Source organism: Phocoena sinus, chromosome 18 (assembly GCF_008692025.1).
Source record: "Phocoena sinus isolate mPhoSin1 chromosome 18, mPhoSin1.pri, whole genome shotgun sequence".
Taxonomy (NCBI): domain Eukaryota; kingdom Metazoa; phylum Chordata; class Mammalia; order Artiodactyla; family Phocoenidae; genus Phocoena; species Phocoena sinus.
Window position 1 is genome coordinate 44,855,043 of NC_045780.1, and position 72,089 is coordinate 44,927,131.

Here is a 72,089-nt window from a genome sequence, read left to right on the forward strand (position 1 = left end):
ATGGCATAGATTGTGGTGATGGCTTCAAGGGTATATACATGTCTCCAAACTCATGAAATGTATATATTAAACATGTATAGTTTTAGTATGCCATTCATACTTCAATAAAGCATTTTTATTCATCAGTTGTATATATATATATATATATACTATATATTTATATAATGAAGAATCCAAAATTGAAACTAAGAAAACCATTCAATTTACAATATCATTATGAAAATAAAATAATTAAGAATAATTTTAAGTGCAAGCCTCAGGCACTGAAAACTATAAAACATTGTCAAGAGAAATTAAAGAAGACCTACAGAAATAGAAAGACACCTCCTTGTTCAAATGGTACCTACTGTAGTAGATACTCTGAAGTGCTTATTGGCATACCCCATGTTTTAGTGATGAAAATCAAAGGGCTCAGAATAAACTTTTTCTTATTATTTCTTTTCATTGGTTTCTAAAGATCCTGTTATAACCATTTGTATGGTAAATGCTGGGAAAATGCGGTGAAGTCCCTGTTTCAGCCCCCCTACAACTTGATATAGGATGTAACTTGAGAGAAACACTTGCCAGACTCATATTTAGGCCAGGGGTTTTTAACCCTGACACTAATAACATTTTGAACAACATGATTTTTTCTCTTGTGAGGAAACTAGCCTGTTCGTTGTAGAATGTTCAGTCCACTCCTGGCCTTTATCTACTAGATGCAAGTCAAACCCCCTATTCCCCATCGCAGTTTTCCTTTAGCTCACAACTTCAGCTCAGTTGTGACAACCAAAACTGTCTCCAAAAAAAGAGTCTCCAGACATAGCTAAATGTCTCATTGTTCTTGCCCTGTGTAAAAACAAGAATTTAGACAATGTGAAGAGCTTCTGTATTCATGCTCATTTTGTTGTTTTTAATCTGGGAGTCCCTTCCTGTATCTCTAGCTGTAACTTTCTGTTTGTCTGCCGGTACAAAGTAAAGTACTACTACTGCCATTTACTCAGTTTCTGATTTTTGTTCAATTACCTTATTTTCTTCTTAGTTCCTAGGGAAACTATTAGGTCACAAGACAAGGCATTAAATGATGTATTGCTTTATATTATTTTCCATTGATTTATGTTTGTTGACTTTTTCTCCACGGAGACCGTATACTTGTGACCAGGAAATATGTCTTTACAAAGTGCGTTTTCTGTGTGTGATCAACAAAGTTTAAATGCTCACTTAATAAGTGTTAGGTGTTTCCAAGAGTTAAACACACACAAACACACACACACACACACAGACACCATAAAGGGGAGAGAGAACCAAGTATCTTAGTAAAAGAACTATAAACAAATTTACCTCGGATGTGGCAATTTACAAAGTACTTTCAATATTCTATGATCATATAGTTTCTGGTGTGTAGTAGGAAACAAATTCACATTTGGTGAATGACACATAACAAACAAAGTCCTACCTGTATAAATTATCTTAAATTTTTTCCTACATTTTTTTATCTACTCCAAGTATGCAAGCTACAAGTGAATTTGTTAAAATTCACTTCCATTCTCAACATTTATAAACATAATAGGCAATTCGACTTATGATAGCAGAAATAATGGACATGTGGAAAGGGTCACCTGAGGAAGTGTTTTCAGTGAAATTAAGAAGGATCTAGGCCCTTTCACGAATATTCCACTACTTGAAAGGAAGTTAGTAATTCTGAGATTATAGCATTCATTGGACTTTTTAAAGTTATGAAACATTTCAAAGGTTAAACAAAGTTATTAAATGGCTCTAAGAGTTCATAAATTAATCACTATAGATTTTTTTTTTAACAAAGGCACTTTAAAATAAAGCAGAATGATTTGGAATTGTATTGATTTCTTCAGTTAAATGTGCCAATATATATTCCCTTTCACTTTTCATTTAGAGATATAACCAGGAAAATGTTAGTTCTAATGATTGTAATTTTTGATATTAAATTAGAATATTTAAGTAGATCCTAACTGATTTTTGTCCATGAAGAAAAAGTCACTAAAAATGTATTTGAAAGGAAAAGTGTCTGCCCTTATGTATCTAAGGTGGTAGAATAATTTGGAAAAATATAGCACTTGGTGAAATGTGCAAAAACACAGGAGGGTAGAGAAATAAAAACTCTTTCATGACTAATTCTTGAGTTGTGTATAAAATGCATCTTCTGATTTATGGCTTTAAAAGAAATTCTAAGTAAAGCTCCAGTTAATCAGTTATTTCATATAATTGGAAAAATTCTGTAAAATAATGTATTTCATGATGAAGAAATCTCTGGATTTCAAATTTTTGAGGCAACTGAAAGGTGGTAGAAATACAGAAGATGGAGGTGGAGATGGAATGTGGGACCTGATGGAGAGAGACAAAAAGAGCTTCTGTTGTTTGCTTATTTTATTTTATTTTGAGTCAAAATGCACTGGGGAAAAGGTGTAGCATGTCAAAATCTAAAAAGTCAGAAGAGGTGAAAAAACAAAAGAATAAGCAGTCACTGTGTCAAGGCAGGGTGAAACAAGGGAGATGTCTTGATCCTTTGTAGCTCTTTTCAACATGTGCTTGTGCCGTGTCTTAGAGTGACTCTTTCATCCAATGCTGGGTATGTGTGTACTGTGTGTACTGTAAAGGAGGGAGTTGGGAGATGGTTACATCACTAACAGTGCCTTCTCGGTATAGGAGCATGTGAAAACAACCTATTCTGATGCATATGACTACCTGCCCCAGCAATGATCTCCTTTGTGAAGAAAGGGCAATTTATTTTGCACATTATCCTCTCAACATACTTACTGGAACTCTGTTCTCATTGGAACTCTTTCCTTAGGCAGGAAGAGCCTTCAGTCTGAGGCCACTCGAACTCTAAATCAATACACAGTAAGGCTTAAAAAAATTCGACCCCAACTACAATAACCAAGTTCTTGATTTGCTTTTCCTATGGCAAGTCTTCATTTCTGCCCTTTCTACTTACTGCTTGCTGTGTCTTGTATCTGTGTAATCCTTCAGGTTCATTCTGACAAGACCTTCCTCACTTGGCGGGCCTGGATGCATATTTTTAAGTTAAATAGCATTATGCCTCCACTGAGACTATTACTATATGAACGACACTATCTGAACAGAAAGCAAAAGCTATGCAGAGAAGATAAAGGAGAATTAGAACATAAGTGGGGTTTATTGTTATAGTTTCAAAATGGAGAAAATAAGTTTAGAATGAGTGGCTAGAGTGAGGAATACTACCTGAGACATGTGACAAGACTCCATCTTTTCTTAAAAAGATATTAGCAAGAAATGGGAAACTTATTTCCTTTAAATAATATATTAAACTCTGAGCTAAATCTACATTTCTCATTTTATGCAGCTTTTATCTTATTGATAATCACTATCCTATATTTCAGAAGTGTTATGCAATGACCCCATTTTGAAAGGAAGTATACCTGTTTCAATAAAAAGCACTGTTGTACATGTTACTATATTTAAACTAGATAACCAACAAGGACCTACTGTATAGCACAGGGAATTTTGCTCAATATTCTGTAATAACCTAAATGGAAAAATAATTTGAAAAAGAATAGATACATGCATATGTATAACTGAATCACTTTGCTGTACACCTGAAACTAACACAACATTGTTAATTAACTATGATCCAATATAAAATAAACATTTTTAAGAAAGTACTTTTTTATTTACTTTAGCTTTTATTTCCATAATTTCATATGCTTTGATGTCAAAAAATTTCACTGCTTCCCCCCAGCCATAGACTGTGCTAACATGAAATTTAAATCCTGAAGAAAGGCAATAATGATATAAAGACTTTTCCTGAGCACATTAACTTGTATCACAATCTGTATGGTGAACTGTCCAGAAGACACAGCATATACACAGTGTTCAACATAAGGGTAAGTATGAAACTTGCTTTAAGGGATTATGCAATTATTCATCATGCAATGTGTGTCCACCTACAGATCATCTATGCCCAGACTTATAGGTATGTACATGCATATTATTTGAACATATAAATCTCTGTCCTTTTCTGTCTTTCCCTGGAGCTCTAGCCATCTTTTCTTTTAACCATTCAGATTAAAATACTATCAAACCAGGCATGATTAGCCATCATTTATTTTATTATGGTAACATTTACCTTCATTTGAACAGTCATTAGCCAACAAACCTTCAGATGTTGTGTTACAGTGCCTACTTTCTGATATATAACAATATATAGAATTCTCAATAGAATGCATATAATTCAGAATTATGTAACTGAAATGATCATTAGATCTGTACATTTTGCTTAAAAGAAGTCAAAGAGGAAGAAGGTGAGGAAGACAAGGCCCAGAGAGTGACTTGGCCGGAGCCCTTAGCAAGTAAAGGGTAGATTCCTGCCTTCGTTCCTTACCCAGACCCTGTGCAGCCTCCCTCCCGGGTGCACTGCTGTCCCTCAGAATCCCTGCCTTTGCCTTTGAGCATCTCCCTTCCACCTTCCCACCTGTACTTGGGTGGTACCCTGAAAGGAGCAGCTCCGTTGTTACCCGCTTCCGGCCGCCATCGAGTGGATGCTTCGGAACATCAAAGGTGCTTCCTGGGAGACAGTGGATACAGGGGAAGATGGGGGAAGAGTAAGACGCAGAGATCACCTTCCTCCCCACAGATACATCAGAAATACATCTACACGTGGAACAACTCCTACAGAACACCTACCAAATGCTGGCAGAAGACCTCAGACCTCCTAAAAGGCAAGAAACTCCCCACGTACCTGGGTAGGGCAAAAGAAAAAAGAAGAAACAGAGACAAAAGAATAGGGACGGGACCTGTACCAGTGGGAGGGAGCCGTGAAGGACGAAAGGTTTCCACACACTAGAAGCCCCTTCGCGGGCGGAGACTGTGGGTGGCGGAGGGGGGAATCTTTGGAGCCACGGAGGAGAACGCAGCAACAGGGGTGCGGAGGACAAAGCGGAGAGATTTCCACACAAAGGATTGGTGCCGACCAGCGCTCACCAGCCCGAGAGGCTTGTCTGCTCACCCGCTGGGGCAGGTGGTGCTGGGAGCTGAGGCTCGGGCTTCAGAGCGCAGGGAGACGACTGGAGGCATGAACACTGCCTGACGGGGTTAGTGCACCACGGCTAGCTGCGAGGGAGTCTGGGAAAATGTCTGGACCTGACGAAGAGGCAAGAGACTTTTTCTTCCCTCTTTGTTTCCTGATGCGCGAGGAGAGGGGATTAAGAACGCTGCTTAAAGGAGCATCAGAGACGGGCGCGAGCCGCGGCTAACAGGGCAGACCCCAGAGACGGGCATGAGATGCTAAGGCTGCTGCTGCCGCCACCAAGAAGCCTGTGTGCGAGCACAGGTCACTCTCCACACCTCCCTTGCAGGGAGCCTGTGCAGCCCGCCCCTGCCAGGGTCCTGGGATCCAGGGACAACTTCCCCGGGAGAACACACAGCACGCCTCAGGCTGGTGCAACGTCACGCTGGCCTCTGCTGCCACAGGTTCGCTTCACACTCCGTACCCCTCCCTCCCCCTGGCCTGAGTGAGCTGGAGCCCCTGAATCAGTGGCTCCTTTAACACCGTCCTGTCTGAGCGAAGAACAGACGCCCTACAGCGACCTACATGCAGAGACAGGGCCAAGTCTAAAGCTGAAACTCAGGAGCTATGTGAACAAAGAAGAGAAAGGGAAAACTCTCCCAGCAGCCACAGAAGCAGTGGATTAAGTCTCCACAATCAACTTGATGTACCCTGCATCTGTGGAATATCTGAATAGACAACGAATCATCCCAAATTGAGGAGGTGGACATTGAGAGCAAGATTTATTATTTTTTCCCCTTTTCCTCTTTTCTGAGTGTGTATGCTTCTGTGTGAGATTTTGTCTATATAGCTTTGCTTTCACCATTTGTCCTAGGGTTCTATCCATCCATTTTGTTTGGTTTTTTTTGTTTGTTTGTTTGTTTTTTACTTTAAAAAAAATGTTTTTCTTAATAATTATTTTTTTAATAATATTATTTTATTTTACCTTTATTTTATTTTCTTTTATCTTCTTTCCTTCTTTCTTTCTTTCTTTGTTTTTTTTTCTTTCCTTCTTTCTTTCTTTCTATCTTTCTTTCTTTCTTTCTTTCTTTCTTTCTTTCTTTCTTTCCTTTCTACTTTTTCTCCCTTTTATTCTGAGCCATGGGGATGAAAGGCTCTTGGTGCTGCAGCCAAGAGTCAGTGCTGTGCCTCTGAGGTGGGAAGCCAACTGCAGGACACTGGTCCACAAGAGACCTCCCAGCTCCACATATTATCAAATTGCAAAAATATCCCAGAGATCTCCATCTCAACACCAACACCCAGCTTCACTCAAGGACCAACAAGCAACAGTGTTGGACACCCTATGCCAAACAACTAACAAGTCAGGAACACAAGCCCACCCATTAGCACAGAGGCTGCCTAAAATCATAATAAGTCCACAGACACCCCAAAACACACCACCAGAAGGGGACATGCCCACCAGAAAGACAAGATCCAGCCTTATCCACCAGAACACAGGCACCAGTCCCCTCCACCAGGAAGCATACACAACCCACTGAAACAACCTTAGCCACTGGGGACAGACACCAAAAACAATGGGAACTACAAACCTGCAGCCTGCAAAAAGGAGACCCCAAACACAGTAAGATAAGCAAAATGAGAAGACAGAAAAACACAAAACAGATGAAGGAGCAAGATAAAAACCCACCACACCTAACAAATGAAGAGGAAATAGGCAGTCTACCTGAAAAAGAATTCAGAATAATCATAGTAAAGATGATCCAAAATCTTGGAAATAGAAGAGAGAAAATGCAAGAAACATTTAACAAGGGCCTAGAAGAACTAAAGAAGAAATGAGCAACGATGAACAACACGATAAATGAAATTAAAAATACTCTAGAAGGAATCAATAGCAGAATAACTGAGGCAGAAGAACGGATAAGTGACCTGGAAGATAAAATAGTGGAAATAACTACTGCAGAGCAGAATAAAGTAAAAAGAATAAAAAGAACTGAGGACAGTTTCAGAGACCTCTGGGATAACATTAAATGCACCAACATTTGAATTATATGTGTTCCAGAAGAAGACGAGAAAAAGAAAGGGACTGAGAAAATATTTGAAGAGATTATAGTTGAAAACTTCCCTAATATGGGAAAGGAAATAGTTAATCAAGTCCAGGAAGCACAGAGAGTCCCATACAGGATAAATCCAAGGAGAAATATGCCAAGACACATATTAATCAAACTGTCAAAAATTAAATACAAAGAAAACATACTAAAAGCAGCAAGGGAAAAACAAAAAATAGCACACAAGGGAATCCCCATAAGGTTAACAACTGATCTTTCAGCAGAAACTCTGCAAGCCAGAAGGGACTGGCAGGACATATTTAAAGTGATGAAGGAGAAACACCTACAACCAAGCGTACTCTATCCAGCAAGGATCTCATTCAGATTGGATGCAGAAATTAAAACCTTTTCAAACAAGCAAAAGCTGAGAGAGTTCAGCACCACCCAACCAGCTTTACAACAAATGTGAAAGGGTCTTCTCTAGGCAAGAAACACAAGAGAAGGAAAAGACCTACAATAACAAACCCAAAATAATTAAGAAAATGGGAATGGGAACATACATATCGATAATTACCTTAAATGTAAATGGATATAATGCTCGCACCAAAAGACACAGACTGGCTGAATGGTTACAAAAACAAGACCCATATATATGCTGTGTACAAGAGACCCACTACAGACCTAGAGACACATACAGACTGAAAGTGAGGGAATGGAAAAAGATATTCCATGCAAATGGAAACAAAAAGAAACCCGGAGTAGCAGTTCTCATATCAGACAAAATAGACTTGAAAATAAAGACTATTAGAAGAGACAAAGAAGGACACTAGTTAATGATCAAGGGATTGATCCAAGAAGAAGATATAAGAATTGTAACTATTTATGCACCCAACAGAGGAGCACCTCAATACATAAGGCAAATACTAACAACCATAAAAGGGGAAATCGACAGTAACACATTCATAGTAGGGGACTTTAACACCCCACTTTCACCAATGGACAGATCATCCAAATGAAAATAAATAAGGAAACACAAGCTTTAAATGATACATTAAACAGGATGGACTTAATTGATATTTAAAGGACACTCCATCCAAAAACAACAGAATACACATTTTTCTCAAGTGCTCATGGAACATTCTCCAGGGTAGATCATATTTGGATCACAAATCAAGCCTTGGTAAATTTAAGAAAATTGAAATTGTATCAAGTATCTCTTCTGACCAGAACACAATGAGACTAGATATCAATTACAGGAAAAAGTGTAAAAATACAAACACCTGGAGGCTAAACAATACACTACTTTTTTTAAAAAAAATTTATTTTATTTTTTTAAACATATTTATTGGGGTATAATTGCTTTACAATGGTGTGTTAGTTTTTTCTTTATAACAAAGTCAATCAGTTATAAATATACACACATTCCCACATCTCTTCCCTCTTGCATCTCCATCCCTCCCACCCTCCCCATCCCACCCCTCCAGGTGGTCACAAAGCACTGAGCTGATATCCCTGTGCCATGTGGCTGCTTCCCACTAGCTATCTACCTTAAGTTTGTTAGTGTATATACGTCCATGCCTCCCTCTCGCCCTGTCACAGCTCACCCTTCTCCCTCCCCATATCCTCAAGTCCGTTCTCCAGTAGGTCTGTGTCTTTATTCCTGTCTTACCTCTAGGTTCTTCATGACATTTTAAAAAATTAAATTCCATATATATGTGTTAGCATACGGTATTTGTCTTTTTCTTTCTGACTTACTGCACTCTGTATGACAGACTCTAGGTCTATCAACCTCATTACAAATAGCTCAATTTCATTTCTTTTTATAGCTGAGTAATATTCCATTGTATATATGTGCCACATCTTCTTTATCCATTCATCCAACGATGGGCACTTAGGTTGTTTCCATCTCTGGGCTATTGTAAATAGAGCTGCAATGAACATTTTGGTACCTGACTCTTTTTGAATTATGGTTTTCTCAGGGTATATGCCCAGTAGTGGGATTTCTGGGTCATATGGTAGTTCTATTTGTAGTTTTTTAAGGAACCTCCATACTGTTCTCCATAGTGGCTGAACCAATTCACATTCCCACAAGCAGTGCAAGAGTGTTCCCTTTTCTTCACACCCTCTCCAGCATTTATTGTTTCTAGATTTTTTGATGATGGCCATTCTGGCTGCTGTGAGATGATATCTCACTGGAGTTTTGATTTGCATTTCTCTAATGATTAATGATGTTGAGTATTCTTTCATGTGTTTGTTGGCAGTCTGTATATCTTCTTTGGAGAAATGTCTGTTTAGGTCTTCTGTCCATTTTTGGATTGGGTTGTTTGTTTTATTGTTATTGAGCTGCATGAGCTGCTTGTAAATTTTGGAGATTAATCCTTTGTCAGCTGCTTCATTTGCAAATATTTTCTCCCATTCTGAGGGTTGTCTTTTGGTCTTGTGTATGGTTTCCTTTGCTGTGCAAAAGCTTTGAAGTTTCATTAGGTCCCATTTGTTTATTTTTGCTTTTATTTCCATTTCTCTAGGAGGTGGATCAAACAGGATCTTGCTGTGATTTATGTCATAGAGTGTTCTGCCTGTTTTCCTCTGAGAGTTTGATAGTTTCTGGCCTTCCATTTAGGTCTTTAATCCATTTTGAGCTTATTTTTGTGTATGGTGTTAGGGAGTGATCTAATCTCATACTTTTACATGTACCTGTCCAGTTTTCCCAGCACCAGTTATTGAAGAGGCTGTCATTTCTCCAGTGTACATTCCTGCCACCTTTATCAAAGGTAAAGTGTCCATATGTGTGTGGGTTTATCTCGGGGCTTTCTATCTTGTTCCATTGATCTATCTTTCTGTTTTTGTGCCAGTACCATACTGTCTTGATTACTATAGCTTTGTAGTATAGTCTGAAGTCAGGGAGCCTGATTCCTCCAGCTCCGTCTTCATTCTCAGATTGCTTTGGCTATTAGGGGTCTTTTATGTTTCCTTACAAATTGTGAAATGTTTTGTTCTAGTTCTGTGAAAAATGCCAGTGGTAGTTTGACAGGGATTGCATTGAATCTATAGATTGCTTTGGGTAATAGAGTCATTTTCACAATGTTGATTCTTCCAACCCAAGAAATGGTATATCTCCTCCATCTATTTGTATCATCTTCAATTTCTTTTGATCAGTTGTCTTATACTTTTCTGCATACAGGTCTTTTGTCTCCTTAGGTCAGTTTATTCCTAGATATGTTATTCTTTTTGATGCAATGGTAAATGGGAGTGTTTTCTTGATTTCACTTTCAGATTTTTCATCACTAGTATATAGGAATGCCAGAGATTTCTGTGCATTAACTTTGTATCTTGCTACTTTACCAAATTCATTGATTAGCTCTAGTAATTTTCTGGTAGCATCTGTAGGATTCTCTATGTATAGTATCATGTCATCTGCAAACAGTGACAGCTTTAGTTCTTCTTTTCCAAATTAGATTCCTTTTATTTCCTTTTCTTTTCTGATTGCTGTGACTAAAACTTCCAAAACTATGTTGAATAAGAGTGGTGAGAGTGGGCAACCTTGTCTTGTTCCTGATCTTAGTGGAAATGTTTTCAGTTTTTCACCATTGAGGATGAAATTGGCTGTGGGCTTGTCATATATGGCCTTCATTATGTTGAGGAAAGTTCCCTCTGTGCCTACTTTCTGCAGGGTTTTTATCATAAATGGGTGTTGAATTTTGTCAAAAGCTTTCTCTGCATCTATTGAGATGATCATATGGTTTTTCTCCTTCAATTTGTAAATATGGTGTATCACATTAGTTGATTTCCGTATATTGAAGAATCCTTGCATTCCTGGAATAAACCCCACTTGATCATGGTGTATGATCCTTTTAATGTGCTGTTGGATTCTGTTTGCTACTATTTTCCTGAGGATTTTTGCATCTATGTTCATCAGTGATATTGACCTGTAGTTTTCTTTCTTTGTGACATCCTTGTCTGGTTTTGGTATCAAGGTGATGGTGGCCTCGTAGAAGGAATTTAGGAGTGTTCCTCCCTCTGCTATATTTTGGAAGAGTTTGAGAAGGATAGGTGTTAGCTCTTCTCTAAATGTTTGATAGAATTCGCCTATGAAGCCATCTGGTCCTGGGTTTTTGTTTGTTGGAAGATTTTTAATCACAGTTTCAATTTCAGTGTTTGTGATTGGTCTGTTCATATTTTCTATTTCTTCCTGATTCAGTCTTGGCAGTTTATGCATTTCTAAGAATTTCTCTATTTCTTCCAGATTGTCCATTTTATTGGCATAGAGTTGCTTGTAGTAATCCCTCATGATGTTTTTTATTTCTGCAGTGTCAGTTACTTCTCCTTTTTCATTTCTAATTCTATTGATTTGAGTCTTCTCCCTTTTTTTTTGATGAGTCTGGCTAGTGGTTTATCTATTTCGTTTATCTTCTCAAAGAACCAGCTTTTAGTTTTATTGATCTTTGCTATTGTTTCCTAAATTTCTTTTTCATTTATTTCTGATCTGCCTTTTATGAATTCTTTCCTTCTGCTAACTTTGGGGTTTTTTTGTTCTTCTTTCTCTAATTGCTTGAGGTGCAAGGTTAGGTTGTTTATTCGAGATGTTTCCTGCTTCTTAAGGTGGGCTTGTATTGCTATAAACTTCCCTCTTAGAACTGCTTTTGCTGTATCCCATAGGTTTTGGGTCGTTGTGTCTGCATTGTCATTTGTTTCTAGGTATTTTTATATTTCCTCTTTGATTTCTTCAGTGATCACTTCGTTATTAAGTAGTGTATTGTTTAGCCTCCATGTGTTTGTATTTTTTACAGATCTTTTCCTGTAATTGATATCTAGTCTCATGGCATTGTGGTCAGAAAATATACTTGATACAATTTCCATTTTCTTAAATTTACCAAGTCTTGATTTGTGACCCAAGATATGATCTATCCTGGAGAATGTTCCATGAGCACTTGAGAAAAATGTGTATTATGTTGTTTTTGGTTGGAGTGTCCTATATATATCAATTAAGTCCATCTTGTTTAATGTATCATTTAAAGCTTGTGTTTCCTTATTTATTTTCATTTTGGATGATCTGTCCATTGGTGAAATTGGAGTGTTGAAGTCTCCTACTATGAATGTGCTACTGTCGATTTCCCCTTTTATTGGTGTTAGTTTTTGCCTTATGTATTGAGGTGCTCCTATGTTGGATGCATAAATATTTACAATTGTTATATCTTCTCTTGGCTCGATCCCTTGATCATTATGTAGTGTCCTACTTTGTCTCTTCTAATGGTCTTTAGTTCAAAGTCTATTTTGTCTGATATGAGAACTGCTACTCCAGCTTTCTTTTGGTTTCTATTTGCATGGAATATCTTTTTGCATCCCCTTACTTTCAGTCTGTATGTGTCTCTAGGTCTGAAGTGGGTCTCTTGTAGACAGCATATATACGTGTCTTCTTTTTGTATCCATTCAGTCAATCTGTGTCTTTTGGTGGGAGCACTTAGTCCATTTACATTTAAGGTAATTATGGATATGTATGTTCCTATTCCCATTTTCTTAATTGCTTTGGGTTCGTTATTATAGGTGTTTTCCTTCTCTTGTGTTTGTTGTGTAGAGAAGTTCCTTTAGCATTTGTTTTAAAGCTGGTTTGGTGGTGCTGAACTCTCTCAGCTTTTGCTTGTATGTAAAGGTTTTAATTTCTGCATCAAATCTGAATGAGATCCTTGCTGGGTAGAGTAATCTTGGTTGCAGGTTTTTCTCCTTCATCACTTTCAGTATGTCCTGCCACTCCCTTCTGGCTTGCAGAGTTTCTGCTGAGAGATCAGCTGTTAACCTTATGGGGATTCCTTTGTGTGTTATTTGTTGTTTTTCCCTTGCTGCTTTTAATATGTTTTCTTTGTATTTAATTTTTGACACTTTGATTAATATGTGTCTTGGCGTGTGTCTCCTTAGATATATCCTGTATGGGACTCTCTGTGCTTCCTGGACTTGATTAACTATTTCCTTTCCCATATTAGGGAAGTTTTCAACTATAATCTCTTCAAATATTTTCTCAGTCCCTTTCTTTTTGTCTTCTTCTTCTGGAACCTCTATAATTCGAATGTTGGTGCATTTAATGTTTTCCCAGAGGGCTCTGAGACTGTCCTCAGTTCTTTTTATTCTTTTCACTTTATTCTGCTCTGCAGTAGTTACTTCCACTATTTTATCTTCCAGGTCACTTATCCGTTCTTCTGCCTCAGTTATTCTGCTATTGATCCCATCTAGAGTCTTTTTCATTTCATTTATCGTGTTGTTCATCATTGTTTGCTTCATCTTTAGTTCTTCTATGTCCTTGTTAAATGTTTCTTGAATTTTGTCCATTCTATTTCCAAGATTTTGGATCATCTTTACTATGATTATTCTGAATTCTTTTTCAGGTAGACTGCCTATTTCTCTTCATTTGTTAGGTGTGGTGGATTTTTATCTCTCCTTCATCTGTTTTGTGTTTTTCTGTCTTCTCATTTTGCTTATCTTACTGTGTTTAGGGTCTCCTTTTTGCAGTCTGTAGGTTCGTAGTTCCCGTTGATTTTGATGTCTGTCTCCAATGGCTAAGGTTGGTTCAATGGGTTGTGTATGCTTCCTGGTGGAGGGGACTAGTGCCTGTGTTCTGGTGGATGAGGCTAAATCTTGACTCTCTAGTGGACAGATTCCCTTCTGGTGATGGGTTTTGGGGTGTCTGTGGACTTATTATGATTTTAGGCAGCCTCTGTGCTAATGGGTGGGTTTGTGTTCCTGTTTTGCTAGCTGTTTGGCATAGGTTGTCCAGCACTGTAGCTTGCTGGTCATTGAGTGAAGCTGGGTACTGGTGTTAAGATGGAGGTCTCTGGGAGATTTTCGCAGTTTGATATTATGTGGAGCAGGGAGGTCTCTTGTTGACCAGTGTCCTGATGTTGGCTTTCCCAACTCAGAGGCAGAGCCCTGACTCCTGGCTGGAGCAGCAAGAGCGTTTCATCCACACGGCTCAGAATAAAAGGGAGAGAAAATAGAATTAGTAGAAGTAGGAAGAAAGAAAGAAAGAAAGTAGGAAAGGAGGGAAGGAAGTTAGGAAGGAAGGAAGGAAGGAGGGAAGGAATAAAGAAAGAAAGAAAGAAAGAAAAAAGAATAGAAAGCAAGAAGGAAAGAAAGGAGAGAGGGTGGGAGGGAGGGAGGAAGGAAGGAAGGAAGGAGGGAAGGAAGGAAAAAAGAAAGAAAGAAGATACAGTAAAATAAAATAAAGTATAATAAAGTTATTGAATTAAAAATTTATTTAGAAAAAAAAATGGACAGATAGAACCTTAGGACAAATGTTGGAAACAAATCTATACAGACAAAGTCTTACACAGAAGCATACACATACACCCTCACAAAAAGAGGTAAAGGGGAAAAAATCATAAATCTTGCTCTCAAAGTCCACCTCCTCAATTTGGGATGATTCATTGTCTAAAGGAGGGAATGAAGGAAAGAAAGAAAGAAGGAAAGAAGGAAAGAAAGAAGGTAAAGTATAATAGAGTTATTAAAATTAAAATTAATTATTAAGAAAAACATTAAAAAAAAAATACAATGGATGGATAGAACCCTAGGACAAATGGTGGAAGCAAAGCTATACAGACAAGATCTCACACAGAAGCATACACATACACATTCACCAAAAGAGGAAAAGGGGGAAAAAAATCATAGATCTTGCTCTCGAAGTCCACCTCCTCAAATTGAGATGATTCGTTGTCTATTCATGTATTCCACAGATGCAGGGTACATCAAGTTGATTGTGGAGCTTTAATCCGCTGTTTCAGAGGCTGCTGGGAGAGATTTCCCTTTCTCTTCTTTGTTCTCACAGCTCACAGGGGCTCAGCTTTGGATTTGGCCCTGCCTCTGCATGTAGGTCGCTGGAGGGCGTCTGTTTTTTGCTCAGACAGGACGGGGTTAAAGGAGCTGCTGATTCGGGGGCTCTGGCGCACTCAGGCCGGGGGAAGGAGGGGCACAGCGTGCGGGGTGGGCCTGCGGTGGCAGAGTCAGGCATGACGTTGCACCAGCCTGAGGCCTGCCGTGCGTTCTCCCTGGGAAGTTGTCCCTGGATCCCGGGAACCTGGCAGTGGCAGGCTGCACAGCCTCCCCAGAAGAGGGGTGTGGATAGTGACCTGTGCTCATACAGAGGCCCCTTGGTGGCAGCAGCAGCAGCCTTAGCATCTCCCGCCCGTCTCTGGGGTCTGCGCTTTTAGCCGCAGCTCACGCCCGTCTCTGGAGTTCCTTTAAGCAGCGGTCTTAAACCCCTCTCCTCGCACACCAGGAAACAAAGAGGGAAGAAAAAGTCTCTTGCCTGTTCGGCAGGTGCAGACTTTTCCCCAGACTCCCTCCAGTCTAGCTGTGGTGCACTAACCTCTTCAGACTGTTTTCGAGCCACCAACCCCAGTCCTCTCCCTGCGCTCCAACCAAAGCCCGAGCCTCAGCTCCTAGCCCCGCCTGCCCCGGAGGGTGAGCAGACAAGCCTTCGGGCTGGTACTGCCGGTCGGCACCAATCCCCTATGCAGGAATCTCTCCACTTTGCTGTCTGCACCCCTGTTGCTGTGCTCTCCTCTGCGGCTCCGAAGCTCCCCCCTCCGCCTCCCACAGTCTCCGCCCATGAAGGGGCTTCCTAGTGTGTGGAGACCTTTCCTCCTTCACAGCTCCCACCCATTGGTGTGGGTGCCATCCCTATTCTTTTGTCTCTGTTTTTTCTTTTTTTTCTTTTGCCCTAAAAAGGCATGTGGGGAGTTTCTTGCCTTTTGGGAGGTCTGACATCTTCTGCCAGCATTCAGTAGGTGTTCTGTAGGAGTTGTTCCACGTGTAGATGTATTTCTGGTGTATCTGTGGGGAGGGAGGTGATCTCTGCATCTTACTCTTCCGCCATCTTCCCAGCACCCCCTAAACAACACACTACTTAATAACGAAGTGATCACTGAAGAAATCAAAGAGGAAATTAAAAAATACCTAGAAAAAAATGACAATGGAGACAGGATGACCCAAAACCTATGGGATACAGCAAAAGCAGTTCTAAGAGGGAAGTTTATAGCAGTACAATCCTACCTTAAGAAACAGGAAACATCTGGAATAAGCAACCTAACCTTGCACCTAAAGTAATTAGAGAAGGAAGAACAAAAATGCCCAAAGTTAGCAGAATGAAAGAAATCATAAAGATCAGATCAGAAATGAATGAAAAATAAATGAAGAAAATGATAGCAAAGATCAATAAAACAAAAAGCTGGTTCTTTGAGAAGATAAACAAAATTGATAAACCATTAGCCAGACTCATCAAGAAAAAAAAGGGAAAAGACTCAAATCAATAGAATTAGAAATGAAAAAGGAGAAGTAACAACTGACACTGCAGAAATACAAAAGATTATGAGAGATTACTACAAGCAACTCTATGCCAATAAAATGGAGAATCTGGAAGAAATAGACAAATTCTTAGAAATGCACACCTAAGACTGAACCAGGAAGAAATAGAAAATATGAACAGACCAATCACAAGCACTGAAATTGAAACTGTGATTAAATATCTTCCAACAAACAAAAGCCCAGGACCAGATGGCTTCACAGGCGAATTCTATCAAACATTTAGAGAAGAGTTAACACCTATCCTTCTCAAACTCTTCCAAAATATAGCAGAGGGAGGAACACTCCCAAATTCCTTCTACGAGGCCACCATCACCCTTATACGAAAACCAGATAAGGATGTCACAAAGAAAGAAAACTACAGGTCAATATCACTGATGAATATAGATGCAAAAATCCTCAACAAAATAATAGCAAACAAAATCCAATAGCACACTGAAAGGATCATACACCATGATCAAGTGAGGTTTATTCCAGGAATGCAAGGATTCTTCAATATACGGAAATCAATTAATGTGATATACCATATTTACAAATTGAAGGAGAAACACCATATGATCATCTCAATAGATGCAGAGAAAGCTTTTGACAAAATTCAACAGCAATTTATGGTAAAAATCCTCCAGAAAGTAGGCATAGAGGGAACTTTCCTCAACATAGTAAAAGCCATATATGGCAAACTCACAGCCAACATCATCCTCAATGGTGAAAAACTGAAAGAAAGCATTTCCACTAAGATCAGGAACAAGACAAGGTTGCCCTCTCTCACCACTCTTATTCAATATAATTTTGGCAGTTTTAGTCACAGCAATCAGAGAGGAAAAGGAAATAAAAGGAATCCAAATTGGAAAAGAAGAAGTAAAGCTGTCACTGTTTGCAGATGACATGATACTATACATAGAGAATCCTACAGATGCTACCAGAAAACTACTAGAGCTAATCAATGAATTTGGTAAAGTAGCAGGATACAAAATTAATGCACGGAAATCTCTGGCATTCCTATACACTAATGATGAAAAATCTGAAAGTGAAATCAAAAAACACTCCCATTTACCATTGCAACAAAAAGAATAAAATATCTAGGAATAAACGTACCTAAAGAGACAAAAGACCTGTATGCAGAAAATTATAAGACACTGATGAAATTAAACATGATACAAATAGATGGAGAGATATACCATGGTCTTGGATTGGAAGAATCGACATTGTGAAATGAATATAGTACCCAAAGTAATGTACAGATTCAATGCAATCCCTGTCAAACTACCACTGGCATTTTTCACAGAACTAGACAAAATATTTCACAATTTGTTTGGAAACACAAAAGACCCTGAATCGCCAAAGCAATCTTGAGGATGAAAAATGGAGCTGGAGGAATCAGGCTCCCTGACTTCAGACTATACTACAAAGCTACAGTAATCAAGACAGTATGGTACTGGCACAGAAACAGAAATATTGGTTAATGGAACAGAATAGAAAGCCCCGAGATAAATCCACACACATATGGTCACCTTATCTTTGATAAAGGAGGTAGGAATGTACAGTGGAGAAATGACAGCCTCTTCAATAAGTGGTGCTGGGAAAACTGAACAGGTATATGTAAAAGTATGAGATTAGATCACTCCCTAACACCATACACAAAAATAAGCTCAAAATGGATTAAAGACTTAAATGGAAGGCCAGAAACTATCAAACTCTTAGAGGAAAACATAGGCAGAACACTCTATGACATAAATCACAGCAAGATTTTTTTGACCCACCTCCTAGAGAAATGGAAATAAAAACAAAATAAACAAATGGGACCTAATGAAACTTCAAAGCTTTTGCACAGCAAAGGAAACCATACACAAGACCAAAAGACAACCCTCAGAATGGGAGAAAATATTTGCAAATGAAACAACTGTCCAAGGATTAATCTCCAAAATTTGCAATCAACTCATGCAGCTTAATAACAAAAAAACAAACAACCCAATCCAAAAATGGGCAGAAAATCTAAACAGACATTTCTCTAAAAAAGATATATAGACTGCCAAAAAACACATGAAAGAATGCTCAACATTATTAATCATTAGTGAAATGCAAATCAAAACTCCAATGAGATATCATCTCACACCAGTCAGAATGGCCATCATCAACAAATATAGAAACAATAAGTGCTGCAGATGGTGTGGAGAAATGGGAACACTCTTGCACTGCTTGTGGGAATGTGAATTGGTACAGTCACTATGGAGAACAGTATGGAGGTTCCTTAAAAAACTACAAATAGAACTATCATATGACCCAGCAATCCCTCTACTGGGTATATACCCTGAGAAAACCATAATTAATGAAGAGTCATGTACCCAAATGTTTATTGCAGCTTTAATTACAATAGCCAGGAGATGGAAACACCCTAAGTGTCCATCATCAGATGAATGGATAAAGACGATATGGCACATATATACAATGGAATATTACTCAGCCATATAAAGAAATGAAATTGAGCTATTTGTAATGAGGTGGATGGACGTAGAGTCTGTCATACAGAGTGAAGTAAGTCAGAAGGAGAAAGACAAAAACCGTATGCTAACACATATGTATTGAATTTAAGAAAAAATAAAAATGTCATGAAGAACCTAGGGGTAAGACAGGAATAAAGACACAGACCTACTAGAGAATGGACTTGAGGATATGGGGAGGGGAAGGGTAAGATGTGACAAAGTGAGAGAGTGGCATGGACATATTTACACTACCAAACATAAAATAGATAGCTAGTGGGAAGCAGCCGCATAACACAGGGAGATCAGCTCTGTGCTTTATGACCACCTAGAGGGGTGGGATAGGGAGGGTGGGAGGGAGGGAGACGCCAGAGGGAAGAGATATGGGAACATATGTATATGTATAACTGATTCACTTTGTTATAAAGCAGAAACTAACACATCATTGTTAAGCAATTATACTCCAATAAAAAAATAAGAAATCAAAGAAAAATAAAATCAGTGTATACCATTTCTAAATTGCCCATATTAAACCCTAGAGAGTTCATGAACAAACTTAATTCTGCTTTTCTGACAAATAAAGCAAAGCAAAATGCAATGATTTTCATCTATTTAGTAGTACTGTAGCACACAAGTGTCATTCTCTGGAACCCATATCTATCAGGCTAAATAACTGAATTTACATCAGCTATTTGATGGAATAAAATAAAGTCATTTTAATAGGGCATACACAGTGGATCAATGTTTCTTGCTTTGAAAATGAACATCTTAGTTTTCCCTAGGTATTTATGTGGGAACAAGAGATCATTATTCTATGACAGTGTTTCATTCTGCTGACATTTCTAAACAGGGAATACTTCTTTCTATGTGGGTCTATGAATTTGTTCACAAATGGCATGTATATAATTGGGGTAGGAGGAAATCCATCCTTTTGAAAAATGTGCATTTTAAGTGATATTAAGTCTGATTTGTCGAGTGTTTTAACTATTCCTTTTTTATAAGTGAAGTACCACTGAAAATGTATATTAACTCTTTTAAGAGACAAGGATACTCTTATTGACTAAATGACTGAATTGATTCATTAAATAGTGCTTTAGCAGCCTAAAAGGGTAAATGCAACTTCAAAAGGTGCCAAACCTGCAACCATGGAACATCTCTGGCACTAAATTAATCAATATAACTATTCTCTTTTCCATTTTGTGAAGGATTTTATGGTCATATAGTAGAGTTCCTAGGCCTTGTTTTTAGATTTTTTTTTTTCTTTCAGGGATACCACATAGAACTGAATGATACAGCATGCAGAGAAGAAAAAAAAATAACTCTATATTTAGGGTTCAGGTTAGAATGAAACAGAGTGGCCTATTACCAGCAATGTTTTAAAAATCTCAGAAAGCTACTATTATGTAGAAATCACAGTGGCTTGGGGCAGTCAGAAATTTGATTCTTCTTTTAGAGCAATGACTTAGTGCTGAATCTAAACCAAAATAGAGGCTCTGTATAAAAGGTTTTTTTTTCCTATGAGTTTCAAAGACCATGGGTGTAGAGTATGTTAGTAGATAAGACACAGAAAGCTATATTTAGCAGTGTTATTTTTGGACACAATACATATACATGAGAAAACATGATTATCTCACATTTTTAATAATGTACTTTATTCATCCACTCAAAAATTTTTAATCAATATCATCTACATGAAATGCTAAGGATACAGAATTGAGATAAGCTCTTCTGATGAGTTCACAGTCTGATAAGGGAAAGAAATAAACAGTCATGGTATGGATGAACACATAACCACAACCACCATTTTATTCACACAACTTTAGCTTCTGCAGATTCTGACAATCTTCCAAGATGCACCCACATATCAGAAACTTACACTGTGTCCACTATTTATTGGCTTCTGTACCTAATGTACTTTCTATGTTGTAATGAAGCATCTGCTCTAAACCACAAGCTCCCCTATGTATACATAACTGAGCCTCTGCTCTTCTAATGACCCCATCCCCAGCTTATTTTCAAATTAACAAAGGAATAATCTGTGAACTCCCTGCCTTATGGTCCCACTGCCAGAATTACCAGTCTATTTGCCTCTTTACCTACATGTTCTACCTTTTCTCCTGCTATGATGGTTCAAGAGTCTATTTCTTTAAAGACCAATCCTCTCATTTGTTTGAAGAATCTCTTCCCTTCTTGTCTACACAGAAATTTTGGTTTTACATTTATCTCCTTTCCTTTTCACTGAAACATGAGATAAATAGAGTTCTGCCTTGTTTAATTTGCTATTATTTGAAGTCTCTGCTGAAAGCAGCCAAACGATATTTGCTAATACACTGGCCTTCCTGAATCTACAGGTCTGGAATGGACCTACTTAATCTTACAATTTGTGTACTTTGGGTGAAAGGAGCACTTCAGTATGGACAAATCTTCATAAGGTATATTCAGAGGTATGGGAATGTACTGTCTAAAAGGCACTAGCAAATGGTGTTAAGATAGAGAGGACAGGAAGTCTATCTGCATACTGTTGATAAGTAATTTATCTCTAAGTTCTCTCCTTTCTCTAGTCATGAATCTGAATACAGATAATCAGTCTTTCTTCTTTCATCCAGTTATTATGTCTGGCATAGTAAAGCCATCTCTATCAACTGAGTAAACACAAATAACAAAGGAAACAACTCACACATAGAAATTTTGTAGACACCTTTAGATTTTTAAAATCCTTCTCTGCTTTACTAGTGAAAGGATAAAAACTATAACTTTATTTTGTCTTCCAACTATACTGTAATTTTGACCAAGTCATTAAAATATCCTTGCTACCAGTTTATTCATTTATATAGTAAGTAGACTGGACTAGAGGATCCACCTATAAAATTTATTTCAGCTCCAAAATCCTATGATTTATAGAAGTCTGTATATTAGCAAATGGAAGTAAAGGAAAATCCATATTAGCTAAATGTTACTAAAATTAAAAGTTCCAGTTTAGACATTTAGGCAATTTGAATGCAGCAGTAGTAAATAGAACAGGTATTAATTGGCATAATTTCCAATAAGACTAGGTTGAATTAAGGTTTTAAAGTCCAGATTAGATTTTTCAATAAATTTCCATGTGGTAATTACTGAAGAACATGGAAAAAATAACCAAGTTTGAATTTTATTCTTTTTTTAAAAAATTTAAGTCTCTCCATTAATTGCAAAGAGATAAATGCTTGCATGTTTAAAAATGTCTTACATTTTTCAATCCTAAAACATATATGACATGTTCTCTTGTTCTATTGTTTTGTTTTCTTCACATATATTCATATTTGGGTATCTGATTATGTTAGGATATTTATCCTAAAATGCTTATGACATGTATATTTCCACTTTTCAAACTTAAAACAAAATGAAATAATGATCTTAATTCCCCCTATCTACCAAGCACTGATATTCAAAACACCTAACAACTGATAAAGTACCAGCATCAATAATCAGAACACACATCTGCACCCACCTGGATATGGCTGCTTTGGAAACAGCCAAGTCTCTCCTTAAAAATAGGTAGATGAGTTCTTATTCAGTTTCAACTATAAATAATTGTTTCTGCAAGTCTTGGGAAAAGGCACCAACGTGTTTGTAATTGCTCTCCTTAGACTCTGACAGTAAAAGATTTTTTCATCAGTATGACGGTATTCTTCCCATTTGTCTATATATTTCAATTTTTGCTATCTTTTATCAGATATGACTCTATAAAAAGTGCTTCCACATTTATAGAGCTTCCAGGCTTTTCTGGTGCATTACACTTCTAAGCCAATTCCTCTTTTCTACAATTTAATGTAAGTATCCATGAGTTAATATCTGGAATTTTCAAACTGATTTACAACCAAGTTCTGTTTATATCCTCACAAAATTCTTCTTACGTAAATGAAATTATTGTTCCCCATCTTACAACTGAGGAAACCAGAGCTTAGAATGGTTACATATCCATCCAAGGGGTATTTAGTAAGTGGAAGGACTAAGATCTTAATAAAGATCAGTTTGACAGAAATTTATGTTTTTAACCACTAGAACATACTAGCAAAATGTCAATTTTAAGCCAGTTAAAGTGTGTAAGAAAGTTGGAAATAGTTCTTCAAGTATAATGGGTGGAATGCATGGAAACTGGTCCACAGTAAGGTGATAGTATAATTAAGTATATGGACTGCTGTCAGTTTTACCCTTAAATCCCATAATCCTAAAAAACCTCACATATGTAAGTTTATATTCTCTATCAGTACAAGATGAAGGAAAGTAGGAATTTAAACTTAATACTTACGCTGAAAAAAATAAAATAATTATTTCTCTCCATTCACTGACCATAATTGATGGGACAAAAGTTTAATTTCAGAGTTTTGAATGTTAAGTGTTTGAATAGTATTCTCGAGCAATGGCTGGTTCAAAAAGTTGTCAGTGTCCCCTTCTGTTTTTTTCTGAAATCTGGCTGATCCCTCAAAGTGGGAGGAAAAACAAGTAAAGTGATACCCTCTTCTTATGATATGTAAGAGGACTTATATAATTTTAAGCATTAAATAGGTAAATAACTATCAGGTTTATGCAGCATGGTAAGCTGTTTAATGGTCATTTATTATTGCTCCTTAGATTACTGTCAAGATTTTTTATTTCATTATACACTTTAAAATATATAAATCTATTTTTAAATCTTTTTTGTCGGGAACTAATTCTGGAACCACTTTTGCACTCTATTTTTTAAAATTCGTATTCAAACTCATGAGCTACCATTGTTGTTTTATTGGTAAACCAACCAATACAACAATATAATTTCAACTGTTTTGTCCAATACTTAGGGGAAAAAGGGTGATCTTCATATATTATATATGATACACTTTTCAAAATTTAAACAAAATAGTTTAGATTTAGTTAATTAATTTTAAATCAAATATACTGTTTTTCTAATTAAATTTTAGGAATGTATTTTGCAATTTAGGTAAAAGTATATTAATTGAAAGTCTACACTTTCTTTTAAAATTTCCCTTGCAAGGCTAGAAATGCAAAGGTAAAAAAGACAACTCTCATTTTGGACAAAAAGAAGATAAGGTATGGTGTATAATAATTACAAGCATGTGTTTCATATATGGTTTTTGAGATGTAGATGAAATAAAATCACACTAACAAGAAAAATGCAACCATGTTTTGAGAGAAAAGAGGTAGATTAATTTGAGTAGGCAATAAAGTAAGTTTGCGATGGCAAGTTGGAATGACATTGGTATCAAATCTTAAAATTAGGAGATTTAGCGTAGTTTTAGAGATAACAATGTCATTGATGATAGTAAAAAAATCACAGAAACTTTGTCTATTAATCTTGCAAAACTTCTTACCTGCCTGCTATATATAAGGAGTTTAAAACAAAGTAAAATCTGCTTCAAGTGCTTATATCTCTGGCCTTTAAGACCCAAACTCATCATCTATATAAGCTTCTAGAGTAAACACAAAGCAGAGGTGTCTTATATTAATGGACACTAGTGAAAAAACAAATGAAAGTATTTTGAAACATATTTGAGGTGCTATGGATCATTATGATCCCTGAGGATTCTAGAAAACAGAAACTCTTTGGGGCACATAAAAGTATCTGGTATTTTTTCTTTCCCTATTCCACTCTAAACATGGTTTTCTTAACAACACAAAAACAATAGTTTTCTTTCCATAGTCTTAGACACATTTTATAACAAAAAGTATATGTGCTCTTACCAACATTAAACCTGTCTTTTCTTTTGCTAAATACATTTGCTCTAATAAGTACATACTTTGTGTTGTTATTCACTGTTACATATTTCAGAAGACTCAGCTTTAATCTCCATAATTATTATTAATATGTAGATACATTTTCACTCAAAATTTCTTCCTTTGATATGGAATCATGAGATGACATAAGCCCCTCAATTTAAAATGCACATTAGATTGTCAATTTGGGGAAGCCTATTAACTGGGCATGACTGAGAACTACAGTGGTAAGGTACTGATCCCACCCTGACCCTAGATTGTAATCTTGTCACCTTACCTCTGCCTTGTTTAGGATAGGATTAACCCACATTTTCATCTGCTTATGGTCAACAGTTTCATGCTCACAGATGCCCACAACTAGCAGGTAATATAAAGCAAGTCAGAGGATGAAAAACTCTCTCCCTGGGCAGCAGGATTATCCAAGTTCCAATGTGAATACTTAGACTGCCAATATTCTAAACTCTTTAAATACCTGGAGACCATGTTTTCCTCTCTGCTGCAGCTGATTTCCTTGGACTCATCCTGTATGTTAGCACAATTTTCCATATCTGTAGAATGATGCCACTATTGTGATATGACTTCCTCCAGTCACTACTGACATTATCTACCATTTTGCTTCCAATAACTTGAACTGATACTTCATGATGACTTTTTACAGATACAACTAAGTTAAAGTAAAACTAAAGGAAATCTTGAAAAAGAATATCAATCATATTAAGGCAATAAATATTCAGAAGTCTGTGTGGAATTGGAATGCCTTATCCCATGATAGCACATGTAGGCTATGTGTATTCATGTGTATGAGGCCAGGAGTTTTTATCTGTATATTAATTTCACTTTAGCATAAATTGTCAGAATTACCTCTCTTAACAACACTAATGGCCTTACCAAGTCACTAGTCAATATTCAATCATGAAGGTAGCAAGAACATCATTCAGTTCTTGGGCCTCGGCTAAGGACCATATCTGAAGGTAGCTTTAGGTATCACATATACAACTCCATGTGTCACAGAATCCCAAAATAATTTCATAAATTTAGGTAAGATATAGTTGAATAAATCATATATCACTAACTGGCTCTAGTCTTGAAGACACACACACAAGCATAGCACATTCTTAGATTTTGATTTGTAACTCAAAGTGGATAAGAACTCCAGAGAGTTCAATATGGATACCATTAATTATCACGCTTTTAATTAGGCAAGAAATCTTTCACTTTAAAGTTGTCATTAAGCAATCACTTTTACTGTATATCTTGCCAAATACTACAGTACTTAGTGTCATGGTTAGTATTGCCTTGAAAGATATATGGCTGCCAGTACATGTTTTTCTAAGGATCATAGACTCTATTTTCTGAACTTAAGGGTAAAAATCTGGGTTCAAAAACAAAATATGGGGCTTCCCTGGTGGCGCAGTGGTTGAGAGTCCGCCTGCCGATGCAGGGGACACAGGTTCGTGCCCCGCTCCGGGAAGATCCCACATGCCGCAGAGCGGCTGGGCCCGTGAGCCATGGCTGCTGAGCCTGCGCGTCCAGAGCCTGTGCTCCGCAACGGGAGAGGCCACAACAGTGAGAGGCCTGTGTACCAAAAAAAAAAAAAAAATGGACTCTAAATTTATTTTTAAAAAAAAACTATTTTACTTAATGGCTATGTGTTTTGTGCTTACATAGCCTCAATTTGTCTTTTGTAGGTTTCACAGATAAAACTTGTCTGAAATGTTTGAAAATAATGGATATTTAATCAATTCTTAATTCTTCCATTTTTTTTTTAAAGAAAAATGTTAACATCTTTATTGGAGTATAATTGTTTTACAATGTTGTGTTAGTTTGTGTTGTATAACAAAGTGAATCAGCTATACGCACACATATATCCCCATATCCCCTCCCTCTGGTGTCTCCCTCCCACTGTCCCTATCCCACCACTCTAGGTGGTCCCAGAGCACTGAGCTGATCTCCGTGTGCTATGCAGCTGCTTCCCACTAGTTATCTATTTTACATTTGGTAGTGTATATATGTCAATGGCACTCTCTCACGATGTCCCAGCATACCCTTCCCACTCCCCGTGTCCTCAAGTCAATTCTCTACCTCTGCGTCTTTATTCCTGTCCTGGCCTTAGGCTCTTCAGAACCATTTGTTTTTTTTTAGATACCATATACATGTGTTAGCATACGGTATTTGTCTTTCTCTTTCTGACTTACTTCACTCTGTATAACAGGCTCTAGGTCTATCCACCTCACTACAAATAACTCAATTTCGTTCCTTTCTATGGCTCAGTAATATTCCATTGTATATATGTGCGACATCTTCTTTATCCATTCATCTGTCAATTGACACTTAGGTTGCTTCCATTTCCGGCTACTCTAAATAGTGCTGCAATGAACATTGTGGTACACAACTCTTTTTGAATTATGGTTTTCTCAGGGTATATGCCCAGTAATGAGTTTGCTGGGTCATATGGTAGTTCTATTTTTAGTTTTTTAAGGAACCTCCATACTGTTCTCCATAGTGGCTGTATCAATTTACATTCCAACCGACAGTGCAAGAGGGTTCCCTCTTCTCCACACCCTCTCCAGCATTTATTCTTTGTAGATTTTTTGATGATGGCCATTATGACCAGTGTGAAGTGATACCTCATTGTGGTTTTGACTGGAAGTTCTCTAATGATTAGTGATGTTGAGTATTTTTTCACGTTTGTTGGCAATCTGTATATCTTCTTTGGAGAAATGTCTATTTAAGTATTCTGCCCGTTTTTGAATGGGGTTGTTTGCTTTTTTTGTTTGCTTTGTTTTTTTTTTTTTTTTTTTATGTGGTATGCGGGCCTCTCACTGTTGTAGCCTCTCCTGTTGTGGAGCACAGGCACCGGACGTGCAGGCTCAGCGGCCATGGCTCACGGGTGCAGCTGCTCCGCGACATGTGGGATCTTCCCAGACCAGGGCACGAACCCGTGTCCCCTGCATCGGCAGGCGGACTCTCAACCACTGCGCCACCAGGGAAGCCCGGGTTGTTTGCTTTTTTGATATTGAGCTGCATGAGCTGATTATAAATTTCGGAGTTTAATACTTTGTCAGTTGCTTCATTTGTAAATATTTTCTCCCATTCTGAGGGGTGTCTTTATGTCTTGTTTGTATTTTCCTTTGCTGTGCAAAAGCTTTTAAGTTTCATTAGGTCCCATTTATTTATTTTTGTTTTTATATCCATTTCTCTAGGAGGTGGGTCAAAAAGGATCTTTCTGTGATTTATGTCATAGTGTGTTCTGCCTATGTTTTCCTCCAAGAGTTATATAGTGTCTGGCCTTACATTTAGATCTTTATTCCATTTTGAGTTTATTTTTGTGTATGGTGTTAGGGAATGCTCTAATTTCATTCTTTTAAATGTAGCTGTTCAGTTTTCCCAGCACCACTTATGGAAGAGGATGTCTTTTTTCCATTGTATATTCTTGCCTTCTTTATCAAAAATATGGTGGTATTATGTGTGTGGGTATATCTTTAGGCTTTCTATCCTGTTCCATATTTCTGTTCCTGTGGCAGTACCATACTGTCTTGATTACTGTAGCTTTGTAGTATAGCCTGAAGTCAGGGAGCCTGATTCTTCCAGCTCCATTTTTCTTTCTCAATGTTGCTTTGGCTAAACAGGGTCTTTTGTGTTTCCATACAAATTGTGAAAGTTTTTGTTCTAGTTCTGTGAAAAATGCAATTGGTAGTTTGCGAGGGATTGCATTGAATCTATAGATAGCTTTGGGTAGTATACTCATTTTCACAATGTTGATTCTTCCAATCCAAGAACATGGTATATCTACCTCTCCATCTGTTTGTATCACCTTTAATTTCTTTCATCAGTGTTGTATAGTTTTCTGCATGCAGGTCTTTTGTCTCCTTAGATAGGTTTATTCCTCAGTATTTTATTCTTTTTTGCAAAAGGTAAATGGGAGTGTTTCCTTAATTTATCTTTCATATTTTTCATCATTAGTGTATAGGAATGCAAGAGATTTCTGTGCATTAATTTTTAATGTTGCTACTTTACCAAATTCATTGACTAGCTCTAGTAGTCTTCTGGTAGCATCTTTAGGATTGTCTATGTATAGTACCATGTCATCTGAAAACAGTGACAGTTTTATTTCTTCTTTTCTGATTTAGATTCTTTTTATTTCTTTTACTTCTCTGATTGCTGTGGCTAAAACTTCCAAAACTATGCTGAATAATAGTGGTGAGTGTGGCCAACCTTCTCTTGTTCCTGATTTTGGTGGAAATGGTTTCAGTTTTTCACTATTGAGAATGATCTTGGCTGTGGGTTTTTTCATATATAGCCTTTATTTTGTTAAGGTAAGTTCCCTCTGTGCCTACTTTCTGGAGGGTTTTTATCATAAATGGGTGTTGAATATTGTTGAAAGCTTTTTCTGCATCTATTGAGATGATCATATGGTTTTCTCCTTCAATTTGTTGTCATGGTGTATCACATTGAATGATTTGTGTATATTGAAGAATCCTTGGATTCCTGGGATAAACCCCATTTGATCATGGTGTATGATCCTTTTCGTGTGCTGTTGGATTTTGTTTGCTAGTATTTTGTTGAGGATTTTTGCATCTATGTTCATCAATGATATTGGCCTGTAGTTTTCTTTTTTTGTGGCTCTTTCTCTGGCTTTGGTATCAGGGTGATGGTGGCCTAATAGAATAAGTTTAAGTGTGTTCCTCCCTCTGCTGTATATTGGAAGAGTTTGAGAAGGATAAGTGTTAGGTCTTCTCTAAATGCTGGATAGAAATCACCTGTGAAGCCATATGTTCCTGGGCTTTTGTTTGTTGGAAGATTATTAATCACAGTTTCACTTTCAGGGCTTGTGACTGGTCTGTTTATATTTTCTACTTTTTCCTGGTACACTCTCAGAAGGTTGTGCTTTTCTAAGAATTTCTCTATTTCTTCCATGTTGTCCATTTTATTGGCATATAGTTTCTTTTAGTAATGTCTCATGATTCTTTGTATTTCTGCAGTGTCAGTTGTTACTTCTTTCTCATTTCTAATTCTATTTATTTGAGTATTCTCCCTTTTTTTCTTGGTACGTCTGGCTAATGGTTAATCAATTTTCTTTATCTTCTCAATGAACCAGCTTTTAGTTTTATTGCTCTTTGCTATTGTTCCCTTCATTTATTTTTCATTTATTTCTGATCTGATCTTTTTGATTTCTTTTTTTTCTGCTAACTTTGGAGGGTTTTTTGTCCTTTTTTCTCTAATTGCTTTAGGTATAAGGTTAGGTTGTTTGAGATTTTTCTTGTATATTGAGGTAGGATTGTATTGGTATAAACTTCCCTCTTAGAACTGCTTTTGCTGCATCTCATAGGCTTTGGTTCTTCGTGTTTTAATTGTCACTTGTTTCTAGGTATTTTTTAATTTCCTCTTTGATTTTTTCAGTGACCTCTTGGTTCTTTAGAAGTGTATTGTTTAGGCTTCATGTATATTTATTTTTTACATATTTTTTTCTGTAATTGATATCTAGTCTCATAACATTGTGATCAAAAGACACTTGATATGATTGAAATTTACCAGAGCTTGATTTACTTCCCAAGATATGATCTATCCTGGAGAATGTTCCATGAGCACTTGAGAAGAAAGTGTAATTTGCTGTTTCTGGGTGGAATGTGCCATAAATATCAATTAAGTCCATCTTGTTTAATGTATCATTTGAAGCTTGTATTTCCTTATGTATTTTCACTTTGAATGATCTATCCATTGGTGAAAGTGGGGTGTTAAAGTCCCCTACTATGACTGTGTTACTGTTGATTTCCCTTTTTATGGCTGTTAGCATTTGCCTTATGTATTGAGGTGCTCCTATGTTGGGTGCATAAATATTTAAAATTTTTATATCTTCTTCCTGGATTAATCCCTTGATCATTATGTAATGTCCTTCTTTGTCTCTTGTAATAGTCTTTATTTTAAAGTCTATTTTGTTTGATATGAGAAATGCTACTCCAGCTTTTCTTTGATTTTCATTTGCATGGAATATCTTTTTCCATCCCGTCACTTTCAGTCTGTATATGTGCCTAGGTCTGAACTGGGTCTCTTCTAGACAGCATATATACAGGTGTTGTTTTTGTATCCGTTCAGCCAATCTATGTCTTCTGGTGGAACATCTAATCCATTTACATTTAAGAGAGTTATCGATACATATGTTCCTATTACCATTTTCTTAATTAATTTGGGTTTGTTATTGTAGGTCTTTTCCTTCTCTTGTGTTTCCTGCCTAGAGAAGTTCCTGTAACATTTTTTGTAAAGCTGGTTTGGTGGTGCTGAATTCTCTTAGCTTTTGCTTGTCTGTATAATTTGAATTTCTCCATCAAATCTGAATGAGATCCTTTTGGGTAGAGTAATCTGGGTGTAGGTTTTTCCTTTTCATCTTTTTAAATATGTCCTGCCACTCCCTTCTTGCTTACTGAGTTTTTGCTGAAAAATCAGCTGTTAACCTTATGGGGATTCCCTTGTGTGTTATTTGTTGTTTTTCCCTTGCTGCTTTTACTATTTTATATTTGTATTTAATTTTTGATAGTTTGATTAATATGTGTCTTGGCATGTTTCTCCTCGGGTTTTTCTGTGTGGGACGCTCTGCATTTCCTGGACTTGATTGGCTATTTCCTTTCCCATATTAGGGAAGCTTTCAACTATAATATTTGAAATATATTCTCAGTCCCTTTCTTTGTCTCTTCTTCTTCTGGGACCCTTATAATTCGAATCTTGGAGTGCTTATCGTTGTTCCAGAGGTCTCTGCAACTGTCCTCAATTCTTTTCATTCTTTTTTCTTTACTCTGTTCTGTGATAGTTATTTCCACTATTTTATCTTCCAGGTCATTTATCTGTTCTTCTGACTCAGTTATTCTGCTATTCATTCCTTCTAGAGAATTTTTAATTTCATTTATTGTGTTGCTCATCATTGTTTTTATTCTCTTTAGTTGTTCTAGGTCCTTGTTAAATATTTTTTTGTATTTTCTCCATTCTATTTCCAAGATTTTGGATCACCTTTACACTCATTACTCTGAATTATTTTTCAGGCATACTGCCTATTTCCTCTTCATTTGTTTTGTCTGGTGGTTTTTTACCTTGCTCCTTCATCTGCTGTGTGTTTCTCTGTCTTCTCATTTTGCTTAACTTACTGTGTTTGGTGTCTCCTTTCTGCAGGCTGCAGGTTCGTATTTCCCATTGTTTTTGGTGTCTGACCCCAGTGTCTAAGGTTGTTTCAGGGGGTCTAAGGTAAGTTTCCCGTTGGAGGGGACTGGAGCCTGTGTTCTAGTGTATGAGGCTGGATGTTGTCTTTTTGTTGGGCAAGACCATTTCCAGTGGTGTGTTTTGTGGTGTCTGTGACCTTATTTTGATTTTAGGCGGCCTCTCTGCTAATGAGTAGAATTGTGTTCCTATCTTGCTAGTCACTTGGCATAGGTTTTCCAGCACTGTATCGTGCTGGTCATTGAGTGGAGCTGGGCCTTAGCATTTAGATGCAAACCTCTGGTAGCCCTTTCGCTGTTTGATATTATGTAGAGCTGGAGGTCTCTGGTGGACCAATGTCCTGAACTCAACTCTCCCACCTCAGAGGTATAGGCCTGACACCCAGCTGGAGCACCAAGACACTGTCAGCCACATGGCTCAGAAAGGGAAAAAAGGAAGGAAAGAAAGAAAGAAAGAAAATAATAAAATAAGTTATTAAAATAAAATACAAAAAATTATTAAAAATTAAAACATTAAAAAGTAATAAAAAAAGAAAAAAAGGAAAGAAAGAAGATACCAACCAAATCAAAAAACAAATCCACCAATGATAACAATCACTAAAAACTATACTAAAAGATAAAAAAGAGACCACTGACGGGGACTTCCCTGGTGGCACAGTGGTTGAGAGTCTGCCTGCTGATGCAGGGGTCACAGGTTCATGCCCCAGGTCAGGAAGGATCCCACGTGTCACAGAGCAGCTGGGCCCGTGAGCCATGACTCTGCAGCAGGAGAGGCCACAATGGTGAGAGGCCTGCATACTGCAAAAAAAAAAGACCACTGACAGAACCCTAGGACAAATGGTAAAAGCAAAGCTATAGGAGAGTCTCCTGGGGGGAGGGCTGTCCTGCAGGACACTGGCACCTTTTCCATGAGCTTTCTTGGCCGGGTCTCAACTTCCCCTCCCACTTTCTCCCGTTGCTGGTGGGATCCCCTGCTCACCCCAGGTGGAGTGGCTCAGTTGGGGTTAAGGAGGAACCCGGGAAACTGGCATCCCGCTGAGGCCGTGGATTGGGCTGTGGAGACGACAATACCTAAGGGACTGGGTGAGCTCTGACCGGCGCCAGTGTCCTCTTCCCAGGGCAGGTGTCCCCCTGGGGGTTGGCCAGGCATTGCCAGAGCTGCCCTGAGCAGGAGTGAGAGGCGGCCCGGCCGCTCCTCCTGCCTCCACGCGAACCCTGCGGCTGGCAGGGTGGGGAGAAGAAGAGAGAATTCCGGGCACCGCAGGGGTGGCTGGAGAAGCTTCCAGGTCCCACCACTCTTCCCCTTCTGTCCCACATCTGGGCGGCTGATATGGGACACCAGGTGCCCTCTCCTTTGGCTCCTGCGGGAAGGTCTACCCAGCCATTTCTGGACCTGCTTCCATCCTTCCCTCCTCAGCGGCTACATTGTATACATCAGAGATACATCTACATGGGGAACTGCTCCCATAGAACACCCACTGAATGCTGGCAGAAGACCTCAGACCTCCCAAAAGGCAAGAAACTCCCCACGTACGAGGGTAGGGCAAAAGAAAAAACAGAGACAAAGAATAGGGATGAGACCAGCACCAGTGGGAGGGAGCTGTGAAGGAGGAAAATTTTCCACAAGTAGGAAGGCCCTTTGCGGGCAGAGACAGCAGGTGGCGGAGGGGGGAAGCTTCAGAGCCGCAGAGGAAACCACAGCAACAGGGGTGCGAATGGCAAAGCGGAGAGATTCCCACACAGAGGATCAGTGCCGACCAGTACTCACCAGCCTGAGAGGCTTGTCTGCTCACCCGCTGGGGTGGGCTGTGGCTGGGAGCTGAGGCTTGGTCGGATGCGGGGAGAGGACTGGTGGTGTGAACACAGCCTGAAGAGGTTAGTGTACCACGGCTAGCCAGGAGGGAGTCCGGGGAAAAGTCTGGACCTGCCGAAGAGGCAAAAGACTTTTTCTTTCCTCTTTGTTTCCTGGTGCACAAGGAGAGGAGATTAAGCGTGCCGCTTAAAGGAGCTCCTGAGACGGGCATAAGCCACGGCTATCAGGACAGACACCAGAGATGGGCCTGAGACGCTAAGGCTACTGCAGCCACGAAGAGGCCTGTGTGCAGGTACAGGTCATTATCCACACTGCCCCTCCCGGGAGCCTGTGCAGCCCGCCACTGCCAGGGTCCCGGGATCCAGAGACAACTTACCCCGGGAGAATGCACTGTGCACCCCAGGCTGGTGCAATGTCATGCTGGCCTCTGCCGCTGCAGGCTCGCCCTGCATCCGTACCCCTCCCTCCCCCGGGCCTGAGTGAGCCAGAGCCCCCGAATCAGCTTCTCCTTTAACCCCATCCTGTCTGAGCAAAGAAGAGACGCCCTCCAGTGACCTACACGCAGAGGTGGGGCCAAATCCAAAGCTGAACCCCGGGAACTGTGCGAACAAAGAAGAGAAAGGGAAATTTCTCCCAGCAGCCTCAGGAGCAGTAGATTAAATCTCCACAATCAACTTAATGTACCCTGCATCTGTGGAATACCTGAATAGAAAAAGAATCATCCCAAATTGAGGAGGTGGACTTTGGGAGCAACATATACTATTTTGTCCCCTTTTCCTCCTTTTCTGAGTGTGTATGTGTATGCTTATGTGTGTGATTTTTGTCTGTATAGCTTTGCTTTCACCATTTGTCCTAGGGTTCTAACAGTACAGTTTTTTTTTTTAATTAAAAATCTTTTTTCTTAATAATCCTTTTTTAGTTTTTATTTTAATAACTTTATTTTATTTTATCCTAATTTATTTTATCTTTTTTCTTTCTTTTTCTTTCTTTCTTTCTTTCTTTCTTTCTTTCTTTCTTTCTTTCTTTCTTCTTTCTTTTTTTCTCCTTTTATTCTGAGCCATGTGGATGAAAGGCTCTTGGTGCTCTAGCCAGGAGTCAGTGCTGTGCCTCTGAGGTGGAAGAGCCAACTGCATGACACTGGTCCACAAGAGACCTCCCAGCTCCACGTAATATCAAATGGCAAAATTCTCCCAGAGATCTCCATCTCAACGCCAAGACCCAGCTTCACTCAACAACCAGCAAGCTACAGTGCTGGTCACCCAATGCCAAACAACTAGCAAGACAGGAACACAGCCCCATCCATTATCAGAGAGGCTGCCTAAAATCATAAAAATGCTACAGACACCCCAAAACACACCACCAGACGTGGACCTGCCCACCAGAAAGAAAAGATCCAGCCTCATCCACCAGAACACAGGCACTAATCCCCTCCATCAGAAAACCTACACAACACATGGAACCAACCTTAACCACTAGGGACAGACACCAAAAACAACGGGAACTACGAACCTGCAGCCTGCAAAAAGGAGACCCCAAACACAGTAAGATAAGCAAAATGAGAAGACAGAATAACACACAGCAGATGAAGGAGCAAGGTAAAAACCCACAGGACCCAACAAAGAAGAGGAAATAGGCAGTCTACCAGAAAAATAATTCAGAATAATGATAGCAAAGATGATCCAAAACCTTGGAAATGGAGTAAAGAAAATGCAAGAAACATTTAACAAGGACCTAGAAGAACTAAAGAGGAAACAAGCAATGAGGAACAACACAATAAATGAAATTAAAAATACTCTAGAAGGTATCAATAGCAGAATAACTGAGGCAGAAGAATGGACAAGTGACCTGGAAGATAAAATAGTGGAAATAACTACTGCAGAGCAAAATAAAGAAAAAAGAAAGAAAAGAACTGAGGACAGTCTCAGAAACCTCTGGGACAATATTAAATGCAACAATTATCGAATTATATGGGTCCCAGAAGAAGAAGAGAAAAAGAAAGGGACTGAGAAAATATTTGAAGAGATTATAGTTGAAAACTTCCCTAATATGGGAAAGGAAATAGTTAATCAAGTCCAGGAAGCACAGAGAGTCCCATTCAGGATAAATCCAAGGAGAAACATGCCAAGACACATATTACTCAAACTATCATAAATTAAATACTAAGAAATCATACTAAAAGCAGCAAGGGAAAAACAATAAATAACACACAAGGGAATCCCCATAAGGTTAACAGCTGATCTTTCAGCAGAAACTCTGCAAGCCAGAAGGGTGTGGCAAGACATATTTAAAGTGATGAAGGGGAAAAACCTGCAGCCAAGATTACTCTACCCAACAAGGATCTTATTCAGATTTGATGGAGAAATTAAAATCTTTACAGATGAACAAAAGCTGAGAGAGTTCAACACCACCCAACCAGCTTTACAACAAATGCTAAAGGAACTTCTCTAGGCAAGAAACATAAGAGAAGGAAAAGACCTACAATAAGAAACCCAAAACAATTAAGTAAATGGGAATAGGAACATACATATCATTAATTACCTTAAACGTAAATGGACTAAATGCTCCCACTTAAAGACACAGACTGCCTGAATGGATACAAAAATAAGACCCGTATATATGCTGTCTACAAGAGACCCACTTCAGACCTAGAGACACATACAGACTGAAAGTGAGGGGCTGGAAAGGAAATTCCATGCAAATGGAAATCAGAAGAAAGCTGTAGTAGCAATTCTCATATCAGAAAAAATAGACTTTTAAGTAAAGACTATTACAAGAAACAAAGAAGGACACTACATAATTATCAAGGGATCGATCCAAGGAGAAGATATAATAATTGTAAATATTTATGCACCCAACATAGGAGCACCTCAATACATAAGGCAAATACTAATAGCCATAAAAGGGGAAATCGACAGTAACACATTCATAGTAGGGGTCTTTAATACCCCACTTTCACCATTGCACAGATCATCCAAAATCAAAATAAATAAGGAAACACAAGCTTTAAATGATACATTAAACAAGATGGACTTAATTGATATTTATAGGACATTCCATCCAAAAACAACAGAACACACATTTTTCTCAAGTGCTCATGGAACATTCTCCAGGATAGATCATAACTTGGTTCAGAAATCTAGCCTTGGTAAATTAAAAAAAATTGAAATCATATCAAGTATCTTTTCCGACCACAATGCTATGAGACTAGATATCAATTACAGGAAAAGATGTGTAAAAAATACAAACACATGGAGGCTAAACAATACATTACATTTTTTTTTCTTTTTTTGTGGTACGCGAGGCTCTCTCACTGTTGTGGCCTCTCCCATTGTAGAGCACAGGCTCCGGATGCACAGGTTCAGTGGCCATGGCTCATGGGCCTAGCTGCTCTGCAGCACGTGGGGTCTTCCTGGTTCGGGGCACGAATCTGTGTCGCAAGCATCAGCGGGCAGACTTTCAGCCACTGCACCACCAGGGAAGCCCCAATACACTACTTAATAATGAAGTGATCACTGAAGAAATCAAAGAGGAAATTAAAAAATTCCTAGAAACAAATGAACATGGAGACACGACGACCCAAAACCTATGGGATGCATCAAAAGCAGTTCTAAGAGGGAAGTTTATAGCAGTAAAATCCTACCTTAAGTAAGAGGAAACATTTCAAATAAACAACCTAACATTGCACCCAGAGCAATTAGAGAAAGAAGAACAAAAACCCCCAAATTTAGCAGAAGGAAAGAAATCATAAAGATCAGATCAGAAAGAAATGAAAATGAAATGAAGGAAACGATAGCAAAGGTCAATAAAACTAAAAGCTGCTTCTTTGAGAAGATAAACAAAATTGAAAAACCATTAGCCAGACACATCTAGAAAAAAATGGAGAAGACTCAAATCAATAGAATTAGAAATGAAAAAGAAGGGCCTTCCCTGGTGGTGCAGCAGTTGAGAGTCCGCCTGCCAATGCAGGGGACATGGGTTCATGCCCCAGTCCGGGAAGATCCCACATGCCATGGAGTGGCTGGGCCCGTGAGCCATGGCCACTAAGCCTGTGCATCCGGAGCCTGTGCTCCACAATGGGAGAGGACACAACAGTGAGAGGCCCACATACCACAAAAAAAAAATTAAATAAATAAATTTAAAAAAATGAAATGAAAAAGAAGTAACAACTGACACTGCAGAAATACAAAAGATCATGAGAGATTACTACAAGCAACTCTATGCCAATAAAATGGACAACCTGGCAGAAACGGACGTTTTCTTAGAAAAGCACAACCTGCTGAGACTTAACCAGGAAGAAATAGAAAGTAAAAACGGACCAATCACAAACACTGAAATTGAAACTGTGATCAAAAATCTTCCAACAAACAAAAGCCCAGGACCAGATGGCTTCACAGACGAATTCTATCAAACATTTAAAGAAGAGCTAACACCTATCTTTCTCAAAATCTTCTGAAATACAGCAGGGGAAGGAGACTCCCAAACTCATTCTATGAGGCCAACAACACCCTGATACCAAAACCAGAAAAAGATTTCAGAAAGAAAGAAAACTACAGGCCAATATCACTGATGAACATAGATGCAAAAATCCTCAACAAAATACTAGCAAACAAAATCCAACAGCACATTTAAAGGATCATACACCATGATCAAGTGGGGTTTATTCCAGGAATACAAGGATTCTTCAATATATGTAAATCAATCAACGTGATACACCATATTTACAAATTGAAGGAGAAAAACCATATCATAATCTCAATAGATGCAGAGAAAGATCTCAACAGATTTCAACACCCATTTATGACAAAAACCCTGCAGAAAGTAGGCATAGAGGAAACTTTTCTCAACGTAATAAAGGCCATATATGACAAACTCACAGCCAACATCATCCTCAAAGGTGAAAAACTGAAACCATTTCCACTAAGATCAGAAACAAGACAAAGTTGCCCACTGTAACAACTCTTATTCAACATAGTTTTGGAAGTTTTAGCCACAGCAATCAGAGAAGAAAAGGAAATAAAAGGAAACCAAATTGGAAAAGAAGAAGTAATGTTGTCACTGTTTGCAGATGACATGATACTATACATAGAGAATCTTAAAGATGCTACCAGAAAACTACTTGAGATAACCAATGAATTTGGTAAAGTAGCAGGATACAAAATTAATGCACAGAATCTCTGGCATTCCTATACAGTAATGATGAAAAATCTGAAAGTGAAATCAAGAAAACACTCCCATTTACCACTGCAACAAAAAGAATAAAATGTCTAAGAATAAACCTACCTAAGGAGACAAAAGACCTGTATGCAGAAAATTATAAGGCACTGATGAAAGAAATTAAAGATGATACAAATAGATGGAGAGATATACCATGTTCTTGGATGGGAAGAATCAACATTGTGAAAATAACTCTACTACCCAAAACAATCTACAGATTCAATGCAATCCCTATCAATCTACCACTGGTATTTTTTACAGAACTAGAAGAAAAAATTTCACAATTTATATGGAAACACAAAAGACCCCAAATATCCAAAGCAATCTTGAGAATGAAAAATGGAGCTGGAGGAATCAGGCTCCCTGACTTCAGACTATACTACAAAGCTACAGTAATCAAGACAGTATGGTACTGGCACAAAAACAGAAAGATAGATCAATGGAACAGGATAGAAAGCCCAGAGATAAACCCACACACATATGGTCACCTTGTCTTTGATAAAGGGAGCAATAATATACAGTGGAGAAATGACAGCCTCTTCAATAGGTGGTGCTGGGAAAACTGGACAGATACATGTAAAAATATATCTGTGCATGTAAAAGTATGAAAGTAGAACACTCCTCAATACCATACACAAAAATAAACTCAAAATGGATTAAAGATCTAAATGTAAGGCCAGACAAACTCTTAGAGGAAAACATAGGCAGAACACTCTATGACATAAATCACAGCAAGATCCTTTTTGACCCACCTCCTAGAGAAATGGAAATAAAACCAAAAATAAACAAATTGGACCTAATGAAACTTCAAAGCTTTTGCACAGCAAAGGAAACCATACACAAGACCAAAAGACAACTCTCAGAATGGGAGAAATTATTTGCAAATGAAGCAACTGACAAAGGATTAATGTCCAAGATTTATAAGCCGATCATGCAGCTCAATAACAAAAAAACAAACAACCCAATCCAAAAATGGGCAGAAGATCTAAATAGACATTTCTCCAAAAAAGACATAAAGATTGCCAAGAAACATATGTAAGAATGCTGAACATCATTAATCATTAGAGAAATGCAAATCAAAACTCCAATGAGATATCATCTCACACCAGTCAGAATGGCCATCATCAAAAAATCTAGAAACAATAAATGCTGGAGAAGGTGTGGAGAAAAGGGAACACTCTTGCACTGCTGGTGGGAATGTAAATTGCTACAGCCATAATGGAGAACAGTATGGAGGTTCCTTAAAAAACTGAAAATAGAACTACCATACGACCTAGCAATCCCACTACTGGACATATTCCCTGAGAAAACCGTAATTCAGAAAGAGTCATGTACCAAAACGTTCATTGCAGCTCTGTTTAAAATAGCCAGGACATGGAAGCAACCTATGTGTCCATCAACAGATGAATGGATAAAGAAGTTGTGGCACATATATACAGTGGAATATTACTCAGCCATAAAAAGAAATGAAATTGAGTTATTTGTAGTGAGGTGGATGGACGTGGAGTCTGTCATGCAGAGTGAAGTAAGTCAGAAAGAGAAAAACAAATACCATATGCTAACACATATATATGGAATCTAAAAAAAAGAAAACAAATAAAGGTCATGAAGGACCTAGGGTCAAGATGGGAATAAAGATGCAGACCTACTAGAGAATGGACTTGAGCATACAGGGAGGCGGAAAGGTAAGCTGGGACAAAGTGAGAGAGTGGCATGGACATATATACATGACCAAACATAAAATAGATAGCTAGTGGGAAGCCACCGCATAGTACAGGGAGATCAGCTCGGTGCTTTGTGACACCTAGAGGGGTGGGATAGGGAGGGTGGGAGGGAGGGAGATGCAAGAGGGAAGAGATATGGGGACATATGTATATGTATAACTGATTCACTTTGTTATAAAGCAGAAACTAACACACCATTGTAAAGCAATTATACTCCAATAAAGATGTTAAAAAAAAAAAAAAAGGGCTTCCCTGGTGGCACAGTGGTTGAGTCCGCCTGCCAATGCAGGGGACACGGGTTCATGCCCTGGTCCAGGAAATCCCACATGCCGCGGAGTGGCTGGGCCCATGAGCCATGGCTGCTGAGCCTGTGCATCCGGAGCCTGTGCTCTGCAGCGGGAGAGGCCACAGCAGTAGAGGCCGGTGTACCGCAAAAAAAAACAAAACAAAAAAAAAAGGAAAGCTCTACAGACAAAATCCCACAAAGAAGCATACACCTACACACTCACAAAAAGAGAAAAAGAAATATATATATATCTTTTGGGAAGTCTGAGCTCTTCCGCCAGCATTCAGTAGGGGTTCTGCAGGAGTTGTCCCACATGTAGATGTATTTCTGATATGTTTGTGAGGAGGAAGGTCATCTCCACATCTTACTCTTCTGCCATTTTGACAGTATCTTGCTGCTGCCTGCAGTCCAGGCTTCGGTCGCCGCTGCTGTCCTTATGACCTGCGAGCCTTGGAGGGAGGACGAAAGAGGTGTCCCCATGGCTGGGTCAGGCTGTCAGCGAGGCTATGGGAAGGACCCGAGTGAGGAGCCAAGGCAGCTACGGCTGCTCGTGCCATGGATTCTGCCAATTTCCCTGGGCCGGAGGTGTCAGATAGGCCGTGTCCTCGGGATTGCAGCTCCCTGAGCACAGCGCTCGCCTCTGGCACGGCGGCTGAGTGCCGGGACGTGGTGGGGTGGGGCGGCGAGGCTGGGCTCCTCAAAGATGCTTTTTGAAGAATGTTATGGAAGGTAGGTCTAATTCAGCCCTCTGTTTCCCTTCATACCAGTTATTGCATGTTTAATTTATTTATGTCTTTGTGTATTTTCTCACTCTGACTCCTTCAGTAGACTGTATGTTTCTTAAGAGTAGCAATTTCGGGACTTCCCTGGTGGTCCAGTGGTTAAGACTCCACACTCCCAGTGCAGGGGGCCTGGCTTAGATCTCTGGTCAGGGGACTAGATCCCACATGTCAGGCATAAGCAAGGCAAGGGAGATCCTGGGCGAGGGGTCCCACCAGGTCACGTAGACTCCTGGACTATCTGATGTCCTTTTATTCCTTTGTAGTTACTCCAGTTTCACTTGCTCATAGGGAGCTGCGTGAAGAGGCCTCGCAGCTTCTCCTTCAGAATGGAGTCGCTTTACTACTTTTTATTCCAAATGTTTCACAAGTTCAAAAGTAAAGTTCTATAGGGCTTCCCTGCTGGTGCAGTGGTTGAGAGTCCGCCTGCCGATGCAGAGAACACGGGTTCGTGCCCCGGTCCGGGAAGATCCCACATGCCGCGGAGCGGCTGGGCTCGTGAACCATGGCCGCTGAGTCTGCGCGTCCGGAGCCTGTGCTCTGCAACGGGAGAGGCCACAACAGTGACAGGCCCGCGTACCGCAAAAAAATAAAGTTCTATTAATATATGAACAATTCAGATCATATTTTCAATGAAAACACCTAGGTCACTGAAGAAAAGATATACACTTTACTTAAATTGTTGTAAAGTTAACTTTTTTTTTGGTTTTACTTAGTTTTTTCAGAGACTGGGCATTTGGTGCCATCATGAATAGGAACTGTGCAGTATGCAGGAAAAACTAAAATGAGTAATAAAGGCTGACCAGCTAATCAAGCTTCTCTTATGCTAAATCTCCTAAATCCATTTCACTATCTCAATCTCACCATAGCTATTGTATTATGTCTGTTCTTTTTTAATAAAGAAACTTGGAATAAAGAATAAGCAAAATGCCAAATGTCACATAACTAGTCAATAGAAGATCTAGAATCCAAGCTCAGGAATACATAATTCCACACTTCTACACAAATATGTAATTTCAATTATTTGAAAGTAGGTGGGAAACCAATATAACTTTTAATTTTTAATTCATTTGCTAAGTCTACATGATTTGGTACATGATTATATCAAATAATCATTAAATATTAAGAAATGCTGTTGTTAAATTAATGAATTTAGTATGAATATACAATTATGAACCTTTATAAACTTTCCATTTGCAAATGACATCTTCCTTTATATTTTGTTATATTTTTTCTAAATTAAGGGAAAACAAATGCTTTGGCAATAATATTTTAAAGATGATAACCTTTTATTTTCATTATGTGAGTAATATTTTTATGCAGCTAACAGTCCAAGATTGCAAAGATAAAATATTAAAAGGGATAAAAGTATCTATTTGTGGTTTCAGATTCTGCTTCTTTTGAATTTCTGTTATAATATGTTGAAAATGTAAACCACAAGGCTTTTTCTTTCACCTTTGAAAATGTTGCAACTGACATCTAAGAAAAAAAAATATTTAAACATAATTATATTTTTGTGAGTGCTTGATAAGAATGTGGTTTTCAACTACCTTGTGAAATTTTAATACGGTTAGGAATAGTTTAAAAAAAAAAGCCACATATCATATATTTTATTCTTTCATTACTGCATAATATACAGACCAAAATCCTGTTCTCTCTACTATCAGTTAATAAAACACTTCCTGAATTATTTAACTTCCTTACAAATTCAAACCATTTTTATGTTTTTATCATTTTTCTGTCAACAGTCAAATCCCAAAGGGAAATGCTATTTATGTTCATGTTTGCTTTTATTTAAAATTGTTTGATTTTAAAAGGTGTACCATGAGCAGTACAGTGTGTGTTTGACTCTGGCTGATATATGTTATTACGGGTTGACTTTGAGTAAATTGCCATCTTGTTTGCTTAGAAAAAGAAAGATAGAGCTAATTGAATGAAAACACCATACAAAGGATTACAATAGTCCATTTTCTTTATTTGAAATATCAACACTGAAATATGAATTTAGAAGTACTATATGGAAAATATAGCAAAGATTAAAATGGTTCTTGAAGATATCTCTTTTAAAATATGGTAATTTACATGCAAGCAATCATTAATTTTCAGTGCCATGAACATTTTATATTTCAGAAGAAAGTTATTGACTTAATATTCATAGAGGCACTTTTTTCATTTCAAATCATTGTATTATCACTGTTGCTATAGTCTGTTAATGTTTTCTTTATATTAATCAGAAGCTTGCATATTAAATATGTTTACTATCAAATTCCCTTATAGTTAATAAGATAATATTATTCTACAGTTTATTAGGAAATATTTCTCAAGGTTATGACTTTTAAAATTTGAAAATATTTCAATTTTTTGCAGAAATTTAAAAACAAAGATAAGTGATAAAGAGATCAAAAAGATGATGGCTTTTTAAAAGATGTATAGTACTGGGAAAAATAAGCAATATCTTTAATAGTCTTTATACTATTATACATTTTCGGTTCATAACACAAAATGTATCAGTTTAAACAACATCCCACACTAATTGTTTTTAATAACTCATTTTTTTGTAAATAAATGTCTTCTTTTAAATAAAATAATATTTTAAACTGCTACAGTAACTATTATTAAAAATGAGAAATTTGAAGAAACAATGAATAATTTGCACTGCAAAATACTTCAAACTTTTATGATTAATTTTTCTCCCTCCTTTGGGTTCTCTGTATTAACCAAATGATCCAATCAACCAAGGAAACTACCGTTTATTTAAACTACGTAGGTTCAGATTCAACCCAAATATTGTCTCTTTGGTTTGTAGACACGTATTATGCATAAGCATTTCCCTAGACAAACGTTGTCCCCTGAATGATCTTTTCTCCTCATCTTTCTCTTCAGTGTCATTATGTTGCACTTTATTTAAGGTCTCCTCCAGTGCTAGTCTTCTGTAGGGGGGATTTAATTTTTTCTCTAATTTTTTTCTAACCTTGAATTGGTAGAGAATTCTACTGGAATTTATTTTATTTTGAACTTATTTTTAAAATATGATTAATTTTCCTATGTGTTTCTAAATGTTAATGTTTATAATGGATTACTATATCATTTGAAGCAGTAACATATTTGCTCTAACTTATATTTGTATCTAACTTATTCCTAGTCCTTGGATAGAATCAAGGTAAACTGTAAGGAGAAGTATTTGGAGACTGGAGACTCCTTCCTTGCTCTACCCCATACCCCATACTCAGGTACTTAGAGATATTGGTACTGCTGTTAGGCAACCCTAGTGTCTGGGAGAGTTTTAAGACAGAAGTCAGCATGCTCTATGGGAGGTCCTTCAAGACAGAAACTTCACCATGATCAAGACTCACGCACGTCCTGTCTTATTAACTGCTCTCTCCTCTCACATGTATTTCTTCTTTAAATAACATGTATTAAATATAGATAGATGCTGTGTAAAGCATTAAAAAAGACCTGGATCTTCAGTGTTTATGATAATGAATAAGAAAACCCAGTGTTTCTTTCAAACATATTCTGTTAACTAGAGGCATAATCTTGGATATCCTTGGTCAAAATCACCCTCATAAGTGTAAAGTTTTCTAACATTCACAGTACAATAGGAAACAAAAGAGATTGAAAACATCATGTGATGATCTGTGTACACAGATCTCCAAGATGACAAATTTCACATATTGCAATAAATTAGTACATTTTATAATGTTCCTATGAACAATCTCTCTGCACCCAAATTTGGCTTACTGAAGCAGAAAGCAGGGCCTGTTGCTCTAACCACTCAGTGCCTCATGTCACAGAAGAGTGTCCTGAGCAAAAGTGAATAGAGAAGTTTACTGACTTCTTCAGCCTTATAGCTAGTAAGACAGAAATTGAATTCAAACGTGTTTGACTCAGGCTTTAATAGTCTTAATTTCTGATTTGGATGGATAGATAAATGGAATAGGCTGATGGATAAACAGATGACTATAGGTTTGTGTATATCTGTATACATCCACAGATACATACTCCTGCAATATATAGATCTATAAATGGGCTTATGGATATATAGCATATTTATGTATTTTCAGAATAAAGTAATACAATGAACAATAAATACTTTTTGAACAAGTTATATTTAAACATATTTGAAGCCTGGTTTTTAATTTCAATTATTATTACTTAAGTCTATGATTTAGAGGGTATGAGACGGTAGAGAAAATGTGAACAAAATAATTGAAGTGTTTAAGCTGTTTTTATAATATAAGCTTGTGACCTCCCTGAACACAGGATAATGTCTTAGCATTCCTTCTGCCTCTAATGTCCAGCATAGTCAATGACATATAACAGGAAATTAAAGGATATTTGGACCCCCATAGACTGGTGATTATATTGTCTATTGAAACACTTTGGAACAGATTCTACAGGCTAACTAGTAATTTTGAATTGAATATTCCAAAGGGACTCCAATTAATATTATCCTTTTATAGACTATATAAAAATGTGAGCAGAAATTGAGTTCATGGGATCCTCTATTTGGTGGGTACAGAAGCATTTTTGTAAGAAAAGTAATAACGTTTACATAATGCCGGTCTTTTCCTGCCTGCTTAATTCACATTTGTTTTACATATTTATTATTTAATTCCAATACTTATCGGTATAAGTGAGAAAACTAAGTTTTAGATGACAAAACTATGTTTAATCACAGTATCTTCAAATCTTAGTGTCAGGTAGTAAACATCACAATCCATATTACATTATGTAAAACAAAAGGCTTTTCATTTCCAGGGATAGTTCTCAGATAACTGAGACTTTAATAACTCTCCAGTAGTTTTTTCAATAGACTTTAATAACTCTCCAGTAGTTTTTAAAAACTATTCAATGATAGAATTGTGTGGATATATGGTCACAAATGCCTATTTTATCTTTTGATGATTATGAATTAATGTATTTTATAATCATCAATTCCAAAGTTTATTACTGAATATAGAACCTCTTTTCAAGATAAGATAGTTACAGATTTGTTTTAAAAAGATACTCTGGCATCTGACAAAGGTCATGGTTGCATTTAAAAGCAAAACTAAACAAAACAAAGAGATAGAATAATGTAAAGGAGAGCAACCTACAAACAGAAGACAGATCCATCAGGCTGCATTGTCAGATTTCAGCTCCAGATCAACTAGGCTGCAGGAATCATTATAAATATCTGACATGTTTAGGTTAAAGCAAACGTTTGCACATGACAATGGCTAGGAAATAACAGCTGACTGTGTACATGTACAGTACAACTTTAATGCTCAGTATTGTCATAATTATATTAGAATTGTCTTGATACTCTTAAAGAAGGAAATATTACATTTTAAATTGGAGTTAAAAGATTTACATTAGATGTTAGATATTCAAGTAATGAGATTATTTTAGAAGAAACATTGCTTACTATAAGAGAGATTGTCTTTCTCGCTTAATTTTGCCAAATAAATATTTATTTAGTTAAGCATTTTCATAATAAAATGTGTTTTAGATTTGGATATTTTATGAACAAGTGTTTTCCTCCTCAAATACTATGTGTGAGGATAAAGGCAACAAATAGAAAGATTAGCAGTGTCAGTAAAATTCTACAATGTCAGCACATTAGAAAGGTCCTCATATCCAGCTTGCATGAAAATTCTACAAATCTATATTTCTTTGAATGCTGAACTTCTTTGAGAGAAGGAGCAAAAATCTTTTTGTGTTTATGAGGGGATTTAGGTTCATTTTTAAAGATCTCTTTTAAAAAGAGAGAGAGATTGTTTAAGACTATAAATATCTTTATTGGAATTATGCTCTTACCCTCATTTATTTTAACAAGATTTGTAATGCATTCTGGCCTTTGATCTCTTAGTTTGAAACACTGCCTGTTGTTCCATTATTCCGCCATCCATTTGCAGATAACAATACATCAGAACCTTTTTCTTGCAACAGAAACAATGCCCTTTATTTGAGAAAGGACATTGTTTTGACAGATAAAGTAGGCATTTGATAAATTGAAACAGGTTCTGAATTATTTTGAGGGGAATATGTGCTACATCTGTCCGCTGATTTTCCACTGAAGTAGTGCTTAACTTTCTTGTCTGTATGTGATTTATTGAGCTACAGAAAAGGTTAGGAAAATTTCATGTCTCTTCTCATATAATTTGTAAGTGAATCAAACAACATTTGTTAATGTTTTTGATACTTAAAAGGCAAAATTACTCCTAAACACTTATTCACAATAGATATTGTAGTGACAACTAAAACAAAAGGAAATAGTAAACAAATTGTTATTTCTCCATTAGCAAATTCCATGCTGGAAAAAAAGGAACACCAAGGTAAAACTATCATCCCAGACCAGTAATTTTAAATACTATGGAATTTCACATTAGGTCTCATGTTAATAATTTACTCTTGGAATAATTCAGATATATCAAACTATGAGAAAAATACTAAATGCTACCAGGAGTGACCTCTCAGATTTTAAGAGCTTTGAAAAAATATATTAAGAGTTTATATTCTTTTTTTGCTAAATGAGTTTCTAACTTTCAGAATTCTTCCTTTAACAATACTAAAGATTCTACCTGAAAGGGCAGTTATAGCCAAAGGCAAAAAACTTCCCAATTATAAAATCATTTAAAGTGCTAAACAATCCAAAAATCACAAAATTGTATATAGCATTTTCAGGTAAATTAACTGCTGTCTCCCAGAAAAGTGAAAATTAACTCTAACACAGAAAATGGGTTTAATATACAGTATAACTGTATGCTCATAAACTTAACTATAAAGCATTCAAAATATAAACATCTATTTTTTTTTTTTATAAATTTATTTATTCATTTATTTATTTTTGGCTGTGTTGGGTCTTCGTTTCTGTGCGAGGGCTTTCTCTAGTTGTGGCAAGCAGGGGCCACTCTTCATCGCGGTGCGCGGGCCTCTCACTGTCGCGGCCTCTCTTGCTGCGGAGCACAGGCTCCAGACGCGCAGAGCTCAGTATTTGTAGCTCACGGGCCCAGCTGCTCCGTGGCACGTGGGATCTTCCCAGACCAGGGCTTGAACCCGTGTCCCCTGCATTGGTAGGCAGACTCTCAACCACTGCGCCACCAGGGAAGCCCAACATCTATTTTTAAAAGTTATTTTTGAATCCAGTAATCCAGTCAGTCTTTGTGTTAATAGAGACAGATTTTTATACCCATTCAGCAGATGAAGACATTGAGGGAGAAAGAAAGAAAGGTCACAGAGTCATGTTAAGGTTCTGTGCTGACACACTTCTGACCTTCTCTTTAATACTCCTTTCAGGGGACACACTGCCAAGAGTTTCACCTTAAACTTTAAGAATTAGAATCTCTAAATGGACACTCTATAAGAATTGTTAAATACCTGATCTGCAAAGTAGATTGTTGTTTGTATCTTTATGCCAGAAAAAAATTGTTCTGGCTCCTGGAACATAGCTCTTTGCTTTTTTTGTTGTTGTTGTTGTTTTGGTAACAAGCCAAAAATACACACTTTTTTTTGATAAAAAGCCAAAATTAATACACAAAAATCAAATATTTAATTTGCTATATAAAATATCAAAGTGTACCATACTTTTCAATAAAAAAGTAGGATAAGTTTACAAATAGTATTATAAGAGGAAAAATTTCTTAGAAAGATTTTCTTTAAGACAAGACTGAGGAATTAAATAAAGAGTAAGTTAAAGTATGATAGCATTGCTGTGATAAGATCTCTTCAATATGTATACCCAATGTATATATTTTGCAAGTCCCTAATACAATACACAATAATATGCCTATAGAGTGTACTTAGCAGAAAGAAAGAAGATATTTCCTATTGCTTTTATATCTTCTTTTTTCTCTATTTCTCTTATCAGAGAATGTCTTTATGTCTATCTCTCTCTCTCTCTTCCCCTCCCTTCCCCCAACACACACACACACACACACACACACACACACACACACACACACACACACACACACACACTCATGATCCTGAAAATCACAGTCATAGTTTAGCTGAGGTAATTTATTCCCAAAGATCCAAGCATGACTAAATTGTTATCTTCATATTCTTTTTGAATCACTTCTACATAATGTAACTTATTGTATAGTTGATACATTTGTTACCCAAATAGGTAGTCATCAGTGATGTAATTACTGATTATTTTGTTGCCCCTTCCTACCCCTGGCAAATTTTTTGTATGCTCACTAAAGTATGGGAAGCTGGGTGAGGCTGGGTTATTCATTCAATTAATGAATAGTTATTGAACACTAACATGTATCAGACATACTTCTAGTTACTGGGAATTCAGCAGTGCTCAAAGGAGTGAAAAGCTTGCCCTCATAGAGCTTAATTCTGAGCTTTTAACAGATATAACTTCTCCATTTCCTTCCTCCCTCCCTCCCTTCCTTCCTTCCTTCCTTCTTTTCTTCCTCTTTTCCTCAAATTTCCTTTCCTCTCCTTTCTCTTTTTTTTACTGATCATTTATTTATTTATACAAACAGTCATTCAGTAAGTATTTACCAGGCACTGTGTAAGACACTAACTTAAAATATAGCACCATTGAAGGTAACTAGTAGTGTTTTAAGTATATGTGCCACATATAGAATCACTTTTTTTTTAATTTTATGGGCTAAAAGAGAAGTGCTTTTCCTTCCACCTCTTTATCTGGGGCCTAATAAGCAGTTCATCAGATCAGCTTCTTCTAAGATTGCATATTGTGAAGCAGGAGTAGATGTTATCATGTGATGTGGGAGCCCATGATCTATTTCTGATAAAATAAAATAAAATTTGAATAAGTGCACACAAACACACACACACACCCCTCTATTGACTTTTGACCAAAAATAATAGACTACATATTATTAGTGATACTCCTCATTTAGTTTCTTTATATTTTAAGATCATGGTATCGTTTTACTGAACTACCTATATATCTGTTAATTTTTGTTTCTTTAGAGGACTTAAAGACCCATTCTTATTTTAACATTCTACTACTTTACAAAAAGTGCTGTACTGTACAGAAACAAAGATGTGTCTATTAAAATCTATGCTGCCCTAAAACACAGGCTCTTTTTTCCTCTCTATAATTCAGTGGGCACTCTTGCTCTTTCTGTGCCCAATCCATCTATACCCATCTAGCAGTTTATATTTTCATAAGTCAGTAGAATATTTTCCTCCATGTATTTATTCCTTTTGCTTATAATGCCTCTAACCTATAGACTCTCAACCTTGACACTATTGACATTTTGTAACAGGTAATTGTTTTTATTGGGGGGGAGATAGGTGGATCTGCTTTTAGGGTGGTAGGATGTTTAGCAGCATCCCTGGCCTCTACCCAGTAGATGAGAGTAGCACACACAACTATTCACTCTTGGCAATCAATAATGTCCCCAGACAATGCCAAATATCTTTTGAAATGTTGGATTTTCAGCTTGTTGTGAATCACTGTTCTAATCCATCTTCATCTGCCTGGACAACTACCCATTTTTTAATATGCACCCTAAATATAAGTTCTGTGAAGCCCTTCCTGGGCTTTCAATGACAAATGAAGAGTCCAGGCTCTGGGCTTCCAATGTAAATTTTTTGCTTTCTCTTATTTCACTTATTTATTTAACTGTACCCTATACAAGATTACAAGTTTCTCAAGTGAACACATATTTTCTTATTTATTTTTGCCTCCCCAAACTTGTTAGCTAGTAAATATTCATTGCTCACATTCATACATGAGACAAATAAAAAAGAATGAATGTGACTTAAAGATGCAGAAAGAATGAAATGAAAGAATGAAAAGGAAAGAATCCTGTAAACAAATTGTTACCCAAGTCCATGAGTTCATGGATGTACTATTTTTTGATAACATGATAAGGCTTTGAAAAGTGTAAGGTGCTCTACAAAACAAAGCAGTTATTACAATGTAACTACCAATGTCTCTTCCTGGACAGTTTGTTATGGAACCAAAAAAAATCAACCAGTTTCTATATGTGTTAGGTCAGAAGAAAAGGTTTCAGATCCTCAGGCTACCTAAAATATTAGCTTCATCAGTAGAAACACTCAAATGGTCTTAAAATGTGTGTGTGTGTCTGCACATGTGTATGTATGGGTGTACAAGGAATGGAATTGGCAATTGTAAGTATTAAAACGACCTGTTGTTATTTAGTTAGGAAATTTGAATTAGGCTATGAGAAAATATCTAAACAGAATTTTCTAGCTTAACTACTGTTTACTTGGCTACTAATAACGAGTTTCTGTGATATATCTCTTACAAGAAATAATTTTTTTTGTACTATATTCCCATCAGGTATAAAAGACAAATATGAACCATCAACTGATGAATACTAATTTCAAATGGTTTTCAGCTCAAACTAATGTGGAAACCAGAGTTGTAATCATAAATTGCAACTATTAGGACTCTTAGCTCTAATCTTATATATTTCCTGTGAAGTAGATAATCATTTTTAAAGATTTTAATATATTTGATCATGTATCTCTGTAGCATTATCTTTCAATTAATTTTCCATTTTTTTTATTTTCAAAAAGCAACATTTTAGCGATAATTTGCAGTTTTCCTCTCTTAAACAGAAAATCACATGAGTAATTCTAAATAGTATTATTCTATGAGAAAGTTACTATTATTCCCTCAAATTTTAAAAAATTATAATCATTTTTTGTGCCTCAATATTTTAAGGAAAGTTTCTATAATTGGCTTATGTTCAAAGGGTATAAAAATGTATTCATTAAGATGTCAATTAAATTTCAGAAATAATTTTAGAAGTGGAAAACAGAACAAGCAAGAATTTTGAAAAATGTAATTAGAAACATTGGCCAAGATTGCTTTTGAATGAAATGTCAAGCTGAATTCCCAAAGAATTCCCAAAGCAAGTTGTTTAAATGTTAAATTATTTATGAAGCATTGTAAAGAATAAATATGTACATAACTTATGATGAATAAAACTATTCAGGATTTAAACCTTATTCCAATAAATTTTAGTAATTAGTCTTGATCTTTCCCTAATGATAATACTATGCAAACTATCAAAGTGAGTGACTGGCTTTGCCATTGTTTCTGAAAATTCTCTCACAGTCAAAAGCAAACAAACAAAAAAATGTTTTAAGAAAATTTGAAAAGCTCAATATTCCTAACAAAAGAGTTTTCTTAATGTACTTCTCATTTTACTTAGAATCAGATATTGAGTTTAATAACCTTAACTGATTAAGTTTCACTCATTGAATGGCCACCAGCTCTTCCAGTCAACCAGAATATTTAGTTCCATTTATTCTGGAAACTGTTATTTTCCGGAATGAGCTTTCAGCATAGACAGGTGATTTCAGTTGCACCTATACCTGGTTACAAAATTACAAAAATTAGTTCTATAGGTAGCACTCTTTCTGAGAAAAAAAAAATGAACATGCCAAAATAATCTTGAATTTTTAAAGATCTTGGAGACATTTTATGCAATCTCCCATTTAAGGTAAAAATCTTATTTCCAACATTCTGAAATTCAGAGATGGCAAAGCAATTTCTTACATAACTGGACAATATTTTAAAAATTTAATTTCATTGGAGCACAGTTGATTTACAATGTGTGTTAGTTACAGATGTACAGCAAAGTGATTCAGTTATATGTATACATATATTCATTATTTTTTAGATTCTTTTCTCATATAGGTTATCACAGAATATTGGGTAGAGTTCCCTGTGCTATACAGTAGGTCCTTGCTGGTTATCTATCTTATACATACTACATAGTATTGTGTGTGCATTCATCCCAAGCTCCTGATTTATCTCCCCTCCTCCACGTTTCCCCTTCAGTAACCATAAGCTTGTTCTCAATATCTGTAAGTCTGTTTCTGTTTTGTTAATAAGTTCATTTGTATCTTTATTTTTTAAGATTAGATTCCACATATGAGTGATATCATATGACCTTTGCCTTTCTCTGTCTGACTTCACTTAGTATGATAAATAACCTCTAGGTCCATCCATGTTGCTACAAATGGCATTATTTCATTCTTTTTTAATGGCTGAGTAGTAGCTCATTGTATATATGTACCACATCTTCGTTATCCATTCCTCTGTTGATGGACACTTAGGTTGCTTCCATGTCTTGGCTATTGTAAATAGTGCTGCACTGGACATTGGTGTGCATGTATCCTTTTGGAAAATGGTTTTCTCTGGATATGTGCTCTGGAATGGGATTGCTGGATTATATAGTAGTTCTAGTTTTAGCTTTTTAAGGAACCTCCATACTGTTTTCCATAGTGGTTACACCAATTTGCATTCCCACCAACAGTGTAGGACGGTACCCTTTTCTCCACACCCTCACCATTATTTACTGTTAGTAGATTTTCTGAGTTTTATTTTTTTAACATCTTTATTGGAGTATAATTGCTTTACAATAGTGTGTTAGTTTCTGCTTTAAAACAAAGTGAATCAGTTAAACATATACATATGTTCCCATATCTCTTCCCTCTTGCTCTCCCTCCCTCCCACCCTCCCTATCCCAACCCTCCAGGCCATCACAAAGCACCAAGCTGATATCCCTGTGCTATGCGGCTGCTTCCCACTAGCTATCTACCTTACATTTGTTAGTGCATATATGTCCATGCCTCTCTCGCTTTGTCACAGCTCACCCTTCCCCCTCCCCATATCCTCAAGTCCGTTCTCCAGTAGGTCTGTGTCTTTATTCCTGTCTTACCCTTAGGTTCTTCATGACATTTTTTTTCTTAAATTCCATATATATGTGTTAGCATACGGTATTTGTCTTTCTCTTTCTGACTTACCTCACTCTGTATGACAGACTCTAGGTCTATCCACCTCATTACAAATAGCTCAATTTTGTTTCTTTTTATGGCTGAGTAATATTCCATTGTATATATGTGCCACATATTCTTTATCCATTCATCTGATTATGGGCATTTAGGTTGTTTCCACCTCTGGGCTATTGTAAATAGAGCTGCAGTGAACATTTTGGTACATGACTCTTTTTGAATTTTGGTTTTCTCAGGATATATGCCCAGTAGTGGGATTGCTAGGTCATATGGTAGTTCTATTTTTAGTTTTTTAAGGAACCTCCATACTCTTCTCCATAGTGGCTGAACCAATTCACATTCCCACCAGCAATGCAAGAGTGTTCCCTTTTCTCCACACCCTCTCCAGCATTTATTGTTTCTAGAGTTTTTGATGATGACCATTCTGACTGTTATGAGATGATATCTCATTGGAGTTTTGATTTGCATTTCTCTAATGATTAATGATGTTGAACATTCTTTCATATGTTTGTTGGCAGTCTGTATATCTTCTTTGGAGAAATGTCTATTTAGGTCTTCTGCCCATTTTTTGGATTGGGTTGTTTGTTTTTTTGTTATTGAGCTGCATGAGCTGCTTGTAAATTTTGGAGATTAATCCTTTGTCAGTTGCTTCATTTGCAAATATTTTCTCCCATTCTGAGGGTTGTCTTTTGGTCTTGTGTATGGTTTCCTTTGCTGTGCAAAAGCTTTGAAGTTTCATTAGGTCCAATTTGTTTATTTTTGGTTTTATTTCCATTTCTCTAGGAGGTGGGTCAAAAAGGATCTTGCTGTGATTTATGTCATAGAGTGTTCTGCCTATGTTTTCCTCTAAGAGTTTGATAGTTTCTGGCCTTCCATTTAGGTCTTTAATCCATTTTGAGCTTATTTTTGTGTATGGTGTTAGGGAGTGATCTAATCTCATACTTTTACATATACCTGTTCAGTTTTCCCAGCACCACTTATTGAACAGGCTGTCCTTTCTCTACTGTACATTCCTGCCACCTTTATCAAAGATAAGGTGACCATATGTGTGTGGGTTTATCTCTGGGCTTTCTGTCCTGTTCCATTGATCTATCTTTCTGTTTTTGTGCCAGTACCATACTGTCTTGATTACTGTAGCTTTGTAGTATAGTCTGAAGTCAGGGAGCCTGATTCCTCCAGCTCCGTCTTTCATTCTCAAGATTGATTTGGCTATTCGGGGTCTTTTGTGTTTCCATACAAATTGTGAAATGTTTTGTTCTAGTTCTGTGAACAATGCCAGTGGTAGTTTGATAGGGATTGCATTGAATCTATAGATTGCTTTGCTTAGTAGAGTCATTTTCACAGTGTTGATTCTTCCAATCCAAGACCATGGTATATCTCTCCATCTATTTGTATCATCTTTAATTTCTTTCATCAGACTCATAATTTTCTGCATACAGGTCTTTTGTCTCCTTAGGTAGGTTTATTCTTAGATATTTTATTCTTTTTGTTGCAATGGTAAATGGGAGTGTTTTCTTGATTTCACTTTCAGATTTTTCATCATTAGTGTATAGGAATGCCAGAGATTTCTGTGCATTAATTTTGTATCCTGCTACTTTACCAAATTCATTGATTAGCTTTAGTAGTTTTCTGGTAGCATCTTTAGGATTCTCTATGTATAGTATCATGTCATCTGCAAACAGTGACAACATTACTTCTTCTTTTCTGACTTGGATTCCTTTTATTTCCTTTTCTTCTCTGATTGCTGTGGCTAAAACTTCCAAAACTATGTTAAATATGAGTGGTGAGACTGGGCAACCTTGTCTTGTTCCTGATCTTAGTGGAAATGCTTTCAGTTTTTCACCATTGAGGATGATGTTGGCTGCGGGCTTGTCATATATGGCCTTTATTATGTTGAGGAAAGTTCCCTCTATGCCTACATTCTGCAGGGTTCTTTTAATCATAAATGGGTGTTGAAATTTGTCAAAAGCTTTTTCTGCACCTATTGTGATGATCATATGGTTTTTCTCCTTCAATTTGTTAATATGGTTTATCACATTGATAGATTTGCGTATATTGAAGAATCCTTGCATTCCTGGAATAAACCCCACTTGATCATGGTGTATGATCCTTTTAATGTGCTGTTAGATTCTGTTTGCTAGTATTTTGTTGAGGATTTTTGCATCTATGTTCATCAGTGATATTGACCTGTAGTTTTCTTTCTTTGTGACATCCTTTTCTGGTTTTGGTATCAAGGTGATGGTGGCCTCGTAGAAGGAATTTGGGAGTGTTCCTCCCTCTGCTATATTTTGGAAGAGTTTGAGAAGGATAGGTGTTAGCTCTTCTCTAAATGTTTGATAGAACTCACCTGTGAAGCCATCTGGTCCTGGGCTTTTTTTTTGTTGGAAGATTTTTAATCACAGTTTCAATTTCAGTGCTTGAGATTGGTCTGTTCCTATTATCTATTTCTTCCTGATTCAGTCTTGGCAGGTTGTGCATTTCTAAGAATTTGTCCATTTCTTCCAATTTGTCCATTCTATTAGAATAGAGTTGCTTGTAGTAATCTCCCATGATCTTTTGTATTTCTGCAGTGTCAGCTGTTACTTCTCCTTTTTCATTTCTATTTCTATTGATTTGAGTCTTCTCCCTTTTTTTCTTGATGAGTCTGGCTAATGGTTTATCTATTTTGTTTATCTTTTCAAAGAACTAGCTTTTACTTTTATTTATCTTTGCTATCATTTCCTTCATTTCTTTTTCATTTATTTCTGATCTGATTTTTATGATTTCTTTCCTTCTGCTAATTTTGGGGTTTTTTGGTTCTTCTTTCTCTAATTGCTTTAGGTGCAAAGTTAGGTTGTTTATTCGAGATGTTTCCTGCTTCTTAAGGTGGGCTTGTATTGCTATAAACTTCCCTCTTAGAACTGCTTTTGCTGCATACCAGAGGTTTTGGGTCCTTGTGTCTGCATTTCATTTGTTTCTAGGTATTTTTTTTATTTCCGCTTTGATTTCTTCAGTGATCACTTCGTTAATAAGTAGTGTATTGTTTAGCCTCCATGTGTTTGTATTTTTTACAGATCTTTTCCTGTAATTGATATCTAGTCTCATGGCATTGTGGTTGGAAAAGATACTTGATACAATTCCAATTTTCTTAAGTTTACCAAGGCTTGATTTGTGACCTAAGATATGATCTATCCTGGAGAATGTTCCATGAGCACTTGAGAAAATGTGTATTCTGTTGTTTTTGGTTGGAGTGTCCTATAAATATCAATTAAGTCCATCTTGTTTAATGTATCATTTAAAGCTTGTGTTTCCTTATTTATTTTCATTTTGGATGATCTGTCCATTGGTGAAAGTGGGGTGTTAAAGTCCCCTGCTATGAATGTGTTACTGTCAATTTCCTGTTTTATGGCTTTTAGCATTTGCCTTATATATTGAGGTGCTTCTATGTTGGGTACATAAATATTTACAATTGTTATGTCTTCTTTTTGGATCGATCCCTTGATCATTATGTAGTCCTACTTTGTCTCTTGTAATAGTCTTTAGTTTAAAGTCTATTTTGTCTGATATGAGTACTGCTACTCCAGGTTTCTTTTGGTTTCCATTTGCATGGAATATATTTTTCCACCCCCTTACTTTTAGTCTATATGTGTCTCTAGGTCTGAAGTGGGTCTCTTGTAGACAGCATATATAGCGGTCTTGTTTTTGTATCCATTCAGCCAATCTGTGTCTTTTGGTGGGAGCATTTAGTCCATTTACTTTTAAGGTAATTATGGATATGTATGTTCCTATTCCCATTTTCTATATTGTTTTGGGTTTCTTATTATAGGTGTTTTCCTTCTCTTGTGTTTCTTGTCTAGAGAAGTTCCTTTAGCATTTGTTGTAAAGCTGGCTTGGTGGTGCTGAACTCTCTCAGCTTTTGCTTGTATGTAAAGGTTTTAATTTCTGCATCAAATCTGAATGAGATCCTTGCTGGGTAGAGTAATCTTGGTTGCAGGTTTTTCTCCTTCATCACTTTCAGTATGTCCTGCCACTCCTTTCTGGCTTCCAGAGTTTCTGCTGAGAGATCAGCTGTTAACGTTATGGGGATTCCCTTGCATGTTATTTTCCCCTTGCTGCTTTTAATATGTTTTCTTTGTATTTAATTTTTGACAGTTTGATTAATATGTGTCTTGGCATATTTCTCCTTGGATTTATCCTGTATGGGACTCTCTGTGCTTCCTGAACTTGAATAACTATTTCCTTTCCCATATTAGGGAAGGTTTCAACTATAATCTCTTCAAATATTTTCTCAGTCCCTTTCTTTTTCTCTTCTTCTTCTGGAACACATATAATTCAAATGTTGGTGCGTTTATGTTATCCCAGAAGTCTCTGAGACTGTCCTCAGTTCTTTTCATTCTTTTTACTTTATTCTGCTCTGCAGTAGTTATTTCCACTATTTTATCTTCCAGGTCACTTATCCATTCTTCTGCCTCAGTTATTCTGCTATTGATCCCATCTAGAGTCTTTTTCATTTCATTTATTGTGTTGTTCATCATTGTTTGTTTCATCTTTAGTTCTTCTATGTCCTTGTTAAATGTTTCTTTCATGTTGTCCATTCTATTTCCAAGACTTTGGATCATCTTTACTATCATAATTCAGAATTCTTTTTCAAGTAGACTGCCTATTTCCTCTTCATTTATTAGGTCTGGTGCATTTTTATCTTGCTCCTTCATCTGCCGTGTGTTTTTCTGTCTTCTCATTTTGCTTATCTTACTGTGTTTGGGGTCTCCTTTTTGCAGGCTGCAGGTTCGTAGTTCCCATTGTTTTTGATGTCTTTCCCCAGTGGCTAAGGTTGTTTCAGTCAGTTGTGTAGGCTTCCTGGTGGAGGGGACTAGTGCCTGTTTTCTGGTGGATGAGGCTGGATCTTGTCTCTCTAGTGAGCAGTTCCACGTCTGGTGGTGTGTTTTGGGGTGTCTGTGGACTTAGTATGATTTAAGTAGCCTCTGTGTTAATGGGTGGGGTTGTGTTCCTGTTTTGCTAGTTGTTTGACATAGGTTGTCCAGCACTGTAGCTTTCTGATCATTGAGTGAAGCTGGGTGCTAGTGTTGAGATGGAGATCTCTGGGAGATTTTCGCCATTTGATATTACGTGGAGCTGGGAGGTCTGTTGTTGACCAGTGTCCTGAATTTGGCTCTCCCACCTCGGAGGCACAGCACTGACTCCTAGCTACAGCACCAAGAGCCTTTCATTCACATGACTCAGAATAAAAGGGAGAAAAAGTAGAGAGAAAGATTTAGCAGAAGTAGGAAGAAAGAAAGAAAGAAAGAAAGAAAGAAAGAAAGAAAGAAAGAAAGAAAGATAGGAGAGAAGGCAGGGAGGAAGGAAGGAAGAAAGAAAGAAAGAAGAAAAGAAGGAAAGAAGGAAAGAATGGAGGTAGGGAGGGAGGGAGGATGGAGGAAGGAAGGAAGAAAGAAAGAAAGAAGGAAAGAAGGAAAGAAGGAAAGAATGGAGGTAGGGAGGGAGGAGCGAGGAAGGAAGGAAGGAGGAAGGAAGGAAAAAAGAATGAAAATACAATAAAGTATAAGAAAAGTTATTAAGTTAAAACATAATTATTTAGAAAAAAAAAAGGTCGGATAGAACCTTAGGACAAATGGTGGAAGCAAAGCTATACAAACAAAATCTTACACAGAAGCATACACATACACCCTCACAAAAAGCGGTAAAGAGGAAAAAATCATAAATCTTGCTCTCAAAATTCACGTACTCAATTTGGGATGATTCGTTGTCTAAAGGAGTGAAGGGAGGAAAGAAAGAAAGAAAGAAAGAAAGAAAGAAAGAAAGAAAGAAGAAGGAAGGAAGGAAGGAAGGAAGGAAGAAAGAAAGAAAGAAGGAAAGAAAGAATGTAAAGTATAATAAAGTTATTAAAATTAATTATTAAGAAAAAAATTTTTTAAAAAATGGACCGATAGAACCCTAGGACAAATGGTGGAAGCAAAGCTATACAGACAAAATCTCTCACAGAAGCACACACATACACACTCACAAAAAGAGGAAAAGGGGAAAAAATCATAAATCTTGCTCTGAAAGTCCACCTCCTCAATTTGGGATGATTCGTTGTCTATTCATGTATTCTACAGATGCAGGGTACATCAAGTTGATTGTGGAGATTTAATCTGCTCCTTCTGAGGCTGCTAGGAGAGATTTCCCTTTCTCTTCTTTGTTCTCACAGCTCACAGGGGCTCAGCTTTGGATTTGGCCCCGCCTCTGTGTGTAGGTCACTGGAGGGCATCTGTTCTTCCCTCAGACAGGACGGGGTTAAAGGAGCCACTGATTCGGGGGCTCTGGCTCACTCAGGCTGTGGGGAGGGAGGGCCGCGGAGTGCGGGGCAAGCCTGCGGCGGCAGAGGCCGGCGTGACGTTGCACCTGCCTGAGGTTCGCCGTGTGTTCTCCTTGGGAAGTTTTCCCTGGATCCCGGGAACCTGGCAGTGGTGGGCTGCACAGGCTCCCCGGAAGAGGGGTGTAGATAGTGACCTATGCTCACACAGAGGCCCCTTGGTGGCAGCAGCAGCAGCCTTAGCATCTTCCGCCCGTCCCTGGGGTCCGCGCTTTTAGCTGCGGCTCGCGCCCGTCTCTGGGGTCCGCGTTTTTAGCCGCAGCTCACGCCCGTCTCTGGAGTTCCTTTAAGCAGCAGTCTTAAACCCCTCTCCTTGCACACCAGGAAACAAAGAGACAAGAAAAAGTCTCTTGCCTCTTCGGCAGCTCCAGACCTTTTCCCGGACTCCCTCCCGGCTAGCCGTGGTGCACTAACCCCTTCAGGATGTGTTCACACAGCCAACCCCAGTCCTCGCCCTGCGCTCCGACCAAAGCCCAAGCCTCAGCTCCCAGTCCCGCCTGCCCTGGCGGGTGAGCAGACAAGCCTCTCGGGCTGGTGAGTGCCGGTCAGCACCGATCCTCTGTGCGGGAATCTCCCCGCTTTGCCCTCCGCACCCCTGTTGCTGCGCTCTCCTCTGCAGCTCTGAAGCTCTGCCCGCATAGGGGCTTCCTAGTGTGAGGAAACCTTTCCTCCTTCACAGCTCCCTCCTACTGGTGCAGGTGCCGTCCGTATTCTTTTGTCTCTGTTTTTTCTTTTTTTCTTTTGCTCTACCCATGTACGTGGGGAGTTTCTTGCCTTTTGGGAGGTCTGAGGTCTTCTGCCAGCCTTCAGTAGGTGTTCTGTCGGAGTTGTTCCACGTGTAGATGTATTTATGATGTATCTGTGGGGAGGAAGGTGATCTCTGTGTCTTACTCTTCCACCAACTTCCCCTCCGCCCCTTTTTCTAGAGTTTTTGATGATGGCTCTTCTGACCTGTGTGAGGTGATACCACATTGTAGTTTTGATTTGCATTTCTCTGATAACTGGTGATGTTGAGCATCTTTTCATGTGTTTTTTGTTCATGTCATTACAGGACAATTTTAAATGTTAAAGAAAACAGCTGTGTTTAAAATAATCTTTCATATGTCCTCTACTCACTGGTCTTGGATCTTTCTTGTAGAATGTTGAAGATATCCCTAAAATTACAACTTTTAATCTTAATTCTAAATAAGAATTGTAACTGATTTTTGGTTTAATTAATTTTTTCCTTTTGCCTGACAGATTTTTTTTTAGAGTATTGTAGGCAAGGACACATTGTTATACATTAGGGCAAAATGCCAGAAGAATGCTAACTGTGCAGTATTATTATGGTTCCTATTACCTCAGTTTGGTTGTTCACATATATAATTCATAGGAGTTGGGATCTTTTACCCCCGGATACAGAAGATTGATCTAAAGCAGTTTTTAAACATAAGATAACACTGATGATTTCAAATTACTCCATTTGCTTCATATTAGATCTAGATCCACTATGATTCCTGTGTAGAAATTGTTGAGTTTTCTAACTTTCCTCCTCAAAATTCTTGCTATCTTAGGATAATAGATCAGAGACCCATATTACCCATGACTTGAGCCATATTTAAGCAATATGGAACTAATACAAAAGAAATTCTAGAATGAAAATTTGAACTAAGGACAGACTTGCAGTTGACCCATGGTTTTTACAATTTTTCAAGGTATTTTGGCGTATGTATTATCGTGTGTTTGTATTATCCTTACTAGCTATTTGAAATCTCAGAATTTACCAGATTTCACCAAATTTCAGTCTCATTATCTATGAAATGAGGAATAGAGACATCAGCTCTTCAGGACAAACTAAAACATGAGTGGGTGCAGAGATTAATAGTGTCCCTGTACAAGGTAAAATGAAAAGTTTTAGAAAATTCTTTATATTTTAAAAATAAATAAATGTTAAAAGAGATGTGAGAGTGGGATACACACTTGTCAGCATGCTCCTCTGCAAGGGTCTACAAGAAAATGTTCCTAGCCAATTTCCCAAAGCCCTCTAAAATTACTTGCAAAACTTTGAACTTCTTATGTTGATCTGTATCCACATTACTCACCCATGTCTTGATCAATGACATCACCATGTTTCTTCCCTGCTGTACTTCCCTTGCTCCTTTCTCCTTCCTAAGATAAACACAGATGCTGAGATAGTCATTGTGAGATTAGGACAAATGTCTACCAAGAGTAGATTCAGTTCCCATATGCTCCAAGCAGGCCCTACCCACAACTTCTGGATGTAAGGATCCTTGAACAAGAGAATGTCTTCTCCAGACATTGTCAAACACCAAACCAGATGTAAACATATTATTTTAGCCTTCTGCTAAATGCCCAAAGAACTGATATGCATACTTCCTAGATAGTCAGCATACTCAAACACAATCACTGAAGCATAAAACACATCAAGGACACAGAAGGGTTTTCTAGGGCCTTCCATCTGCAGTGATCTTCCATTTCTCTGTCTCCAGATATTGCCAATGCATTTACTCCAGAATAAATAATAAGCAGGAGAAATACTGCTTATTCCTCTAACTAGAGTACATGTTTCTCAAAAAATACATTCTTTTACTAACATTCTTTTTTCAGTAATATGCAAGAATAAGATTCTCAAAGCCATGCCCTAATTTTGTGTCACTTTAGAACATGGGAGAGTAGGTGGTAGCTTCTAAATCTGTGTGAAAATACCTGACTAAATCATCATAACTTCTAGGGAGCTTTGATGTCTCCTTCTAGGAATGAGGATATTTATTCTTAAGAAGATTTTATAAAGGAGTCTGATCTTTAACTCAACTTTCATGGGAAAATAATTTTTTTTTAAATTCAACTTTAGTTAAATAGCAGCAACTAAAGTAAATTTATTGATTTATTAATATATCTAGATGTTCAAAAGAAGGATCTGGCTTCAGAAAGTACTTCAAGTATGTCTTCCAGGATCTGTGATGCTCTCTCTCTCTCTACCTCTGTTTTCTCTGCTTTCTTCTGTGATAGCTTTATTCTTAAGCAAGCTCTCTTGTTGCAGTGGCTAATATGACCACCTGCAGATCTAAATTTATGTTTTTCTTCCAACTAGTATCCCCAGAAAAAAGAAACATCTCTTTTTTGATAGTTTGAGGGAAAGTCCTGGGTATGTACTTTGTTTAGCTCACCTTGGGTATGTGCTCATGGTTGAGATTCCACATTTTAACCGCTCTTAGGTGATAGAGATGAAGAAGGATAATAATATGGAGAAGGCTAATAATAATAATGATACTAATGATGGTGAAGATGTTTGCCATTTGTTTGTGCCTTTCTTTTTTCGAAGATTTTCAATATGCATACATTATTTGAACCTAAAATAGCACTACCAATACATAGGCTAAAATTGTAACTCCAGCAAGGATAAGGAAATGTTAATGAGAGTTGTGTAATTTGTCCTTAGTCACATAATTGATTTGAGTTATTTGCATTTAGTGGTGTTATTTCTGAGTTATTTCTACAAGTTTGACTGTGCTGTTAAGGAGGAATTTGGGGAAAGTTAGGAATGTGTGGATCAGAGCACCCTGAACAAATGGACTGCTACCCCCTGTTTCAAAGTGAGCAGCCCCCAGTTTTATTGTGATTTTTAGTATTAGATTTAATAAGTGAGTGTATTAGGTGAATATGAGATACAAACAGCCTTCATTTTTCCAGTAAAGGATTCATGATTCTTTTATGTATTTATTGATAGATTGATTGCTTATTCATTTGTTTTTCTGGTTGGATAGAGTAACTTGGGCATTGACAGATGACTAGCTGTCTTTCAAGACAAATAAAGTGAAAGAAAAACACAGGCTCAGGCTGTACAAAAATATTTGTAAAGGATTAATAACCACGATAAATAAAGAACTTCTAAAAATCAATAAGAAACCATATAACCATATGATAAATACATATAAATCAGGAGTGAAAAAGATGAATACAAAATAAGAAATAGAAACCGCAATGGCCAATAAATATACAATGTTTACTAAACTCAATAGTATTTAGGGAATTGAAAGGTAAACCTTTATGAAATACTATTTTATATTTTTAAGTTTGGCAAATTTTTAAAATTTGTGAAAATATCAGGTGATGGTAAGAGAAGGTGGAGGAATGTTCACCAGAAGGAAAATTTAAAACTATACTAAAAATATTCAAAAAGCCTAATACCATAGAGCAGTCAAAATAAATAAATGTTACATATGCTAACATGGGCAAATGTCAAAAGCATAATGATGAGGGAAATAGAAACATATGGAAAAATATAAGACTTTAGAGCATACAAAATAATAATTATTATTTATAAATGCTTGCATGCATGGTAAAATATGTAATATCCATAAAAGTGATTAATATCAAACTTAGGGAAGTGGTTATATTTAGAGATGGAGAAAGATGAATGAAATTGATTTGGGGTAAGTAAAGCTTCTCATTAAATTCCTAATATTTTTAAAATATTAGAAGCAAATCAAAAGAAGTTGCATGTTTAGAAGTAAAAATAAAAGCTGGGCATTTTATATATATTTTGTTGTTTACTGAAATATTTCATTGTAAAGAAAAAGCTAGGTATCAATTTGTAGGTGGAGATTTGAAATCACCACACTTGACAGCATAAGATATAAAACAGATTTAATCCTTTTAGTGTGGTGTGATGTGGTAATCGGAGCAAACCAGACTTTTCTGCACCCAAAGAATTCTGTTCCTCTCTTGAGAAATTAAGGTCCCTTGGCTTTGGCTGCTATAGTCTTGGTATCCAGAGCCATCTGAGGATAAGATCATGACTAAATGGCTGTCCTCTAGCAATTGTCATGCTGCTCCAGGTAATAGGCTCTGAAACAAGACCACGTGGATTAGAAACCCAAGCCTTCCTTTTCTTAGCTATGTATCCCTTGGCCAGTTACTTAACAGTTTTATGGCCCATCTCACATTGTTTTAAAATGGTAACAACGGTCAAAGTGTCTTTCTTCCTTGGATAAGCTCCTGGTCAATCTCCATCCCTGACTTTAACCACCTTCTTTGTTTCCAGTTTTATGCAAAAATCCACTCACTCCCCAAATCAGAGAAAAGTAAGCCCACTCCCAGCCCCTGGTATAAAAACTGGTTATTCTAAGTCAAGCTATAGTATTTCTCTAGGCCCTGTTATTCAACCATAGTGAGCCTATAGCCTAAGCAGACCAAATCATACTGAAGGAAAACATTATACTTCATTGACCCTTGAACAGGGGTGCAGATCCTCCAAACAGTGGAAAATCCATATGTAACTTATAATCAGCCCTGCATATACTGCAGTTCCTTCATATCCACGGTTCCATATCGGCAGTTCAAACAACAATGGACCGTGTAGTACTGCAGTATTTACTATTGAAAAAATCCATGTATAAGTGAACTTGTGCAGTTCGAACCCATGTTGTTCAAGAGTCAACCATATACACTTGACTTCCTCCTTTCCTTCCTACATGGAGCCATTTGCCTTCAATTTCCATTGGTGATCACCTTCTACCATGAAAGAAACTAGACTGAAGTAAGATGAAGGGTTAACAAAGCAGAGCAGAGGGGCAGAAAGATTGTGAGTTTTTGATGATATAAGTAAGCCCCAGACAGAACTGTACCCAAAGTCTGCCTTATCTCTGAAATTCCAATTATGGTGAGATATTAAATTTCTTTAATATTTAAACCAATTGACTTAGTGTTTTCTGTTACTTGCAGAAGAACACAATAACTGATACACTATCTCATATATTGAACTGAAAAAATAAATGAGAAAAAATTTCAAATGCACCCAGCAATGTGCTCAGCTCCTTTTTAGCTAGAACAGGTTGGCCTTTAACCCTCCTTTGTCAACACATTTCTTCTGAATTTTAGGTAAGTAGCTTCTATCACTTAGCCTGTTCTTCATATAACCTTTGCCTTCTTCCTCAGTTTTAACTGTCACTATACATATTATGTTTTATAAACATTATTATTGACATGCAGTTAGCTTGTATTTTGTAATTCAGTAGCTGAAATAGTACTGGACACAAAGAAAGCATTCAATATATATTTTTAAAAGAATGGTCTTATTTGCCTACATCTAGCTTACTAAGCCTCCTCCATGGAAATATTTTATTTATACATAGTATCCTATATTGGAAATAAAAGAAATGGACAATTAATTATATATTTACTGATACAAAATCTTTTAAAAGCTAATATTTTATCATACAAACTTTGAATCTTTGTACAAGTTGGTTCTTCAATTCTGATATAGTCACACACTAAAACTTATCTTCCGAAGCCATAGCTTAATGAGAGGTTATTCTACCATTGTTAACTTTCCTTCTTTAATTTAAGATCAAGGTTAAACAGGACAATTAGATACTCAGAAATGTCTAAGGAAGAAGGATGTCCTGAATAAAAACAAAAACAAAACAAAATTTTATATATAAGTAGTATTTGGGAAATTTAATAATAAAGTATTAATTGTACCAGCTCTTAATGCCACTTCCTAGAAGTAGTTACAAGCTATCATTTAAGAGAGAAGAAAAAATATGGTATATGAAACTAAAATATTGAAAATACTATTTTAATGATAGCAAGCACAAAAACACTTAGCATGTTCACTCAAACACAAATGTTTAATCCCCCTGAATTCTTTAAATCTCTGATCTCCTTTGGGAATGAAAGAACTTCAGGGCTCAATTTGTACTGGTAGCTTAATGATTAAAGATGAAAAAGTCTTCGCCTATGCATCTGATTTTTATATGCCTTGTTTTACTGCAAATCCTATTAAAATAAACTCCGCTTTTAGTTGCTGTGAGTAATTGGATCCAGTACTTCAGAATTGAAAACTGTTGGCTTCCAATTTTAATCTTTGTTACTAAAAAGATGACACTAGAAAACAAGAGTGCTGTAAGTACTCTAGAAGATACAGTTGTTGAAATAAAGTGTAGAAATTGTCTACTCAGTTTGTAAATTGTGTCTGGCTATGTGTAAGGGACAACTCAAAACCATTTGCAACAGTACTTTTTTGTTTGGTATAAATAAAATGAATGCTGTACTTTTTCTATTTAATTTTCTGCCAATAAAGTAACAAGACATTTTTAGGCCCAGAATAAGGAATCTAATGTTGATCTTTGTGCTGTATGTTTCATATCCTAACAAACAGCCTGATTTAAACATAATTCTGTACTGTCTGTGTGGGTACTTGTGTGAAAGAAAGACTTACCTTGATTTTGCTCACTGTGTGCACCAATATTTGACATTTAGAATGTCTTTTTTTTTTTTGCCAGAATCTTTGTGAAGGGAATAAAAACTTTTGTTTAAAATGACTGAACACATATTCTGTAAGGAGAAATGTATGCTGGTTCCTGTGTACGAAATTGTAGGTGATACACAGGTGGTTCTGATAGCAGATTCTGGTTCCTTCCATAAGAGAGCAGGGACCAGTCCCAGTGTGTGCAGGACAGTCCTTTACTTTCTCTCTGGTTTGGTACCTCTTCTGCATATTCATATTGCTCTTGTCCTGTTTAATCTTGTCTTTTCTAGAATAATCATTTCCTCCTGCCTCACCTTTCTTATTATTTCTTTGTTTTTATTGTTTCCCTCATTTAAATAAATTTGTAAGCAATGAATCTCTCACAATTTCTCCTTGCTTTTAAGAGCATGAGATCATCTTTTTAAAAAAATGTTACTTATTATATATAATTCAAGAAGTATAGCAAAGTACAAAGAAGAAAATAAAGGGCACCCCCGATCCCACCAAACAGAAATAACCATTATTAAATCTTTAAACCATTTTAAAATTAAGACATAAGACAGATATGTCTTAATGCCTAATAAATTGATGGATGGATAAATAAAATAGATTAGTAGTTCTTAAAGTTTACTTTGCAATGTCATGTGTATCTTCAGGGATCATTTTAGGGAATAAAAAAGCCCAAACCATTTTTATTATAACACTGAGACAATATGTGCCTTTTTTATTGTATGGTCTTTGAACTGATGATGCTAAAACAGGGATCAATGAAACTGTTGCCTCCTTTTCACAAATTAAGCAGTGTCGCCAAACAGCATTTGCAGTCATTGTATTCTTCACCACAATGCACTAGTAGTTAAAAACAAATCCAGCTTCACTTAAAAATGTTCTTGAAAAAGGAGCATATTGAATATCCTCGTTATCTCGAAGTAAAGCTTTTGTGTACTCATATGAGTTTTGCACTACCCTAGCCCCATTTTCCATGGAATGTTTTTTTTTTTTTTTATCTAAAAGAATGGCTGACAGACAAAATATGTGGAAATCTGCCTCTGTGAAACTTACAGCATCCTTGTCCTTGTAGATATATCTGATGAGGATGAAGGCAAAATTAATGTGATTTATTTTTATTTTGTTCAGGAAATGTTAATATTAAGAACTATATAACATCAATATTTTCAAAATGATCAACACATGGTATTACAAAATTTTGCATTTTAGAGTTATTCAAAGTATAAGACAGACAAGTGGATTTTAATGTGACAGATTATGAAAAGTTCATTGATATCATTTCACATTGCAACTAGTCTTTGAGAAACTTCCTCTTGTTGAGTTTTAGTGTAGTATCAGATGTAATTATTTTTCTCATTTTTTCAACTACATATCTCTATGAGGTTGGAGTTTCTTTATCTACTTCAGATACACACAAAGGTTGCAACAAATTCATTGCAGAAGCTTTTTTTTAAATCAGACATTATGGAAAATTATAAAAATATAAGAAAATGCCACTCTTCTTACTAAATATTTTTGTTTTGGAAAATATAGTTATTTTTCATTAAAAATATGTTAACATTTGAGGTTTTAATTTTACATAGGTTAAATAGATTACATATATTAAAAAATATATTTTTGAATGCTCACATTTGTTTTCCAATATGATAAATAACTATAGATAAAAGTCACATAAACAAAAGATTTTTGGTGTTCTCAATAATTTTTTAGTGGAAAGAGTTCCTGAGAACAAAATGTTTGAGAACCATTGGAATAAGTAGGTATGCTAACATATTTTAAAAATAAGAAAAAAAGAGAGAGAGAAAGAAAGAGAGAAAGAAAAAGAAAGAGAGAAGGAAAAGAAGGAAAGAAAGAAAAGAAGGAAAGAAATAATACTAGAAAGAGGGTAACTTTTTGTATAGTATATTTTAATAAAATATTTAAATGTAATATTTTTCCACTTTATCAAAGTCAAAAAAAGGTGAATTAAATTGAATAAATTCCCCAAATTAAAAAAGTTTCTGTATATAAGAAATATTTCCTAAAATTTACAAGGATAGGAAACGAAATTGCAAAAAATGTTCAGAAGTTGAAGTTTTAAAAAAATTATTTCAATTTCAGATAATATTGGTTGATTTATGTTCGAAAAGAGGAGAATATTAGAATTCTTCACATCTTCCACTTACTGACCCACAAATTTTTGGTTACATATGATTTTATTATTTACTGACAAGGTTTAAACATTCACAGTATGTCCTGAAACCACAATTGCCACAGTTATTTCACTCACAAAGGGATTTGGTATTTACCAACACTGCTTCTCCATTCTCCATGAGCTTTTTAAAAATTTTTTTTCTCATTATCAGAACATTTCAAGAAAGTTGCAAAATTACCCTTAATGATTGTGGCTAAACCAGTAGTTTCTGTGCTTCCCCCTCACCTGCTTGGGACTACTGTTGCTCTTTCACACTATTATTCATACTATACTAACTTTTTACATTGCAGTTAAATTTTCTTCTATTTGAATTTTGAACAACTTTTGTTTCATTCTCCAAATTTTATCTCTATTTATGCTTCATATCTATATTGTCTCCTCATTACATTAATTTCTCAATAATATTCATGGGTATTCCCTTTTATTACCACAAACATTTTATGTCAGTAATTTGAATTGTAGTTCCTCTAGATTTTTCCAATGTATATGTTAATTTTATTATGCTGATATCAATTTCCTTTAGCTTATTTTGCTTCACAATCTTCCCTTTTACTCCAGCTTTTTGGTTTGTTTGTAATGTGATTTTTAAGTTATTGTTACATTGAATTATCTTAATGTTTCCAATTATATTACAAAACACTCATCAAAAAATTTCTTCTTACTTTGGGTCATATTTTCTTTGAAAATTAGTTATTTTGTGAATTTTTTTATGTTATGTATTTTCCTCCATCCTTTTCTTCTTTCTCTTTCTTTCTCCTCCTTTTCCCTCCCCTCTTTTCTCCAAATTCATCTTATTCTTGCTACATTTGCTTGGTCTTTTTCTTTGCTTGATTTATATAATTGTCATATCATATCCTGTATCTTGCTTGTGGTTAAACTGAGAAGATACACCAACCAGAATCTATTTGGTTCCCTTAAATCTTTCTGAGACCAATTTCTTTACCTATGTCACTTTTCTACAGCCCAAACCCAAACTTTCTTGGAGGCCTAAGGTTCTTCTTTCTTTTCTGATATTATGTTAAATGTCTTGTTTGGTGTATTCTTCTAGTATGGCCTGTATCTCATATTTATAAGACAAAAGATAAAATTTCATAGAATTATGAATTTTTTCCCTTCATTGTGATACACTGTATCCTGTGCTTCCATCAGTGAAAGTAAATTTAGGTTGTCTCATCCCCTGTTTTATCAGTCTCTTCTCCCATCTGGTCCTTCCTTTCTGCCCCAAGGTTACAGAAAGAAAACAATAAAGAATATTGATGGCTCATCATTTTCCATATTAGGGGCCTTAATGAAAGCTTTCAGGTTTTTGTTGACTCTCTATTCTCTGTTCTGGAGAGTGGAGTTTGGGTTGGGAACTGAGCCTTGTCTCTGGAAACTAGAATATTCTGTTTTCTTTTGCTGTTGCCCTTGAAATGTTATGGCATGATGTTGCCCCATTCCTCTCTTGGATGCTGCTTCTGCTTTTTCTTTTTCCATTAGTGCTATTTTTAATTTCTATTAGATGTTGGAGCAAGAAATATTTATGGCCTATTTTATTATAGCTTTTATAAAAATTTTCCTCTCAAACTTCAAATTAATAATTAATTTTTGAAAGCTTAACTTCAATTTATTTAAAGCATAAATTCTGACCATCTCTTTTTTTTTAACTGTAGAAAAGACTTAGTTATTGTCTCTCCAGTCAGAATGCTCCATGACTCTTGGACTTTATGTCATTGTTGAGTTGATGGTCTAGTGTCATCAGTTACATCTATAGGTAAATATTATGGGAGACTGGAGAAGGGCTAATTTCCAAACGTCTTTGTAAAGAGACTACTCTTCTCCTCTAGATTGGAATATAACCCCAAAGCAGATTTTTTCTGTTATCCTAGCACCTTGAGACATACCTTATAATATTAAGCTT

At 36.8% G+C, this 72,089-nt stretch overlaps 2 long non-coding RNA genes across 2 annotated transcripts; one reads left to right on the plus strand and one right to left on the minus strand.

The window, feature by feature from the left end:
* Window positions 1-13,573: 13,573 nt before the first annotated feature.
* On the minus strand, window positions 13,574-32,072 carry LOC116743239. Its single transcript, XR_004346707.1, has 3 exons — window positions 32,025-32,072; window positions 26,322-26,325; window positions 13,574-13,785 (listed from the first exon to the last, which is right to left on the minus strand). It is a non-coding gene; the product is annotated as an uncharacterized LOC116743239 (long non-coding RNA).
* Window positions 31,959-59,480, plus strand: LOC116743240. Its single transcript, XR_004346708.1, has 3 exons — window positions 31,959-32,046; window positions 55,169-55,172; window positions 59,412-59,480. It is a non-coding gene; the product is annotated as an uncharacterized LOC116743240 (long non-coding RNA).
* The last annotated feature ends 12,609 nt before the right edge of the window (window positions 59,481-72,089 follow it).